Here is a 72,089-nt window from a genome sequence, read left to right on the forward strand (position 1 = left end):
TATCTAACTTTACACAATGAAGATATTGCAAAACTATCCAAATCAAGCTTCTCCCAGCCTGATATGATTCCCACACTATAGTTAAGGGCATTCTCTGTCACAGGTGAATAGTTTATATGTGTATTTGCAAGAAAACATTACAATTCATCAAACTCTTGAAAACAAGTCTGATCTGACCTGAAACAACAAGAAATGTTGTAAAATTGCATTTCTAAGTTATGTAATGCATTTCAGCACATCAAACTTTAAAGAGTGAAGATATTGAAAAACCATCCAAATCAAGCTTCTCCCAGCCTGAAATGCTCCCACACTATGATTAAGGGCATTCTCTGTCATAGGTGACAAGCTTATATTTCCATTTGAAAGAAAACATCACAATTCATCAAACTCTTGAAAACAATTATGGTCTGACCTAAAACATCAAGAAATGTTGTAAAATTTCATTTGTACACATATGAAATGCAGTTGAGCATATCTAACTTTACAAAATGAAGATATTGCAAAACCATCCAATTCAAACATCTCCCACCCTGAAATGCTCCCACACTATAGATAAAAGCATTCTATGTCATAGGTGAAGAGTTTACATGTGTATTTTCAAGAAAACATTACATTTCATCAAACACTTGAATCCAACAAGAATTGTTGTAAAATTGCATTTGTAAGCATTAGTAATGCAAGCACATCTAACTTCATGCAGTGAAGATAATCCCAATATACCCAATTCAAACATCTTCCACCCTGATATGATCCCACACTATAGATATAATCATTCTCTTAAATAGGTGAAGAGTTAACGTCTATTTGCAAGAAAAATTACAATTCATCAAACTCTTGAAAACAATTAAGGTCTGACCTGAAACAACAAGAAATGTTGTAAAATTTCATTTGTAAACATATTTAATGCAGTTGAGCATATCTAACTTTACAAAATGAAGATATTGTAAAACCATCCAATTCAAACATCTCCCACCATGAAATGATCACACACTATAGATAAAAGCATTCTATGTCATAGGTGAAGAGTTTACATGTGTATTTACAGGAAAATATTACAGTTCATAAACTCTTGATAACAATACAGTTCTGACCTGAAACAACAAGAAATGTGGTAAAATTGCATTTGTAAACATATGTAATGCAGTTGAGCATATCTAACCTTACAGAATGAAGATATTGCAAAACCATTCAATTCAAACATCTCCCACCCTGAAATTCTCCCACATTATAGATAAGAGCATTCTCTGTCATAGGTGAATTGTTTACATGTGTATTTGCAAGAAAACATTACAATTCATAAAACTGTTGAAAACAATACATTTCTGATCTTAAACAACAAGAAATGATGAAAAATTGCATTTGTAAACATATGTAATGCAGTTTAGAATATCTAACTTTACACAATGAAGATATTGCAAAACTATCCAAATCAAGCTTCTCCCAGCCTGATATGATTCCCACACTATAGTTAAGGGCATTCTCTGTCACAGGTGAAGAGTTTATATGTGTATTTGCAAGAAAACATTACAATTCATCAAACTCTTGAAAACAAGTCTGATCTGACCTGAAACAACAAGAAATATTGTAAAATTGCATTTCTAAGTTATGTAATGCATTTCAGCACGTCAAACTTTAAAGAGTGAAGATATTGAAAAACCTTCCAAATCAAGCTTCTCCCAGCCTGAAATGCTCCCACACTATGATTAAGGGCATTCTCTGTCATAGGTGACAAGCTTATATTTCCATTTGAAAGAAAACATTACAATTCATCAAACTCTTGAAAACGATTAAGGTCTGACCTAAAACATCAAGAAATGTTGTAAAATTTCATTTGTACACATATGAAATGCAGTTGAGCATATCTAACTTTACAAAATGAAGATATTGCAAAACCATCCAATTCAAACATCTCCCACCCTGAAATGCTCCCACACTATAGATAAAAGCATTCTATGTCATAGGTGAAGAGTTTACATGTGTATTTACAAGAAAACATTACATTTCATCAAACACTTGAATCCAACAAGAATTGTTGTAAAATTGCATTTGTAAGCATTAGTAATGCAAGCACATCTAACTTCAAGCAGTGAAGATAATCCCAATATACCCAATTCAAACATCTTCCACCCTGATATGATCCCACACTATAGATATAAGCATTCTCTTAAATAGGTGAAGAGTTAACGTGTATTTGCAAGAAAAATTACAATTCATCAAACTCTTGAAAACAATTAAGGTCTGACCTGAAACAACAACACACTATAGATAAAAGCATTCTATGTCATAGGTGAAGAGTTTACATGTGTATTTACAGGAAAATATTACAGTTCATAAACTCTTGATAACAATACAGTTCTGACCTGAAACAACAAGAAATGTGGTAAAATTGCATTTGTAAACATATGTAATGCAGTTGAGCATATCTAACCTTACAGAATGAAGATATTGCAAAACCATTCAATTCAAACATCTCCCACCCTGAAATTCTCCCACATTATAGATAAGAGCATTCTCTGTCATAGGTGAATTGTTTACATGTGTATTTGCAAGAAAACATTACAATTCATAAAACTGTTGAAAACAATACATTTCTGATCTTAAACAACAAGAAATGATGAAAAATTGCATTTGTATACATATGTAATGCAGTTTAGAATATCTAACTTTACACAATGAAGATATTGCAAAACTATCCAAATCAAGCTTCTCCCAGCCTGATATGATTCCCACACTATAGTTAAGGGCATTCTCTGTCACAGGTGAAGAGTTTATATGTGTATTTGCAAGAAAACATTACAATTCATCAAACTCTTGAAAACAAGTCTGATCTGACCTGAAACAACAAGAAATGTTGTAAAATTGCATTTCTAAGTTATGTAATGCATTTCAGCACGTCAAACTTTAAAGAGTGAAGATATTGAAAAACCTTCCAAATCAAGCTTCTCCCAGCCTGAAATGCTCCCACACTATGATTAAGGGCATTCTCTGTCATAGGTGACAAGCTTATATTTCCATTTGAAAGAAAACATTACAATTCATCAAACTCTTGAAAACGATTAAGGTCTGACCTAAAACATCAAGAAATGTTGTAAAATTTCATTTGTACACATATGAAATGCAGTTGAGCATATCTAACTTTACAAAATGAAGATATTGCAAAACCATCCAATTCAAACATCTCCCACCCTGAAATGCTCCCACACTATAGATAAAAGCATTCTATGTCATAGGTGAAGAGTTTACATGTGTATTTACAAGAAAACATTACATTTCATCAAACACTTGAATCCAACAAGAATTGTTGTAAAATTGCATTTGTAAGCATTAGTAATGCAAGCACATCTAACTTCAAGCAGTGAAGATAATCCCAATATACCCAATTCAAACATCTTCCACCCTGATATGATCCCACACTATAGATATAAGCATTCTCTTAAATAGGTGAAGAGTTAACGTGTATTTGCAAGAAAAATTACAATTCATCAAACTCTTGAAAACAATTAAGGTCTGACCTGAAACAACAAGAAATGTTGTAAAATTTCATTTGTAAACATATGTAATGCAGTTGAGCATATCTAACTTTACAAAATGAAGATATTGTAAAACCATCCAATTCAAACATCTCCCACCATGAAATGATCACACACTATAGATAAAAGCATTCTATGTCATAGGTGAAGAGTTTACATGTGTATATACAGGAAAATATTACAGTTCATAAACTCTTGATAACAATACAGTTCTGACCTGAAACAACAAGAAATGTGGTAAAATTGCATTTGTAAACATATGTAATGCAGTTGAGCATATCTAACCTTACAGAATGAAGATATTGCAAAACCATTCAATTCAAACATCTCCCACCCTGAAATTCTCCCACATTATAGATAAGAGCATTCTCTGTCATAGGTGAATTGTTTACATGTGTATTTGCAAGAAAACATTACAATTCATAAAACTGTTGAAAACAATACATTTCTGATCTTAAACAACAAGAAATGATGAAAAATTGCATTTGTAAACATATGTAATGCAGTTTAGAATATCTAACTTTACACAATGAAGATATTGCAAAACTATCCAAATCAAGCTTCTCCCAGCCTGATATGATTCCCACACTATAGTTAAGGGCATTCTCTGTCACAGGTGAAGAGTTTATATGTGTATTTGCAAGAAAACATTACAATTCATCAAACTCTTGAAAACAAGTCTGATCTGACCTGAAACAACAAGAAATGTTGTAAAATTGCATTTCTAAGTTATGTAATGCATTTCAGCACGTCAAACTTTAAAGAGTGAAGATATTGAAAAACCTTCCAAATCAAGCTTCTCCCAGCCTTAAAATCCTCCCACACTATGATTAAGGGCATTCTCTGTCATAGGTGACAAGCTTATATTTCCATTTGAAAGAAAACATTACAATTCATCAAACTCTTGAAAACGATTAAGGTCTGACCTAAAACATCAAGAAATGTTGTAAAATTTCATTTGTACACATATGAAATGCAGTTGAGCATATCTAACTTTACAAAATGAAGATATTGCAAAACCATCCAATTCAAACATCTCCCACCCTGAAATGCTCCCACACTATAGATAAAAGCATTCTATGTCATAGGTGAAGAGTTTACATGTGTATTTACAAGAAAACATTACATTTCATCAAACACTTGAATCCAACAAGAATTGTTGTAAAATTGCATTTGTAAGCATTAGTAATGCAAGCACATCTAACTTCAAGCAGTGAAGATAATCCCAATATACCCAATTCAAACATCTTCCACCCTGATATGATCCCACACTATAGATATAAGCATTCTCTTAAATAGGTGAAGAGTTAACGTGTATTTGCAAGAAAAATTACAATTCATCAAACTCTTGAAAACAATTAAGGTCTGACCTGAAACAACAAGAAATGTTGTAAAATTTCATTTGTAAACATATGTAATGCAGTTGAGCATATCTAACTTTACAAAATGAAGATATTGTAAAACCATCCAATTCAAACATCTCCCACCATGAAATGATCACACACTATAGATAAAAGCATTCTATGTCATAGGTGAAGAGTTTACATGTGTATTTACAGGAAAATATTACAGTTCAAAAACTCTTGATAACAATACAGTTCTGACCTGAAACAACAAGAAATGTGGTAAAATTGCATTTGTAAACATATGTAATGCAGTTGAGCATATCTAACCTTACAGAATGAAGATATTGCAAAACCATTCAATTCAAACATCTCCCACCCTGAAATTCTCCCACATTATAGATAAGAGCATTCTCTGTCATAGGTGAATTGTTTACATGTGTATTTGCAAGAAAACATTACAATTCATAAAACTGTTGAAAACAATACATTTCTGATCTTAAACAACAAGAAATGATGAAAAATTGCATTTGTATACATATGTAATGCAGTTTAGAATATCTAACTTTACACAATGAAGATATTGCAAAACTATCCAAATCAAGCTTCTCCCAGCCTGATATGATTCCCACACTATAGTTAAGGGCATTCTCTGTCACAGGTGAAGAGTTTATATGTGTATTTGCAAGAAAACATTACAATTCATCAAACTCTTGAAAACAAGTCTGATCTGACCTGAAACAACAAGAAATGTTGTAAAATTGCATTTCTAAGTTATGTAATGCATTTCAGCACGTCAAACTTTAAAGAGTGAAGATATTGAAAAACCATCCAAATCAAGCTTCTCCCAGCCTGAAATGCTCCCACACTATGATTAAGGGCATTCTCTGTCATAGGTGACAAGCTTATATTTCCATTTGAAAGAAAACATTACAATTCATCAAACTCTTGAAAACGATTAAGGTCTGACCTAAAACATCAAGAAATGTTGTAAAATTTCATTTGTACACATATGAAATGCAGTTGAGCATATCTAACTTTACAAAATGAAGATATTGCAAAACCATCCAATTCAAACATCTCCCACCCTGAAATGCTCCCACACTATAGATAAAAGCATTCTATGTCATAGGTGAAGAGTTTACATGTGTATTTACAAGAAAACATTACATTTCATCAAACACTTGAATCCAACAAGAATTGTTGTAAAATTGCATTTGTAAGCATTAGTAATGCAAGCACATCTAACTTCAAGCAGTGAAGATAATCCCAATATACCCAATTCAAACATCTTCCACCCTGATATGATCCCACACTATAGATATAAGCATTCTCTTAAATAGGTGAAGAGTTAACGTGTATTTGCAAGAAAAATTACAATTCATCAAACTCTTGAAAACAATTAAGGTCTGACCTGAAACAACAAGAAATGTTGTAAAATTTCATTTGTAAACATATGTAATGCAGTTGAGCATATCTAACTTTACAAAATGAAGATATTGTAAAACCATCCAATTCAAACATCTCCCACCATGAAATGATCACACACTATAGATAAAAGCATTCTATGTCATAGGTGAAGAGTTTACATGTGTATTTACAGGAAAATATTACAGTTCATAAACTCTTGATAACAATACAGTTCTGACCTGAAACAACAAGAAATGTGGTAAAATTGCATTTGTAAACATATGTAATGCAGTTGAGCATATCTAACCTTACAGAATGAAGATATTGCAAAACCATTCAATTCAAACATCTCCCACCCTGAAATTCTCCCACATTATAGATAAGAGCATTCTCTGTCATAGGTGAATTGTTTACATGTGTATTTGCAATAAAACATTACAATTCATAAAACTGTTGAAAACAATACATTTCTGATCTTAAACAACAAGAAATGATGAAAAATTGCATTTGTAAACATATGTAATGCAGTTTAGAATATCTAACTTTACACAATGAAGATATTGCAAAACTATCCAAATCAAGCTTCTCCCAGCCTGATATGATTCCCACACTATAGTTAAGGGCATTCTCTGTCACAGGTGAAGAGTTTATATGTGTATTTGCAAGAAAACATTACAATTCATCAAACTCTTGAAAACAAGTCTGATCTGACCTGAAACAACAAGAAATGTTGTAAAATTGCATTTCTAAGTTATGTAATGCATTTCAGCACGTCAAACTTTAAAGAGTGAAGATATTGAAAAACCTTCCAAATCAAGCTTCTCCCAGCCTTAAAATCCTCCCACACTATGATTAAGGGCATTCTCTGTCATAGGTGACAAGCTTATATTTCCATTTGAAAGAAAACATTACAATTCATCAAACTCTTGAAAACGATTAAGGTCTGACCTAAAACATCAAGAAATGTTGTAAAATTTCATTTGTACACATATGAAATGCAGTTGAGCATATCTAACTTTACAAAATGAAGATATTGCAAAACCATCCAATTCAAACATCTCCCACCCTGAAATGCTCCCACACTATAGATAAAAGCATTCTATGTCATAGGTGAAGAGTTTACATGTGTATTTACAAGAAAACATTACATTTCATCAAACACTTGAATCCAACAAGAATTGTTGTAAAATTGCATTTGTAAGCATTAGTAATGCAAGCACATCTAACTTCAAGCAGTGAAGATAATCCCAATATACCCAATTCAAACATCTTCCACCCTGATATGATCCCACACTATAGATATAAGCATTCTCTTAAATAGGTGAAGAGTTAACGTGTATTTGCAAGAAAAATTACAATTCATCAAACTCTTGAAAACAATTAAGGTCTGACCTGAAACAACAAGAAATGTTGTAAAATTTCATTTGTAAACATATGTAATGCAGTTGAGCATATCTAACTTTACAAAATGAAGATATTGTAAAACCATCCAATTCAAACATCTCCCACCATGAAATGATCACACACTATAGATAAAAGCATTCTATGTCATAGGTGAAGAGTTTACATGTGTATTTACAGGAAAATATTACAGTTCATAAACTCTTGATAACAATACAGTTCTGACCTGAAACAACAAGAAATGTGGTAAAATTGCATTTGTAAACATATGTAATGCAGTTGAGCATATCTAACCTTACAGAATGAAGATATTGCAAAACCATTCAATTCAAACATCTCCCACCCTGAAATTCTCCCACATTATAGATAAGAGCATTCTCTGTCATAGGTGAATTGTTTACATGTGTATTTGCAAGAAAACATTACAATTCATAAAACTGTTGAAAACAATACATTTCTGATCTTAAACAACAAGAAATGATGAAAAATTGCATTTGTAAACATATGTAATGCAGTTTAGAATATCTAACTTTACACAATGAAGATATTGCAAAACTATCCAAATCAAGCTTCTCCCAGCCTGATATGATTCCCACACTATAGTTAAGGGCATTCTCTGTCACAGGTGAAGAGTTTATATGTGTATTTGCAAGAAAACATTACAATTCATCAAACTCTTGAAAACAAGTCTGATCTGACCTGAAACAACAAGAAATGTTGTAAAATTGCATTTCTAAGTTATGTAATGCATTTCAGCACGTCAAACTTTAAAGAGTGAAGATATTGAAAAACCTTCCAAATCAAGCTTCTCCCAGCCTGAAATGCTCCCACACTATGATTAAGGGCATTCTCTGTCATAGGTGACAAGCTTATATTTCCATTTGAAAGAAAACATTACAATTCATCAAACTCTTGAAAACGATTAAGGTCTGACCTAAAACATCAAGAAATGTTGTAAAATTTCATTTGTACACATATGAAATGCAGTTGAGCATATCTAACTTTACAAAATGAAGATATTGCAAAACCATCCAATTCAAACATCTCCCACCCTGAAATGCTCCCACACTATAGATAAAAGCATTCTATGTCATAGGTGAAGAGTTTACATGTGTATTTACAAGAAAACATTACATTTCATCAAACACTTGAATCCAACAAGAATTGTTGTAAAATTGCATTTGTAAGCATTAGTAATGCAAGCACATCTAACTTCAAGCAGTGAAGATAATCCCAATATACCCAATTCAAACATCTTCCACCCTGATATGATCCCACACTATAGATATAAGCATTCTCTTAAATAGGTGAAGAGTTAACGTGTATTTGCAAGAAAAATTACAATTCATCAAACTCTTGAAAACAATTAAGGTCTGACCTGAATCATCAAGAATTTTTGTAAAATTTCATTTGTAAACATATGTTATGCAGTTGAGCATATCTAACTTTACAAAATGAAGATATTGTAAAACCATCCAATTCAAACATCTCCCACCCTGAAATGCTCCCACACTATAGATAAAAGCATTCTACGTCATAGGTGAAGAGTTTACATGTGTATTTACAGGAAAATATTACAGTTCATAAACTCTTGATAACAATACAGTTCTTACCTGAAACAACAAGAAATGTGGTAAAATTGCATTTGTAAACATATGTAATGCAGTTGAGCATATCTAACCTTACAGAATGAAGATATTGCAAAACCATTCAATTCAAACATCTCCCACCCTGAAATTCTCCCACATTATAGATAAGAGCATTCTCTGTCATAGGTGAATTGTTTACATGTGTATTTGCAAGAAAACATTACAATTCATCAAACTGTTGAAAACTTTACATTTCTGATCTGAATCAACAAGAAATGATGAAAAATTGCATTTGTAAACATATGTAATGCAGTTTAGAATATCTATCTTTACACAATGAAGATATTGCAAAACTATCCAAATCAAGCTTCTCCCAGCCTGATATGATTCCCACACTATAGTTAAGGGCATTCTCTGTCACAGGTGAAGAGTTTATATGTGTATTTGCAAGAAAACATTACAATTCATCAAACTCTTGAAAACAAATCTGATCTGACCTGAAACAAGAAGAAATGTTGTAAAATTGCATTTCTAAGTTATGTAATGCATTTCAGCACATCAAACTTTAAAGAGTGAAGATATTGAAAAACCTTCGAAATCAAGCTTCTCCCAGCCTGAAATGCTCCCACACTATGATTAAGGGCATTCTATGTCATAGGTGACAAGCTTATAATTCCATTTGAAAGAAAACATTACAATTCATCAAACTCTTGAAAACAATTAAGGTCTGACCTAAAACATCAAGAAATGATGTAAAATTTCATTTGTACACATATGAAATGCAGTTGAGCATATCTAACTTTACAAAATGAAGATATTGCAAAACCATCCAATTCAAACATCTCCCACCCTGAAATGCTCCCACACTATAGATAAAAGCATTCTATGTCATAGGTGAAGAGTTTACATGTGTATTTACAAGAAAACATTACCTTTCATCATACACTTGAATCCAACATGAATTGTTGTAAAATTGCATTTGTAAGCATTAGTAATGCAAGCACATCTAACTTCAAGCAGTGAAGATAATCCCAATATACCCAATTCAAACATCTTCCACCCTGATATGATCCCACACTATAGATATAAGCATTCTCTTAAATAGGTGAAGAGTTAACGTGTATTTGCAAGAAAAATTACAATTCATCAAACTCTTGAAAACAATTAAGGTCTGACCTGAATCAACAAGAAATGTTGTAAAATTTCATTTGTAAACATATGTAATGCAGTTGAGCATATCTAACTTTACAAAATGAAGATATTGTAAAACCATCCAATTCAAACAACTCCCACCCTGAAATGCTCCCACACTATAGATAAAAGAATTCGATGTCATAGGTGAAGAGTTTACATGTGTATTTACAGGAAAATATTACAGTTCATAAACTCTTGATAACAATACAGTTCTGACCTGAAACAACAAGAAATCTGGTAAAATTGCATTTGTAAACATATGTAATGCAGTTGAGCATATTTAACCTTACAGAATGAAGATATTGCAAAACCATCCAATTCAAACATCTCCCACCCTGAAATGCTCCCACACTATAGATGAAAGCATTCTATGTCATAGGTGAAGAGTTTACATGTGTATTTACAGGAAAATATTACAGTTCATAAACTCTTGATAACAATACAGTTCTGACCTGAAACAACAAGAAATGTGGTAAAATTGCATTTGTAAACATATGTAATGCAGTTGAGCATATCTAACCTTACAGAATGAAGATATTGCAAAACCATTCAATTCAAACATCTCCCACCCTGAAATTCTCCCACATTATAGATAAGAGCATTCTCTGTCATAGGTGAATTGTTTACATGTGTATTTGCAAGAAAACATTACAATTCATCAAACTGTTGAAAACAATACATTTCTGATCTTAAACAACAAGAAATGATGAAAAATTGCATTTGTAAACATATGTAATGCAGTTTAGAATATTTAACTTTACACAATGAAGATATTGCAAAACTATCCAAATCAAGCTTCTCCTAGCCTGATATGATTCCCACACTATAGTTAAGGGCATTCTCTGTCACAGGTGAAGAGTTTATATGTGTATTTGCAAGAAATCATTACAATTCATCAAACTCTTGAAAACAAGTCTGATCTGACCTGAAACAACAAGAAATGTTGTAAAATTGCATTTCTAAGTTATGTAATGCATTTCAGCACATCAAACTTTAAAGAGTGAAGATATTGAAAAACCTTCCAAATCAAGCTTCTCCCAGCCTGAAATGCTCCCACACTATGATTAAGGGCATTCTCTGTCATAGGTGACAAGCTTATATTTCCATTTGAAAGAAAACATTACAATTCATCAAACTCTTGAAAACAATTAAGGTCTGACCTAAAACATCAAAAAATGTTGTAAAATTTCATTTGTACACATATGAAATGCAGTTGAGCATATCTAACTTTACAAAATGAAGATATTGCAAAACCATTCAATTCAAACATCTCCCACCCTGAAATGCTCCCACTCTATAGATAAAAGCATTCTATGTCATAGGTGAAGAGTTTACATGTGTATTTGCAAGAAAACATTACATTTCATCAAACACTTGATTCCAACAAGAATTGTTGTAAAATTGCATTTGTAAGCATTAGTAATGCAAGCACATCTAACTTCAAGCAGTGAAGATAATCCCAATATACCCAATTCAAACATCTTCCACCCTGATATGATCCCACACTATAGATATAAGCATTCTCTTAAATAGGTGAAGAGTTAACGTGTATTTGCAAGAAAAATTACAATTCATCAAACTCTTGAAAACAATTAAGGTCTGACCTGAAACAACAAGAAATGTTGTAAAATTTCATTTGTAAACATATGTAATGCAGTTGAGCATATCTAACTTTACAAAATGAAGATATTGTAAAACCATCCAATTCAAACATCTCCCACCATGAAATGATCACACACTATAGATAAAAGCATTCTATGTCATAGGTGAAGAGTTTACATGTGTATTTACAGGAAAATATTACAGTTCATAAACTCTTGATAACAATACAGTTCTGACCTGAAACAACAAGAAATGTGGTAAAATTGCATTTGTAAACATATGTAATGCAGTTGAGCATATCTAACCTTACAGAATGAAGATATTGCAAAACCATTCAATTCAAACATCTCCCACCCTGAAATTCTCCCACATTATAGATAAGAGCATTCTCTGTCATAGGTGAATTGTTTACATGTGTATTTGCAAGAAAACATTACAATTCATAAAACTGTTGAAAACAATACATTTCTGATCTTAAACAACAAGAAATGATGAAAAATTGCATTTGTAAACATATGTAATGCAGTTTAGAATATCTAACTTTACACAATGAAGATATTGCAAAACTATCCAAATCAAGCTTCTCCCAGCCTGATATGATTCCCACACTATAGTTAAGGGCATTCTCTGTCACAGGTGAAGAGTTTATATGTGTATTTGCAAGAAAACATTACAATTCATCAAACTCTTGAAAACAAGTCTGATCTGACCTGAAACAACAAGAAATGTTGTAAAATTGCATTTCTAAGTTATGTAATGCATTTCAGCACGTCAAACTTTAAAGAGTGAAGATATTGAAAAACCTTCCAAATCAAGCTTCTCCCAGCCTGAAATGCTCCCACACTATGATTAAGGGCATTCTCTGTCATAGGTGACAAGCTTATATTTCCATTTGAAAGAAAACATTACAATTCATCAAACTCTTGAAAACGATTAAGGTCTGACCTAAAACATCAAGAAATGTTGTAAAATTTCATTTGTACACATATGAAATGCAGTTGAGCATATCTAACTTTACAAAATGAAGATATTGCAAAACCATCCAATTCAAACATCTCCCACCCTGAAATGCTCCCACACTATAGATAAAAGCATTCTATGTCATAGGTGAAGAGTTTACATGTGTATTTACAAGAAAACATTACATTTCATCAAACACTTGAATCCAACAAGAATTGTTGTAAAATTGCATTTGTAAGCATTAGTAATGCAAGCACATCTAACTTCAAGCAGTGAAGATAATCCCAATATACCCAATTCAAACATCTTCCACCCTGATATGATCCCACACTATAGATATAAGCATTCTCTTAAATAGGTGAAGAGTTAACGTGTATTTGCAAGAAAAATTACAATTCATCAAACTCTTGAAAACAATTAAGGTCTGACCTGAATCATCAAGAATTTTTGTAAAATTTCATTTGTAAACATATGTTATGCAGTTGAGCATATCTAACTTTACAAAATGAAGATATTGTAAAACCATCCAATTCAAACATCTCCCACCCTGAAATGCTCCCACACTATAGATAAAAGCATTCTACGTCATAGGTGAAGAGTTTACATGTGTATTTACAGGAAAATATTACAGTTCATAAACTCTTGATAACAATACAGTTCTTACCTGAAACAACAAGAAATGTGGTAAAATTGCATTTGTAAACATATGTAATGCAGTTGAGCATATCTAACCTTACAGAATGAAGATATTGCAAAACCATTCAATTCAAACATCTCCCACCCTGAAATTCTCCCACATTATAGATAAGAGCATTCTCTGTCATAGGTGAATTGTTTACATGTGTATTTGCAAGAAAACATTACAATTCATCAAACTGTTGAAAACTTTACATTTCTGATCTGAATCAACAAGAAATGATGAAAAATTGCATTTGTAAACATATGTAATGCAGTTTAGAATATCTATCTTTACACAATGAAGATATTGCAAAACTATCCAAATCAAGCTTCTCCCAGCCTGATATGATTCCCACACTATAGTTAAGGGCATTCTCTGTCACAGGTGAAGAGTTTATATGTGTATTTGCAAGAAAACATTACAATTCATCAAACTCTTGAAAACAAATCTGATCTGACCTGAAACAAGAAGAAATGTTGTAAAATTGCATTTCTAAGTTATGTAATGCATTTCAGCACATCAAACTTTAAAGAGTGAAGATATTGAAAAACCTTCGAAATCAAGCTTCTCCCAGCCTGAAATGCTCCCACACTATGATTAAGGGCATTCTATGTCATAGGTGACAAGCTTATAATTCCATTTGAAAGAAAACATTACAATTCATCAAACTCTTGAAAACAATTAAGGTCTGACCTAAAACATCAAGAAATGATGTAAAATTTCATTTGTACACATTTGAAATGCAGTTGAGCATATCTAACTTTACAAAATGAAGATATTGCAAAACCATCCAATTCAAACATCTCCCACCCTGAAATGCTCCCACACTATAGATAAAAGCATTCTATGTCATAGGTGAAGAGTTTACATGTGTATTTACAAGAAAACATTACCTTTCATCATACACTTGAATCCAACATGAATTGTTGTAAAATTGCATTTGTAAGCATTAGTAATGCAAGCACATCTAACTTCAAGCAGTGAAGATAATCCCAATATACCCAATTCAAACATCTTCCACCCTGATATGATCCCACACTATAGATATAAGCATTCTCTTAAATAGGTGAAGAGTTAACGTGTATTTGCAAGAAAAATTACAATTCATCAAACTCTTGAAAACAATTAAGGTCTGACCTGAATCAACAAGAAATGTTGTAAAATTTCATTTGTAAACATATGTAATGCAGTTGAGCATATCTAACTTTACAAAATGAAGATATTGTAAAACCATCCAATTCAAACAACTCCCACCCTGAAATGCTCCCACACTATAGATAAAAGAATTCGATGTCATAGGTGAAGAGTTTACATGTGTATTTACAGGAAAATATTACAGTTCATAAACTCTTGATAACAATACAGTTCTGACCTGAAACAACAAGAAATCTGGTAAAATTGCATTTGTAAACATATGTAATGCAGTTGAGCATATTTAACCTTACAGAATGAAGATATTGCAAAACCATCCAATTCAAACATCTCCCACCCTGAAATGCTCCCACACTATAGATGAAAGCATTCTATGTCATAGGTGAAGAGTTTACATGTGTATTTACAGGAAAATATTACAGTTCATAAACTCTTGATAACAATACAGTTCTGACCTGAAACAACAAGAAATGTGGTAAAATTGCATTTGTAAACATATGTAATGCAGTTGAGCATATCTAACCTTACAGAATGAAGATATTGCAAAACCATTCAATTCAAACATCTCCCACCCTGAAATTCTCCCACATTATAGATAAGAGCATTCTCTGTCATAGGTGAATTGTTTACATGTGTATTTGCAAGAAAACATTACAATTCATAAAACTGTTGAAAACAATACATTTCTGATCTTAAACAACAAGAAATGATGAAAAATTGCATTTGTAAACATATGTAATGCAGTTTAGAATATCTAACTTTACACAATGAAGATATTGCAAAACTATCCAAATCAAGCTTCTCCCAGCCTGATATGATTCCCACACTATAGTTAAGGGCATTCTCTGTCACAGGTGAAGAGTTTATATGTGTATTTGCAAGAAAACATTACAATTCATCAAACTCTTGAAAACAAGTCTGATCTGACCTGAAACAACAAGAAATGTTGTAAAATTGCATTTCTAAGTTATGTAATGCATTTCAGCACGTCAAACTTTAAAGAGTGAAGATATTGAAAAACCTTCCAAATCAAGCTTCTCCCAGCCTGAAATGCTCCCACACTATGATTAAGGGCATTCTCTGTCATAGGTGACAAGCTTATATTTCCATTTGAAAGAAAACATTACAATTCATCAAACTCTTGAAAACGATTAAGGTCTGACCTAAAACATCAAGAAATGTTGTAAAATTTCATTTGTACACATATGAAATGCAGTTGAGCATATCTAACTTTACAAAATGAAGATATTGCAAAACCATCCAATTCAAACATCTCCCACCCTGAAATGCTCCCACACTATAGATAAAAGCATTCTATGTCATAGGTGAAGAGTTTACATGTGTATTTACAAGAAAACATTACATTTCATCAAACACTTGAATCCAACAAGAATTGTTGTAAAATTGCATTTGTAAGCATTAGTAATGCAAGCACATCTAACTTCAAGCAGTGAAGATAATCCCAATATACCCAATTCAAACATCTTCCACCCTGATATGATCCCACACTATAGATATAAGCATTCTCTTAAATAGGTGAAGAGTTAACGTGTATTTGCAAGAAAAATTACAATTCATCAAACTCTTGAAAACAATTAAGGTCTGACCTGAAACAACAAGAAATGTTGTAAAATTTCATTTGTAAACATATGTAATGCAGTTGAGCATATCTAACTTTACAAAATGAAGATATTGTAAAACCATCCAATTCAAACATCTCCCACCATGAAATGATCACACACTATAGATAAAAGCATTCTATGTCATAGGTGAAGAGTTTACATGTGTATTTACAGGAAAATATTACAGTTCATAAACTCTTGATAACAATACAGTTCTGACCTGAAACAACAAGAAATGTGGTAAAATTGCATTTGTAAACATATGTAATGCAGTTGAGCATATCTAACCTTACAGAATGAAGATATTGCAAAACCATTCAATTCAAACATCTCCCACCCTGAAATTCTCCCACATTATAGATAAGAGCATTCTCTGTCATAGGTGAATTGTTTACATGTGTATTTGCAAGAAAACATTACAATTCATAAAACTGTTGAAAACAATACATTTCTGATCTTAAACAACAAGAAATGATGAAAAATTGCATTTGTAAACATATGTAATGCAGTTTAGAATATCTAACTTTACACAATGAAGATATTGCAAAACTATCCAAATCAAGCTTCTCCCAGCCTGATATGATTCCCACACTATAGTTAAGGGCATTCTCTGTCACAGGTGAAGAGTTTATATGTGTATTTGCAAGAAAACATTACAATTCATCAAACTCTTGAAAACAAGTCTGATCTGACCTGAAACAACAAGAAATGTTGTAAAATTGCATTTCTAAGTTATGTAATGCATTTCAGCACGTCAAACTTTAAAGAGTGAAGATATTGAAAAACCTTCCAAATCAAGCTTCTCCCAGCCTGAAATGCTCCCACACTATGATTAAGGGCATTCTCTGTCATAGGTGACAAGCTTATATTTCCATTTGAAAGAAAACATTACAATTCATCAAACTCTTGAAAACGATTAAGGTCTGACCTAAAACATCAAGAAATGTTGTAAAATTTCATTTGTACACATATGAAATGCAGTTGAGCATATCTAACTTTACAAAATGAAGATATTGCAAAACCATCCAATTCAAACATCTCCCACCCTGAAATGCTCCCACACTATAGATAAAAGCATTCTATGTCATAGGTGAAGAGTTTACATGTGTATTTACAAGAAAACATTACATTTCATCAAACACTTGAATCCAACAAGAATTGTTGTAAAATTGCATTTGTAAGCATTAGTAATGCAAGCACATCTAACTTCAAGCAGTGAAGATAATCCCAATATACCCAATTCAAACATCTTCCACCCTGATATGATCCCACACTATAGATATAAGCATTCTCTTAAATAGGTGAAGAGTTAACGTGTATTTGCAAGAAAAATTACAATTCATCAAACTCTTGAAAACAATTAAGGTCTGACCTGAATCATCAAGAATTTTTGTAAAATTTCATTTGTAAACATATGTTATGCAGTTGAGCATATCTAACTTTACAAAATGAAGATATTGTAAAACCATCCAATTCAAACATCTCCCACCCTGAAATGATCCCACACTATAGATAAAAGCATTCTACGTCATAGGTGAAGAGTTTACATGTGTATTTACAGGAAAATATTACAGTTCATAAACTCTTGATAACAATACAGTTCTTACCTGAAACAACAAGAAATGTGGTAAAATTGCATTTGTAAACATATGTAATGCAGTTGAGCATATCTAACCTTACAGAATGAAGATATTGCAAAACCATTCAATTCAAACATCTCCCACCCTGAAATTCTCCCACATTATAGATAAGAGCATTCTCTGTCATAGGTGAATTGTTTACATGTGTATTTGCAAGAAAACATTACAATTCATCAAACTGTTGAAAACTTTACATTTCTGATCTGAATCAACAAGAAATGATGAAAAATTGCATTTGTAAACATATGTAATGCAGTTTAGAACATTTAACTTTACACAATGAAGATATTGCAAAACTATCCAAATCAAGCTTCTCCTAGCCTGATATGACTCCCACACTACAGCTAAGGGCATTCTCTGTCACAGATGAAGAGTTTATATGTGTATTTGCAAAAAAACATTACAATTCATCAAACTCTTGAAAACAAGTCTGATCTGACCTGAAACAACAATAAATGTTGTAAAATTGCATTTCTAAGTTATGTAATGCATTTCAGCACATCAAACTTTAAAGAGTGAAGATATTGAAAAACCTTCCAAATCAAGCATCTGCCAGCCTGAAATGCTCCCACACTATGATTAAGGACATTCTCTGTCATAGGTGACAAGCTTATATTTCCATTTGAAAGAAAACATTACAATTCATCAGACTCTTGAATACAATTAAGGTCTGACTTGAAACATCAAGAAATGTTGTAAAATTTCATTTGTAAACATATGTAATGCAGTTGAGCATATCTAACTTTACAGAATGAAGATATTGCAAAACCATCCAATTCAAACATCTCCCACCCTGAAATGCTCCCACACTATAGATAAAAGCATTCTATGTCATAGGTGAAGAGTTTATATGTGTATTTGCAAGAAAACATTACAATTCATCAAACTGTTGAAAACAATACATTTCTGATCTTAAACAACAAGAAATGATGAAAAATTGCATTTGTAAACATATGTAATGCAGTTTAGAATATCTATCTTTACACAATGAAGATATTGCAAAACTATCCAAATCAAGCTTCTCCCAGCCTGATATGATTCCCACACTATAGTTAAGGGCATTCTCTGTCACAGGTGAAGAGTTTATATGTGTATTTGCAAGAAAACATTACAATTCATCAAACTCTTGAAAACAAATCTGATCTGACCTGAAACAAGAAGAAATGTTGTAAAATTGCATTTCTAAGTTATGTAATGCATTTCAGCACATCAAACTTTAAAGAGTGAAGATATTGAAAAACCTTCGAAATCAAGCTTCTCCCAGCCTGAAATGCTCCCACACTATGATTAAGGGCATTCTATGTCATAGGTGACAAGCTTATAATTCCATTTGAAAGAAAACATTACAATTCATCAAACTCTTGAAAACAATTAAGGTCTGACCTAAAACATCAAGAAATGATGTAAAATTTCATTTGTACACATATGAAATGCAGTTGAGCATATCTAACTTTACAAAATGAAGATATTGCAAAACCATCCAATTCAAACATCTCCCACCCTGAAATGCTCCCACACTATAGATAAAAGCATTCTATGTCATAGGTGAAGAGTTTACATGTGTATTTACAAGAAAACATTACCTTTCATCATACACTTGAATCCAACATGAATTGTTGTAAAATTGCATTTGTAAGCATTAGTAATGCAAGCACATCTAACTTCAAGCAGTGAAGATAATCCCAATATACCCAATTCAAACATCTTCTACCCTGATATGATCCCACACTATAGATATAAGCATTCTCTTAAATAGGTGAAGAGTTAACGTGTATTTGCAAGAAAAATTACAATTCATCAAACTCTTGAAAACAATTAAGGTCTGACCTGAATCAACAAGAAATGTTGTAAAATTTCATTTGTAAACATATGTAATGCAGTTGAGCATATCTAACTTTACAAAATGAAGATATTGTAAAACCATCCAATTCAAACAACTCCCACCCTGAAATGCTCCCACACTATAGATAAAAGAATTCGATGTCATAGGTGAAGAGTTTACATGTGTATTTACAGGAAAATATTACAGTTCATAAACTCTTGATAACAATACAGTTCTGACCTGAAACAACAAGAAATCTGGTAAAATTGCATTTGTAAACATATGTAATGCAGTTGAGCATATTTAACCTTACAGAATGAAGATATTGCAAAACCATCCAATTCAAACATCTCCCACCCTGAAATGCTCCCACACTATAGATGAAAGCATTCTATGTCATAGGTGAAGAGTTTACATGTGTATTTACAGGAAAATATTACAGTTCATAAACTCTTGATAACAATACAGTTCTGACCTGAAACAACAAGAAATGTGGTAAAATTGCATTTGTAAACATATGTAATGCAGTTGAGCATATCTAACCTTACAGAATGAAGATATTGCAAAACCATTCAATTCAAACATCTCCCACCCTGAAATTCTCCCACATTATAGATAAGAGCATTCTCTGTCATAGGTGAATTGTTTACATGTGTATTTGCAAGAAAACATTACAATTCATCAAACTGTTGAAAACAATACATTTCTGATCTTAAACAACAAGAAATGATGAAAAATTGCATTTGTAAACATATGTAATGCAGTTTAGAATATTTAACTTTACACAATGAAGATATTGCAAAACTATCCAAATCAAGCTTCTCCTAGCCTGATATGATTCCCACACTATAGTTAAGGGCATTCTCTGTCACAGGTGAAGAGTTTATATGTGTATTTGCAAGAAACCATTACAATTCATCAAACTCTTGAAAACAAGTCTGATCTGACCTGAAACAACAAGAAATGTTGTAAAATTGCATTTCTAAGTTATGTAATGCATTTCATCACATCAAACTTTAAAGAGTGAAGATATTGAAAAACCTTCCAAATCAAGCTTCTCCCAGCCTGAAATGCTCCCACACTATGATTAAGGGCATTCTCTGTCATAGGTGACAAGCTTATATTTCCATTTGAAAGAAAACATTACAATTCATCAAACTCTTGAAAACAATTAAGGTCTGACCTAAAACATCAAAAAATGTTGTAAAATTTCATTTGTACACATATGAAATGCAGTTGAGCATATCTAACTTTACAAAATGAAGATATTGCAAAACCATTCAATTCAAACATCTCCCACCCTGAAATGCTCCCACACTATAGATAAAAGCATTCTATGTCATAGGTGAAGAGTTTACATGTGTATTTGCAAGAAAACATTACATTTCATCAAACACTTGATTCCAACAAGAATTGTTGTAAAATTGCATTTGTAAGCATTAGTAATGCAAGCACATCTAACTTCAAGCAGTGACGATAATCCCAATATACCCAATTCAAACATCTTCCACCCTATGATCCCACACTATAGATATAAGCATTCTCTTAAATAGGTGAAGAGTTAACGTGTATTTGCAAGAAAAATTTCAATTCATCAAACTCTTGATAACAATACAGTTCTGACCTGAAACAACAAGAAATGTTGTAAAATTGCATTTGTAAACATATGTAATGCAGTTGAGCATATCTAACCTTACAGAATGAAGATATTGCAAAACCATCCAATTCAAACATCTCCCACCCTGAAATGCTCCCACACTATAGATAAAAGCATTCTATGTCATAGGTGAAGAGTTTACATGTGTATTTGCAAGAAAACATTACAATTCATAAAACTGTTGAAAACAATACATTTCTGATCTTAAACAACAAGAAATGATGAAAAATTGCATTTGTAAACATATGTAATGCAGTTTAGAATATCTAACTTTACACAATGAAGATATTGCAAAACTATCCAAATCAAGCTTCTCCCAGCCTGATATGATTCCCACACTATAGTTAAGGGAATTCTCTGTCACAGGTGAAGAGTTTATATGTGTATTTGCAAGAAAACATTACAATTCATCAAACTCTTGAAAACAAGTCTGATCTGACCTGAAACAACAAGAAATGTTGTAAAATTGCATTTCTAAGTTATGTAATGCATTTCAGCACATCAAACTTTAAAGAGTGAAGATATTGAAAAACCTTCCAAATCAAGCTTCTCCCAGCCTGAAATGCTCCCACACTATGATTAAGGGCATTCTCTGTCATAGGAGACAAGCTTATATTTCCATTTGAAAGAAAACATTACAATTCATTAAACTCTTGAAAACAATTAAGGTCTGACCTAAAACATCAAGAAATGTTGTAAAATTTCATTTGTACACATATGAAATGCATTTGAGCATATCTAACTTTACAAAATGAAGATATTGCAAAACCATTCAATTCAAACATCTCCCACCCTGAAATGCTCCCACACTATAGATAAAAGCATTCTATGTCATAGGTGAAGAGTTTACATGTGTATTTGCAAGAAAACATTACATTTCATCAAACACTTGATTCCAACAAGAATTGTTGTAGAATTGCATTTGTAAGCATTAGTAATGCAAGCACATCTAACTTCAAGCAGTGAAGATAATCCCAATATACCCAATTCAAACATCTTCCACCCTATGATCCCACACTATAGATATAAGCATTCTCTTAAATAGGTGAAGAGTTAACGTGTATTTGCAAGAAAAATTACAATTCATCAAACTCTTGAAAACAAATAAGGTCTGACCTAAAACATCAAGAAATGTTGTAAAATTTCATTTGTAAACATATGTAATGCAGTTGAGCATATCAAACTTTACAAAATGAAGATATTATAAAACCATCCAATTCAAACATCTCCCACCCTGAAATGCTCCCACACTATAGATAAAAGCATTCTATGTCATAGGTGAAGAGTTTACATGTGTATTTACAGGAAAATATTACAGTTCATAAACTCTTGATAACAATACAGTTCTGACCTGAAACAACAAGAAATGTGGTAAAATTGCATTTGTAAACATATGTAATGCAGTTGAGCATATCTAACCTTACAGAATGAAGATATTGCAAAACCATTCAATTCAAACATCTCCCACCCTGAAATTCTCCCACATTATAGATAAGAGCATTCTCTGTCATAGGTGAATTGTTTACATGTGTATTTGCAAGAAAACATTACAATTCATCAAACTGTTGAAAACAATACATTTCTGATCTTAAACAACAAGAAATGATGAAAAATTGCATTTGTAATCATATGTAATGCAGTTTAGAATATCTAACTTTACACAATGAAGATATTGCAAAACTATCCAAATCAAGCTTCTCCCAGCCTGATATGATTCCCACACTATAGTTAAGGGCATTCTCTGTCACAGGTGAAGAGTTTATATGTGTATTTGCAAGAAAACATTACAATTCATCAAACTCTTGAAAACAAGTCTGATCTGACCTGAAACAACAAGAAATGTTGTAAAATTGCATTTCTAAGTTATGTAATGCATTTCAGCACATCAAACTTTAAAGAGTGAAGATATTGAAAAACCTTCCAAATCAAGCTTCTCCCAGCCTGAAATGCTCCCACACTATGATTAAGGGCATTCTCTGTCATAGGTGACAAGCTTATATTTCCATTTGCAAGAAAACATTACATTTCATCATACACTTGAATCCAACAAGAATTGTTGTAAAATTGCATTTGTAAGCATTAGTAATGCAAGCACATCTAACTTCAAGCAGTGAAGATAATCCCAATATACCCAATTCAAACATCTTCCACCCTATGATCCCACACTATAGATATAAGCATTCTCTTAAATAGGTGAAGAGTTAACGTGTATTTGCAAGAAAAATTACAATTCATCAAACTCTTGAAAACAATTAAGGTCTGACCTAAAACATCAAGAAATGTTGTAAAATTTCATTTGTAAACATATGTAATGCAGTTGAGCATATCTAACTTTACAAAATGAAGATATTATAAAACCATCCAATTCAAACATCTCCCACCCTGAAATGCTCCCACACTATAGATAAAAGCATTCTATGTCATAGGTGAAGAGTTTACATGTGTATTTACAGGAAAATATTACAGTTCATAAACTCTTGATAACAATACAGTTCTGACCTGAAACAACAAGAAATGTGGTAAAATTGCATTTGTAAACATATGTAATGCAGTTGAGCATATCTAACCTTACAGAATGAAGATATTGCAAAACCATTCAATTCAAACATCTCCCACCCTGAAATTCTCCCACATTATAGATAAGAGCATTCTCTGTCATAGGTGAATTGTTTACATGTGTATTTGCAAGAAAACATTACAATTCATCAAACTCTTGAAAACAAGTCTGATCTGACCTGAACCAACAAGAAATGTTGTAAAATTGCATTTCTAAGTTATGTAATGCATTTCAGCACATCAAACTTTAAAGAGTGAAGATATTGAAAAACCTTCCAAATCAAGCTTCTCCCAGCCTGAAATGCTCCCACACTATGATTAAGGGCATTCTCTGTCATAGGAGACAAGCTTATATTTCCATTTGAAAGAAAACATTACAATTAATTAAACTCTTGAAAACAATTAAGGTCTGACCTAAAACATCAAGAAATGTTGTAAAATTTCATTTGTACACATATGAAATGCAGTTGAGCATATCTAACTTTACAAAATGAAGATATTGCAAAACCATTCAATTCAAACATCTCCCACCCTGAAATGCTCCCACACTATAGATAAAAGCATTCTATGTCATAGGTGAAGAGTTTACATGTGTATTTGCAAGAAAACATTACATTTCATCAAATACTTGAATCCAACATGAATTGTTGTAAAATTGCATTTGTAAGCATTAGTAATGCAAGCACATCTAACTTCAAGCAGTGAAGATAATCCCAATATACCCAATTCAAACATCTTCCATCCTATGATCCCACACTATAGATATAAGCATTCTCTTAAATAGGTGAAGAGTTAACGTGTATTTGCAAGAAAAATTACAATTCATCAAACTCTTGAAAACAATTAAGGTCTGACCTAAAACATCAAGAAATGTTGTAAAATTTCATTTGTAAACATATGTAATGCAGTTGAGCATATCTAACATTACAAAATGAAGGTATTGTAAAACCATCCAAATCAAACATCTGCCACTCTGAAATGCTCCCAAACTGTAGATAAAAGCATTCTATGTCATAGGTGAAGAGTTTACATGTGTATTTACAGGAAAATATTACAATTCATAAACTCTTGATAACAATACAGTTCTGACATGAAACAACAAGAAATGTTGTAAAATTTCATTTGTAAACATATGTAATGCAGTTGAGCATATCTAACCTTACAGAATGAAGATATTGCAAAACCATTCAATTCAAACATCTCCCACCCTGAAATTCTCCCACATTATAGATAAAAGCATTCTCTGTCATAGGTGAATTGTTTACATGTGTATTTGCAAGAAAACATTACAATTCATCAAACTGTTGAAAACAATACATTTCTGATCTGAAACAAGAAATGTGGTAAAATTGCATTTGTAAACATATGTAATGCAGTTTAGAATATTTAACTTTTACACAATGAAGATATTGCAAAACTATCCAAATCAAGCTTCTCCCAGCCTGATATGTTTCCCACACGATAGTTAAGGGCATTCTCTGTCACAGGTGAAGAGTTTATATGTGTATTTGCAAGAAAGCATTACAATTCATCAAACTCTTGAAAACAAGACTGATCTGACCTGAAACAACAAGAAATGTTGTAAAATTGCATTTCTAAGTTATGTAATGCATTTCAGCACATCAAACTTTAAAGAGTGAAGATATTGAAAAACCTTCCAAATCAAGCTTCTCCCAGCCTGAAATGCTCCCACACTATAGATAAAAGCATTCTATGTCATAGGTGAAGAGTTTACATGTGTATTTGCAAGAAAACATTACATTTCATCAAACACTTGAATCCAACATGAATTGTTGTAAAATTGCATTTGTAAGCATTAGTAATGCAAGCACATCTAACTTCAAGCAGTGAAGATAATCCCAATATACCCAATTCAAACATCTTCCACACTATGATCCCACACTATAGATAAAAGCATTCTATGTCATAGGTGAAGAGTTTACATGTGTATTTACAGGAAAATATTACAGTTCATAAACTCTTGATAACAATACAGTTCTGACCTGAAACAACAAGAAATGAGGTAAAATTGCATTTGTAAACATATGTAATGCAGTTGAGCATATCTAACCTTACAGAATGAAGATATTGCAAAACCATTCAATTCAAACATCTCCCACCCTGAAATTCTCCCACATTATAGATAAGAGCCATCTCTGTCACAGGTGAAGAGTTTATATGTGTATTTGCAAGAAAACATTAAAATTCATCAAACTCTTGAAAACAAGTCTGATCTGACCTGAAACGACAAGAAATGTTGTAAAATTGCATTTCTAAGTTAAGTAATGCATTTCAGCACATCAAACTTTTAAAGAGTGAAGATATTGAAAAACCTTCCAAATCAAGCTTCTCCCAGCCTGAAATGCTCCCACACTATGATTAAGGGCATTCTCTGTCATAGGTGACAAGCTTATATTTCCATTTGAAAGAAAACATTACATTTCATCAAACTCTTGAAAACAATTAAGGTCTGACCTGAAACATCAAGAAATGTTGTAAAATTTCATTTGTACACATATGTAATGCAGTTGAGCATATCTAACTTTACAAAATGAAGGTATTGTAAAACCATCCAATTCAAACATCTCCCACTCTGAAATGCTCCCACACTTTAGATAAAAGCATTCTCTGTCATAGGTGAATTGTTTATATGTGTATTTGCAAGAAAACATTACAATTCATCAAACAGTTGAAAACAATACATTTCTGATCTTAAACAACAAGAAATGATGAAAAATTGCATTTGTAAACATATGTAATGCAGTTTAGAATATCTAACTTTACACAATGAAGATATTGCAAAACTATCCAAATCAAGCTTCTCCCAGCCTGAAATGCTCCCACACTATAGATAAAAGCATTCTATGTCATAGGTGAAGAGTTTACATGTGTATTTGCAAGAAAACATTACATTTCATCAAACACTTGAATCCAACAAGAATTGTTGTAAAATTGCATTTGTAAGCAGTAGTAATGCAACCACATCTAACTTCAAGCAGTGAAGATAATCCCAATATACCCAATTCAAACATCTTCCACCCTATGATCCCACACTATAGATATAAGCATTCTCTTAAATAGGTGAAGAGTTAACGTGTATTTGCAAGAAAACATTACAATTCATCAAACTGTTGAAAACAATACATTTCTGATCTGAAACAAGAAATGTGGTAAAATTGCATTTGTAAACATATGTAATGCAGTTTAGAATATTTAACTTTTACACAATGAAGATATTGCAAAACTATCCAAATCAAGCTTCTCCCAGCCTGATATGATTCCCACACCATAGTTAAGGGCATTCTCTGTCACAGGTGAAGAGTTTATATGTGTATTTGCAAGAAAGCATTACAATTCATCAAACTCTTGAAAACAAGACTGATCTGACCTGAAACAACAAGAAATGTTGTAAAATTGCATTTCTAAGTTATGTAATGCATTTCAGCACATCAAACTTTAAAGAGTGAAGATATTGAAAAACCTTCCAAATCAAGCTTCTCCCAGCCTGAAATGCTCCCACACTATAGATAAAAGCATTCTATGTCATAGGTGAAGAGTTTACATGTGTATTTGCAAGAAAACATTACATTTCATCAAACACTTGAATCCAACATGAATTGTTGTAAAATTGCATTTGTAAGCATTAGTAATGCAAGCACATCTAACTTCAAGCAGTGAAGATAATCCCAATATACCCAATTCAAACATCTTCCACACTATGATCCCACACTATAGATAAAAGCATTCTATGTCATAGGTGAAGAGTTTACATGTGTATTTACAGGAAAATATTACAGTTCATAAACTCTTGATAACAATACAGTTCTGACCTGACACAACAAGAAATGTTGTAAAATTTCATTTGTAAACATATGTAATGCAGTTGAGCATATCTAACTTTACAAAATGAAGATATTGCAAAACCATCCAATTCAAACATCTCCCACCCTGAAATGCTCCCACACTATAGATAAAAGCATTCTATGTCATAGGTGAAGAGTTTACATGTGTATTTACAGGAAAATATTACAGTTCATAAACTCTTGATAACAATACAGTTCTGACCTGAAACAAGAAATGTGGTAAAATTGCATTTGTTAACATATGTAATGCAGTTGAGCATATCTAACCTTACAGAATGAAGATATTGCAAAACCATTCAATTCAAACATCTCCCACCCTGAAATTCTCCCACATTATAGATAAGAGCATTCTCTGTCATAGGTGAATTGCTTACATGTGTATTTGCAGGAAAACATTACAATTCATCAAACTGTTGAAAACAATACATTTCTGATCTGAAACAACAAGAAATGTGGTAAAATTGCATTTGTAAACATATGTAATGCAGTTTAGAATATTTAACTTTACACAATGAAGATATTGCAAAACTATCCAAATCAAGCTTCTCCCAGCCTGATATGATCCCCACACTATAGTTAAGGGCATTCTCTGTCACAGGTGAAGAGTTTATATGTGTATTTGCCAGAAAACATTACAATTCATCAAACTCTTGAAAACAAGTCTGATCTGACCTGAAACAACAAGAAATGTTGTAAAATTGCATTTCTAAGTTATGTAATGCATTTCAGCACATCAAACTTTAAAGAGTGAAGATATTGAAAAACCTTCCAAATCAAGCTTCTCCCAGCCTGAAATGCTCCCACACTATGATTAAGGGCATTCTCTGTCATAGGTGACAAGCTAATATTTCCATATGAAAGAAAACATTACAATTCATCAAACTCTTGAAAACAAGTCTGATCTGACCTGAAACAACAAGAAATGTTGTAAAATTGCATTTCTAAGTTATGTAATGTATTTCAGCACATCAAACTTTAAAGAGTGAAGATTTTGAAAAACCTTCCAAATCAAGCTTCTCCCAGCCTGAAATGCTCCCACACTATGATTAAGGGCATTCTCTGTCATAGGTGACAAGCTAATATTTCCATTTGAAAGAAAACATTACAATTCATCAAACTCTTGAAAACAATTAAGGTCTGACTTGAAACATCAAGAAATGTTGTAAAATTTAATTTGTAAACATATGTAATGCAGTTGAGCATATCTAACTTTACAAAATGAAGGTATTGTAAAACCATCCAATTCAAACATCTCCCACTCTGAAATGCTCCCACACTATAGATGAAAGCATTCTATGTCATAGGTGAAGAGTTTACATGTGTATTTACAGGAAAATATTACAGTTCATAAACTCTTGATAACAATATAGTTCTGACCTGAAACAACAAGTAATGTTGTAATATTTCATTTGTAAACATATGTAATGCAGTTGAGCATATCTAACTTTACAAAATGAAGGTATTGTAAAGCCATCCAATTCAAACATCTCCCACTCTGAAATGCTCCCACACTATAGATAAAAGCATTCTATGTCATAGGTGAAGAGTTTACATGTGTATTTACAGGAAAATATTACAGTTCATAAAGTCTTGATAACAATACAGTTCAGACCTGACACAACAAGAAATGTTGTAAAATTGCATTTGTAAACATATGTAATGCAGTTGAGCATATCTAACCATACAGAATGAAGATATTGCAAAACCATTCAATTCAAACATCTCCCACCTTGAAATTCTCCCATATTATAGATAAGAGCATTCTCTGTCATAGGTGAAGAGTTTATATGTGTATTTGCAAGAAAACATTACAATTCATCAAACTCTTGAAAACAAGTCTGATCTGACCTGACCTGAAACAACAAGAAATGTTGTAAAATTGCATTTCTAAGTTATGTAATGCATTTCAGCACATCAAACTTTAAAGAGTGAAGATATTGAAAAACCTTCCAAATCAAGATTCTCCCAGCCTGAAATGCTCCCACACTATGATTAAGGGCATTCTCTGTCATAGGTGACAAGCTAATATTTCCATTTGAAAGAAAACATTACAATTCATCAAACTCTTGTAAACAATTAAGGTCTGACTTGAAACATCAAGAAATGTTGTAAAATTTAATTTGTAAACATATGTAATGCAGTTGAGCATATCTAACTTTACAAAATGAAGATATTGTAAAACTATCCAAATCAAGCTTCTCCCAGCCTGATATGATTCCCACACTATAGTTAAGGGCATTCTCTGTCACAGGTGAAGAGTTTATATGTGTATTTGCCAGAAAACATTACAATTCATCAAACTCTTGAAAACAAGTCTGATCTGACCTGAAACAACAAGAAATGTTGTAAAATTGCATTTCTAAGTTATGTAATGCATTTCAGCACATCAAACTTTAAAGAGTGAAGATATTGAAAAACCTTCCAAATCAAGCTTCTCCCAGCCTGAAATGCTCCCACACTATGATTAAGGGCATTCTCTGTCATAGGTGACAAGCTAATATTTCCATATGAAAGAAAACATTACAATTCATCAAACTCTTGAAAACAAGTCTGATCTGACCTGAAACAACAAGAAATGTTGTAAAATTGCATTTCTAAGTTATGTAATGTATTTCAGCACATCAAACTTTAAAGAGTGAAGATATTGAAAAACCTTCCAAATCAAGCTTCTCCCAGCCTGAAATGCTCCCACACTATGATTAAGGGCATTCTCTGTCATAGGTGACAAGCTAATATTTCCATTTGAAAGAAAACATTACAATTCATCAAACTCTTGAAAACAATTAAGGTCTGACTTGAAACATCAAGAAATGTTGTAAAATTTAATTTGTAAACATATGTAATGCAGTTGAGCATATCTAACTTTACAAAATGAAGGTATTGTAAAACCATCCAATTCAAACATCTCCCACTCTGAAATGCTCCCACACTATAGATGAAAGCATTCTATGTCATAGGTGAAGAGTTTACATGTGTATTTACAGGAAAATATTACAGTTCATAAACTCTTGATAACAATATAGTTCTGACCTGAAACAACAAGTAATGTTGTAATATTTCATTTGTAAACATATGTAATGCAGTTGAGCATATCTAACTTTACAAAATGAAGGTATTGTAAAGCCATCCAATTCAAACATCTCCCACTCTGAAATGCTCCCACACTATAGATAAAAGCATTCTATGTCATAGGTGAAGAGTTTACATGTGTATTTACAGGAAAATATTACAGTTCATAAAGTCTTGATAACAATACAGTTCAGACCTGACACAACAAGAAATGTTGTAAAATTGCATTTGTAAACATATGTAATGCAGTTGAGCATATCTAACCATACAGAATGAAGATATTGCAAAACCATTCAATTCAAACATCTCCCACCTTGAAATTCTCCCATATTATAGATAAGAGCATTCTCTGTCATAGGTGAAGAGTTTATATGTGTATTTGCAAGAAAACATTACAATTCATCAAACTCTTGAAAACAAGTCTGATCTGACCTGACCTGAAACAACAAGAAATGTTGTAAAATTGCATTTCTAAGTTATGTAATGCATTTCAGCACATCAAACTTTAAAGAGTGAAGATATTGAAAAACCTTCCAAATCAAGATTCTCCCAGCCTGAAATGCTCCCACACTATGATTAAGGGCATTCTCTGTCATAGGTGACAAGCTAATATTTCCATTTGAAAGAAAACATTACAATTCATCAAACTCTTGTAAACAATTAAGGTCTGACTTGAAACATCAAGAAATGTTGTAAAATTTAATTTGTAAACATATGTAATGCAGTTGAGCATATCTAACTTTACAAAATGAAGATATTGTAAAACTATCCAAATCAAGCTTCTCCCAGCCTGATATGATTCCCACACTATAGTTAAGGGCATTCTCTGTCACAGGTGAAGAGTTTATATGTGTATTTGCCAGAAAACATTACAATTCATCAAACTCTTGAAAACAAGTCTGATCTGACCTGAAACAACAAGAAATGTTGTAAAATTGCATTTCTAAGTTATGTAATGCATTTCAGCACATCAAACTTTAAAGAGTGAAGATATTGAAAAACCTTCCAAATCAAGCTTCTCCCAGCCTGAAATGCTCCCACACTATGATTAAGGGCATTCTCTGTCATAGGTGACAAGCTAATATTTCCATATGAAAGAAAACATTACAATTCATCAAACTCTTGAAAACAAGTCTGATCTGACCTGAAACAACAAGAAATGTTGTAAAATTGCATTTCTAAGTTATGTAATGTATTTCAGCACATCAAACTTTAAAGAGTGAAGATATTGAAAAACCTTCCAAATCAAGCTTCTCCCAGCCTGAAATGCTCCCACACTATGATTAAGGGCATTCTCTGTCATAGGTGACAAGCTAATATTTCCATTTGAAAGAAAACATTACAATTCATCAAACTCTTGAAAACAATTAAGGTCTGACTTGAAACATCAAGAAATGTTGTAAAATTTCATTTGTAAACATATGTAATGCAGTTGAGCATATATAACTTTACAAAATGAAGGTATTGTAAAACCATCCAATTCAAACATCTCCCACTCTGAAATGCTCCCACACTATAGATGAAAGCATTCTATGTCATAGGTGAAGAGTTTACATGTGTATTTACAGGAAAATATTACAGTTCATAAACTCTTGATAACAATATAGTTCTGACCTGAAACAACAAGTAATGTTGTAATATTTCATTTGTAAACATATGTAATGCAGTTGAGCATATCTAACTTTACAAAATGAAGGTATTGTAAAACCATCCAATTCAAACATCTCCCACTCTGAAATGCTCCCACACTATAGATAAAAGCATTCTATGTCATAGGTGAAGAGTTTACATGTGTATTTACAGGAAAATATTACAGTTCATAAAGTCTTGATAACAATACAGTTCAGACCTGACACAACAAGAAATGTTGTAAAATTGCATTTGTAAACATATGTAATGCAGTTGAGCATATCTAACCTTACATAATGAAGATATTGCAAAACCATTCAATTCAAACATCTCCCACCCTGAAATTCTCCCATATTATAGATAAGAGCATTCTCTGTCATAGGTGAAGAGATTATATGTGTATTTGCAAGAAAACATTACAATTCATCAAACTCTTGAAAACAAGTCTGATCTGACCTGACCTGAAACAACAAGAAATGTTGTAAAATTGCATTTCTAAGTTATGTAATGCATTTCAGCACGTCAAACTTTAAAGAGTGAAGATATTGAAAAACCTTCCAAATCAAGCTTCTCCCAGCCTGAAATGCTCCCACACTATGATTAAGGGCATTCTCTGTCATAGGTGACAAGCTAATATTTCCATTTGAAAGAAAACATTACAATTCATCAAACTCTTGTAAACAATTAAGGTCTGACTTGAAACATCAAGAAATGTTGTAAAATTTCATTTGTAAACATATGTAATGCAGTTGAGCATATATAACTTTACAAAATGAAGGTATTGTAAAACCATCCAATTCAAACATCTCCCACTCTGAAATGCTCCCACACTATAGATGAAAGCAATCTATGTCATAGGTGAAGAGTTTACATGTGTATTTACAGGAAAATATTACAGTTCATAAACTGTTGATAACAATATAGTTCTGACCTGAAACAACAAGTAATGTTGTAATATTTCATTTGTAAACATATGTAATGCAGTTGAGCATATCTAACTTTACAAAATGAAGGTATTGTAAAGCCATCCAATTCAAACATCTCCCACTCTGAAATGCTCCCACACTATAGATAAAAGCATTCTATGTCATAGGTGAAGAGTTTACATGTGTATTTACAGGAAAATATTACAGTTCATAAAGTCTTGATAACAATACAGTTCAGACCTGACACAACAAGAAATGTTGTAAAATTGCATTTGTAAACATATGTAATGCAGTTGAGCATATCTAACCTTATATAATGAAGATATTGCAAAACCATTCAATTCAAACATCTCCCACCCTGAAATTCTCCCATATTATAGATAAGAGCATTCTCTGTCATAGGTGAAGAGATTATATGTGTATTTGCAAGAAAACATTACAATTCATCAAACTCTTGAAAACAAGTCTGATCTGACCTGACCTGAAACAACAAGAAATGTTGTAAAATTGCATTTCTAAGTTATGTAATGCATTTCAGCACATCAAACTTTAAAGAGTGAAGATATTGAAAAACCTTCCAAATCAAGATTCTCCCAGCCTGAAATGCTCCCACACTATGATTAAGGGCATTCTCTGTCATAGGTGACAAGCTAATATTTCCATTTGAAAGAAAACATTACAATTCATCAAACTCTTGTAAACAATTAAGGTCTGACTTGAAACATCAAGAAATGTTGTAAAATTTAATTTGTAAACATATGTAATGCAGTTGAGCATATCTAACTTTACAAAATGAAGGTATTGTAAAACCATCCAATTCAAACATCTCCCACTCTGAAATGCTCCCACACTATAGATTAAAGCATTCTATGTCATAGGTGAAGAGTTTACATGTGTATTTACAGGAAAATATTACAGTTCATAAACTCTTGATAACAATACAGTTCTGACCTGAAACAAGAAGAAATGTTGTAAAATTTCATTTGTAAACATATGTAATGCAGCTGAGCATATCTAACTTTACAAAATGAAGATATTGTAAAACCATCCAATTCAAACATCTCCCACCCTGAAATGCTCCCACACTATAGATAAAAGCATTCTATGTCATAGGTGAAGAGTTTACATGTGTATTTACAGGAAAATATTACAGTTCATAAACTCTTGATAACAATACAGTTCTGACCTGAAACAAGAAATGTGGTAAAATTGCATTGTTAACATATGTAATGCAGTTGAGCATATCTAACCTTACAGAATGAAGATATTGCAAAACCATTCAATTCAAACATCTCCCACCCTGAAATTCTCCCACATTATAGATAAGAGCATTCTCTGTCATAGGTGAATTGTTTACATGTGTATTTGCAGGAAAACATTACAATTCATCAAACTGTTGAAAACAATACATTTCTGATCTGAAACAACAAGAAATGTGGTAAAATTGCATTTGTAAACATATGTAATGCAGTTTAGAATATCTAACTTTACACAATGAAGATATTGCAAAACTATCCAAATCAAGCTTCTCCCAGCCTGATATGATTCCCACACTATAGTTAAGGGCATTCTCTGTCACAGGTGAAGAGTTTATATGTGTATTTGCCAGAAAACATTACAATTCATCAAACTCTTGAAAACAAGTCTGATCTGACCTGAAACAACAAGAAATGTTGTAAAATTGCATTTCTAAGTTATGTAATGCATTTCAGCACATCAAACTTTAAAGAGTGAAGATATTGAAAAACCGTCCAAATCAAGCTTCTCCCAGCCTGAAATGCTCCCACACTATGATTAAGGGCATTCTCTGTCATAGGTGACAAGCTAATATTTCCATATGAAAGAAAACATTACAATTCATCAAACTCTTGAAAACAAGTCTGATCTGACCTGAAACAACAAGAAATGTTGTAAAATTGCATTTCTAAGTTATGTAATGTATTTCAGCACATCAAACTTTAAAGAGTGAAGATATTGAAAAACCTTCCAAATCAAGCTTCTCCCAGCCTGAAATGCTCCCACACTATGATTAAGGGCATTCTCTGTAATAGGTGACAAGCTAATATTTCCATTTGAAAGAAAACATTACAATTCATCAAACTCTTGAAAACAATTAAGGTCTGACTTGAAACATCAAGAAATGTTGTAAAATTTCATTTGTAAACATATGTAATGCAGTTGAGCATATATAACTTTACAAAATGAAGGTATTGTAAAACCATCCAATTCAAACATCTCCCACTCTGAAATGCTCCCACACTATAGATGAAAGCATTCTATGTCATAGGTGAAGAGTTTACATGTGTATTTACAGGAAAATATTACAGTTCATAAACTCTTGATAACAATATAGTTCTGACCTGAAACAACAAGTAATGTTGTAATATTTCATTTGTAAACATATGTAATGCAGTTGAGCATATCTAACTTTACAAAATGAAGGTATTGTAAAACCATCCAATTCAAACATCTCCCACTCTGAAATGCTCCCACACTATAGATAAAAGCATTCTATGTCATAGGTGAAGAGTTTACATGTGTATTTACAGGAAAATATTACAGTACATAAAGTCTTGATAACAATACAGTTCAGACCTGACACAACAAGAAATGTTGTAAAATTGCATTTGTAAACATATGTAATGCAGTTGAGCATATCTAACCTTACATAATGAAGATATTGCAAAACCATTCAATTCAAACATCTCCCACCCTGAAATTCTCCCATATTATAGATAAGAGCATTCTCTGTCATAGGTGAAGAGATTATATGTGTATTTGCAAGAAAACATTACAATTCATCAAACTCTTGAAAACAAGTCTGATCTGACCTGACCTGAAACAACAAGAAATGTTGTAAAATTGCATTTCTAAGTTATGTAATGCATTTCAGCACATCAAACTTTAAAGAGTGAAGATATTGAAAAACCTTCCAAATCAAGATTCTCCCAGCCTGAAATGCTCCCACACTATGATTAAGGGCATTCTCTGTCATAGGTGACAAGCTAATATTTCCATTTGAAAGAAAACATTACAATTCATCAAACTCTTGAAAACAATTAAGGTCTGACTTGAAACATCAAGAAATGTTGAAAAATTTAATTTGTAAACATATGTAATGCAGTTTAGCATATCTAACTTTACAAAATGAAGATATTGTAAAACCATCCAATTCAAACATCTCCCACCCTGAAATGCTCCCACACTATAGATAAAAGCATTCTATGTCATAGGTGAAGAGTTTACATGTGTATTTACAGGAAAATATTACAGTTCATAAACTCTTGATAACAATACAGTTCTGACCTGAAACAACAAGAAATGTGGTAAAATTGCATTTGTTAACATATGTAATGCAGTTGAGCATATCTAACCTTACAGAATGAAGATATTGCAAAACCATTCAATTCAAACATCTCCCACCCTGAAATTCTCCCACATTATAGATAAGAGCATTCTCTGTCATAGGTGAATTGTTTACATGTGTATTTGCAGGAAAACATTACAATTCATCAAACTGTTGAAAACAATACAGTTCTGACCTGACACAACAAGAAATGTTGTAAAATTGCATTTGTAACCATATGTAATGCAGTTTAGAATATTTAACTTTACACAATGAAGATATTGCAAAACTATCCAAATCAAGCTTCTCCCAGCCTGATATGATTCCCACACTATAGTTAAGGGCATTCTCTGTCACAGGTGAAGAGTTTATATGTGTACTTGAAAGAAAACATTACAATTCATCAAACTCTTGAAAACAAGTCTGATCTGACCTGAAACAACAAGAAATGTTGTAAAATTGCATTTCTAAGTTATGTAATGCATTTCAGCACATCAAACTTTAAAGAGTGAAGATATTGAAAAACCTTCCAAATCAAGCTTCTCCCAGCCTGAAATGCTCCCACACTATGATTAAGGGCATTCTCTGTCATAGGTGACAAGCTAATATTTCCATTTGAAAGAAAACATTACAATTCATCAAACTCTAGTAAACAATTAAGGTCTGACTTGAAACATCAAGAAATGTTGTAAAATTTAATTTGTAAACATATGTAATGCAGTTTAGCATATCTAACTTTACAAAATGAAGGTATTGTAAAACCATCCAATTCAAACATCTCCCACTCTGAAATGCTCCCACACTATAGATTAAAGCATTCTATGTCATAGGTGAAGAGTTTACATGTGTATTTACAGGAAAATATTACAGTTCATAAACTCTTGATAACAATACAGTTCTGACCTGAAACAAGAAGAAATGTTGTAAAATTTCATTTGTAAACATATGTAATGCAGTTGAGCATTTCTAACTTTACAAAATGAAGATATTGTAAAACCATCCAATTCAAACATCTTTTACCCTGAAATGCTCCCACACTATAGATAAAAGCATTCTATGTCATAGGTGAAGAGTTTACATGTGTATTTACAGGAAAATATTACAGTTCATAAACTCTTGATAACAATACAGTTCTGACCTGAAACAAGAAATGTGGTAAAATTGCATTTGTTAACATATGTAATGCAGTTGAGCATATCTAACCTTACAGAATGAAGATATTGCAAAACCATTCAATTCAAACATCTCCCACCCTGAAATTCTCCCACATTATAGATAAGAGCATTCTCTGTCATAGGTGAATTGTTTACATGTGTATTTGCAGGAAAACATTACAATTCATCAAACTGTTGAAAACAATACATTTCTGATCTGAAACAACAAGAAATGTGGTAAAATTGCATTTGTAAACATATGTAATGCAGTTGAGCATATCTACCCTTACAGAATGAAGATATTGCAAAACCATTCAATTCAAACATCTCCCACCCTGAAATTCTCCCACATTATACATAAGAGCATTCTCTGTCATAGGTGAATTGCTTACATGTGTATTTGCAAAAAAACATTACAATTCATCAAACTGTTGAAAACAATACATTTCTGATCTGAAACAACAAGAAATGTTGTAAAATTGCATTTCTAAGTTATGTAATGCATTTCAGCACATCAAACTTTAAAGAGTGAAGATATTGAAAAACCTTCCAAATCAAGCTTCTCCCAGCCTGAAATGCTCCCACACTATGATTAAGGGCATTCTCTGTCATAGGTGACAAGCTAATATTTCCATATGAAAGAAAACATTACAATTCATCAAACTCTTGAAAACAAGTCTGATCTGACCTGAAACAACAAGAAATGTTGTAAAATTGCATTTCTAAGTTATGTAATGTATTTCAGCACATCAAACTTTAAAGAGTGAAGATATTGAAAAACCTTCCAAATCAAGCTTCTCCCAGCCTGAAATGCTCCCACACTATGATTAAGGGCATTCTCTGTCATAGGTGACAAGCTAATATTTCCATTTGAAAGAAAACATTACAATTCATCAAACTCTTGAAAACAATTAAGATCTGACTTGAAACATCAAGAAATGTTGTAAAATTTCATTTGTAAACATATGTAATGCAGTTGAGCATATCTAACTTTACAAAATGAAGGTATTGTAAAACCATCCAATTCAAACATCTCCCACTCTGAAATGCTCCCACACTATAGATAAAAGCATTCTATGTCATAGGTGAAGAGTTTACATGTGTATTTACAGGAAAATATTACAGTTCATAAAGTCTTGATAACAATACAGTTCAGACCTGACACAACAAGAAATGTTGTAAAATTGCATTTGTAAACATATGTAATGCAGTTGAGCATATCTAACCTTACAGAATGAAGATATTGCAAAACCATTCAATTCAAACATCTCCCACCCTGAAATTCTCCCATATTATAGATAAGAGCATTCTCTGTCATAGGTGAAGAGTTTATATGTGTATTTGCAAGAAAACATTACAATTCATCAAACTCTTGAAAACAAGTCTGATCTGACCTGACCTGAAACAACAAGAAATGTTGTAAAATTGCATTTCTAAGTTATGTAATGCATTTCAGCACATCAAACTTTAAAGAGTGAAGATATTGAAAAACCTTCCAAATCAAGATTCTCCCAGCCTGAAATGCTCCCACACTATGATTAAGGGTATTCTCTGTCATAGGTGACAAGCTAATATTTCCATTTGAAAGAAAACATTACAATTCATCAAACTCTTGTAAACAATTAAGGTCTGACTTGAAACATCAAGAAATGTTGTAAAATTTAATTTGTAAACATATGTAATGCAGTTGAGCATATCTAACTTTACAAAATGAAGATATTGTAAAACCATCCAATTCAAACATCTCCCACCCTAAAATGCTCCCACACTATAGATAAAAGCATTCTATGTCATAGGTGAAGAGTTTACATGTGTATTTACAGGAAAATATTACAGTTCATAAACTCTTGATAACAATACAGTTCTGACCTGAAACAACAAGAAATGTGGTAAAATTGCATTTGTTAACATATGTAATGCAGTTGAGCATATCTAACCTTACAGAATGAAGATATTGCAAAACCATTCAATTCAAACATCTCCCACCCTGAAATTCTCCCACATTATAGATAAGAGCATTCTCTGTCATAGTTGAATTGCTTACATGTGTATTTGCAAAAAAACATTACAATTCATCAAACTGTTGAAAACAATACATTTCTGATCTGAAACAACAAGAAATGTGGTAAAATTGCATTTGTAAACATATGTAATGCAGTTTAGAATATTTAACTTTACACAATGAAGATATTGCAAAACTATCCAAATCAAGCTTCTCCCAGCCTGATATGATTCCCACACTATAGTTAAGGGCATTCTCTGTCACAGGTGAAGAGTTTATATGTGTACTTGAAAGAAAACATTACAATTCATCAAACTCTTGAAAACAAGTCTGATCTGACCTGAAACAACAAGAAATGTTGTAAAATTGCATTTCTAAGTTATGTAATGCATTTCAGCACATCAAACTTTAAAGAGTGAAGATATTGAAAAACCTTCCAAATCAAGCTTCTCCCAGCCTGAAATGCTACCACACTATGATTAAGGGCATTCTCTGTCATAGGTGACAAGCTAATATTTCCATTTGAAAGAAAACATTACAATTCATCAAACTCTTGTAAACAATACAGTTCTGACCTGAAACAAGAAGAAATGTTGTAAAATTTCATTTGTAAACATATGTAATGCAGTTGAGCATATCTAACTTTACAAAATGAAGATATTGTAAAACCATCCAATTCAAACATCTCCCACCCTGAAATGCTCCCACACCATAGATAAAAGCATTCTATGTCATAGGTGAAGAGTTTACATGTGTATTTACAGGAAAATATTACAGTTCATAAACTCTTGATAACAATACAGTTCTGACCTGAAACAACAAGAAATGTTGTAAAATTTCATTTGTAAACATATGTAATGCAGTTGAGCATATCTAACCTTACAGAATGAAGATATTGCAAAACCATTCAATTCAAACATCTCCCACCCTGAAATTCTCCCACATTATAGATTAGAGCATTCTCTGTCATAGGTGAATTGTTTACATTTGTATTTGCAGGAAAACATTACAATTCATCGAACTGTTGAAAACAATACATTTCTGATCTGAAACAACAAGAAATGTGGTAAAATTGCATTTGTAAACATATGTAATGCAGTTTAGAATATTTAACTTTACACAATGAAGATATTGCAAAACTATCCAAATCAAGCTTCTCCCAGCCTGAAATGATTCCCACACTATAGTTAAGGGCATTCTCTGTCATAGGTGACAAGCTAATATTTCCATATGAAAGAAAACATTATAATTCATCAAACTCTTGAAAACAAGTCTGATCTGACCTGAAACAACAAGAAATGTTTTAAAATTGCATTTCTAAGTTATGTAATGTATTTCAGCACATCAAACTTTAAAGAGTGAAGATATTGAAAAACCTTCCAAATCAAGCTTCTCCCAGCCTGAAATGCTCCCACACTATGATTAAGGGCATTCTCTGTCATAAGGTGACAAGCTAATATTTCCATTTGAAAGAAAACATTACAATTCAACAAACTCTTGAAAACAATTAAGGTCTGACTTGAAACATCAAGAAATGTTGTAAAATTTCATTTGTAAACATATGTAATCCAGTTGAGCATATCTAACTTTACAAAATGAAGGTATTGTAAAACCATCCAATTCAAACATCTCCCACTCTGAAATGCTCCCACACTATAGATTAAAGCATTCTATGTCATAGGTGAAGAGTTTACATGTGTATTTACAGGAAAATATTACAGTTCATAAACTCTTGATAACAATACAGTTCTGACCTGAAACAACAAGTAATGTTGTAATATTTCATTTGTAAACATATGTAATGCAGTTGAGCATATCTAACTTTACAAAATGAAGGTATTGTAAAACCATCCAATTCAAACATCTCCCACTCTGAAATGCTCCCACACTATAGATAAAAGCATTCTATGTCATAGGTGAAAAGTTTACATGTGTATTTACAGGAAAATATTACAGTTCATAAACTCTTGATAACAATATAGTTCTGACCTGAAACAACAAGTAATGTTGAAATATTTCATTTGTAAACATATGTAATGCAGTTGAGTATATCTAACTTTACAAAATGAAGGTATTGTAAAACCATCCAATTCAAACATCTCCCACTCTGAAATGCTCCCACACTATAGATAAAAGCATTCTATGTCATAGGTGAAGAGTTTACATGTGTATTTACAGGAAAATATTACAGTTCATAAAGTCTTGATAACAATACAGTTCAGACCTGACACAACAAGAAATGTTGTAAAATTGCATTTGTAAACATATGTAATGCAGTTGAGCATATCTAACCTTACAGAATGAAGATATTGCAAAACCATTCAATTCAAACATCTCCCACCCTGAAATTCTCCCATATTATAGATAAGAGCATTCTCTGTCATAGGTGAAGAGTTTATATGTGTATTTGCAAGAAAACATTACAATTCATCAAACTCTTGAAAACAAGTCTGATCTGACCTGACCTGAAACAACAAGAAATGTTGTAAAATTGCATTTCTAAGTTATGTAATGCATTTCAGCACATCAAACTTTAAAGAGTGAAGATATTGAAAAACCTTCCAAATCAAGCTTCTCCCAGCCTGAAATGCTCCCACACTATAATTAAGGGCATTCTCTGTCATAGGTGACAAGCTAATATTTGAAAGAAAACATTACAATTCATCAAACTCTTGTAAACAATTAAGGTCTGACTTGAAACATCAAGAAATGTTGTAAAATTTAATTTGTAAACATATGTAATGCAGTTGAGCATATCTAACTTTACAAAATGAAGGTATTGTAAAACCATCCAATTCAAACATCTCCCACTCTGAAATGCTCCCACACTATAGATTAAAGCATTCTATGTCATAGGTGAAGAGTTTACATGTGTATTTACAGGAAAATATTACAGTTCATAAACTCTTGATAACAATACAGTTCTGACCTGAAACAAGAAGAAATGTTGTAAAATTTCATTTGTAAACATATGTAATGCAGTTGAGCATATCTAACTTTACAAAATGAAGATATTGTAAAACCATCCAATTCAAACATCTCCCACCCTGAAATGCTCCCACACTATAGATTAAAGCATTCTATATCATATGTGAAGAGTTTACATGTGTATTTACAGGAAAATATTACTGTTCATAAACTCTTGATAACAATACAGTTCTGACCTGAAACAAGAAGAAATGTTCTAAAATTTCATTTGTAAACATATGTAATGCAGTTGAGCATATCTAACTTTACAAAATGAAGATATTGTAAAACCATCCAATTCAAACATCTCCCACCCTGAAATGCTCCCACACTATAGATAAAAGCATTCTATGTCATAGGTGAAGAGTTTACATGTGTATTTACAGGAAAATATTACAGTTCATAAACCCTTGATAACAATACAGTTCTGACCTGAAACAACAAGAAATGTGGTAAAATTGCATTTGTAAACATATGTAATGCAGTTTAGAATATTTAACTTTACACAATGAAGATATTGCAAAACTATCCAAATCAAGCTTCTCCCAGCCTAATATGATTCCCACACTATAGTTAAGGGCATTCTCTGTCACAGGTGAAGAGTTTATATGTGTATTTGAAAGAAAACATTACAATTCATCAAACTCTTGAAAACAAGTCTGATCTGACCTGAAACAACAAGAAATGTTGTAAAATTGCATTTCTAAGTTATGTAATGCATTTCAGCACATCAAACTTTAAAGAGTGAAGATATTGAAAAACCTTCCAAATCAAGCTTCTCCCAGCCTGAAATGCTCCCACACTATGATTAAGGGCATTCTCTGTCATAGGTGACAAGCTTATATTTCCATTTGAAAGAAAACATTACAATTCATCAAACTCTTGAAAACAATTAAGGTCTGACCTAAAACATCAAGAAATGTTGTAAAATTTCATTAGTAAACATATGTAATGCAGTTGAGCATACCTAACTTTACAAAATGAAGATATTGTAAAACCATCCAATTCAAACATCTCCCACCCTGAAATGCTCCCACACTATAGATAAAAGCATTCTATGTCATAGGTGAAGAGTTTACATGTGTATTTACAGGAAAATATTACAGTTCATAAACTCTTGATAACAATACAGTTCTGACCTGAAACAACAAGAAATGTGGTAAAATTGCATTTGTAAACATATGTAATGCAGTTTAGAATATTTAACTTTACACAATGAAGATATTGCAAAACTATCCAAATCAAGCTTCTCCCAGACTGATATGATTCCCACACTATAGTTAAGGGCATTCTCTGTCACAGGTGAAGAGTTTATATGTGTACTTGAAAGAAAACATTACAATTCATCAAACTCTTGAAAACAAGTCTGATCTGACCTGAAACAACAAGAAATGTTGTAAAATTGCATTTCAAAGTTATGTAATGCATTTCAGCACATCAAACTTTAAAGAGTGAAGATATTGAAAAACCTTCCAAATCAAGCTTCTCCCAGCCTGAAATGCTCCCACACTATGATTAAGGGCATTCTCTGTCATAGGTGACAAGCTAATATTTCCATTTGAAAGAAAACATTACAATTCATCAAACTCTTGTAAACAATTAAGGTCTGACTTGAAACATCAAGAAATGTTGTAAAATTTAATTTGTAAACATAAGTAATGCAGTTGAGTATATCTAACTTTACAAAATGAAGGTATTGTAAAACCATCCAATTCAAACATCTCCCACTCTGAAATGCTCCCACACTATAGATTAAAGCATTCTATGTCATAGGTGAAGAGTTTACATGTCTATTTACAGGAAAATATTACAGTTCATAAACTCTTGATAACAATACAGTTCTGACCTGAAACAAGAAGAAATGTTGTAAAATTTCATTTGTAAACATATGTAATGCAGTTGAGCATATCTAACTTTACAAAATGAAGATATTGTAAAACCATCCAATTCAAACATCTCCCACCCTGAAATGCTCCCACACTATAGATTAAAGCATTCTATATCATAGGTGAAGAGTTTACATGTGTATTTACAGGAAAATATTACTGTTCATAAACTCTTGATAACAATACAGTTCTGACCTGTAACAAGAAGAAATGTTGTAAAATTTCATTTGTAAACATATGTAATGCAGTTGAGCATATCTAACTTTACAAAATGAAGATATTGTAAAACCATCCAATTCAAACATCTCCCACACTGAAATGCTCCCACACTATAGATAAAAGCATTCTATGTCATAGGTGAAGAGTTTACATGTGTATTTACAGGAAAATATTACAGTTCATAAACTCTTGATAACAATACAGTTCTGACCTGAAACAACAAGAAATGTGGTAAAATTGCATTTGTAAACATATGTAATGCAGTTGAGCATATCTAACCTTACAGAATGAAGATATTGCAAAACCATTCAATTCAAACATCTCCCACCCTGAAATTCTTCCACATTATAGATAAGAGCATTCTCTGTCATAGGTGAATTGTTTACATGTGTATTTGCAAGAAAACATTACAATTCATCAAACTGTTGAAAACAATACATTTCTGATCTGAAACAACAAGAAATGTGGTAAAATTGCATTTGTAAACATATGTAATGCAGTTTAGAATATTTAACTTTACACAATGAAGATATGGCAAAACTATCCAAATCAAGCTTCTCCCAGCCTGATATGATTCCCACACTATAGTTAAGGGCATTCTCTGTCACAGGTGAAGAGTTTATATGTGTACTTGAAAGAAAACATTACAATTCATCAAACTCTTGAAAACAAGTCTGATCTGACCTGAAACAACAAGAAATGTTGTAAAATTGCATTTCTAAGTTATGTAATGCATTTCAGCACATCAAACTTTAAAGAGTGAAGATATTGAAAAACCTTCCAAATCAAGCTTCTCCCAGCCTGAAATGCTCCCACACTATGATTAAGGGCATTCTCTGTCATAGGTGACAAGCTAATATTTCCATTTGAAAGAAAACATTACAATTCATCAAACTCTTGTAAACAATTAAGGTCTGACTTGAAACATCAAGAAATGTTGTAAAATTTAATTTGTAAACATATGTAATGCAGTTGAGCATATCTAGCTTTACAAAATGAAGGTATTGTAAAACCATCCAATTCAAACATCTCCCACTCTGAAATGCTCCCACACTATAGATTAAAGCATTCTATGTCATAGGTGAAGAGTTTACATGTCTATTTACAGGAAAATATTACAGTTCATAAACTCTTGATAACAATACAGTTCTGACCTGAAACAAGAAGAAATGTTGTAAAATTTCATTTGTAAACATATGTAATGCAGTTGAGCATATCTAACTTTACAAAATGAAGATATTGTAAAACCATCCAATTCAAACATCTCCCACCCTGAAATGCTCCCACACTATAGATAAAAGCATTCTGTGTCATAGGTGAAGAGTTTACATGTGTATTTACAGGAAAATATTACAGTTCATAAACTCTTGATAACAATACAGTTCTGACCTGAAACAACAAGAAATGTGGTAAAATTGCATTTGTAAACATATGTAATGCAGTTTAGAATATTTAACTTTACACAATGAAGATATTGCAAAACTATCCAAATCAAGCTTCTCCCAGACTGATATGATTCCCACACTATAGTTAAGGGCATTCTCTGTCACAGGTGAAGAGTTTATATGTGTACTTGAAAGAAAACATTACAATTCATCAAACTCTTGAAAACAAGTCTGATCTGACCTGAAACAACAAGAAATGTTGTAAAATTGCATTTCAAAGTTATGTAATGCATTTCAGCACATCAAACTTTAAAGAGTGAAGATATTGAAAAACCTTCCAAATCAAGCTTCTCCCAGCCTGAAATGCTCCCACACTATGATTAAGGGCATTCTCTGTCATAGGTGACAAGCTAATATTTCCATTTGAAAGAAAACATTACAATTCATCAAACTCTTGTAAACAATTAAGGTCTGACTTGAAACATCAAGAAATGTTGTAAAATTTAATTTGTAAACATAAGTAATGCAGTTGAGTATATCTAACTTTACAAAATGAAGGTATTGTAAAACCATCCAATTCAAACATCTCCCACTCTGAAATGCTCCCACACTATAGATTAAAGCATTCTATGTCATAGGTGAAGAGTTTACATGTCTATTTACAGGAAAATATTACAGTTCATAAACTCTTGATAACAATACAGTTCTGACCTGAAACAAGAAGAAATGTTGTAAAATTTCATTTGTAAACATATGTAATGCAGTTGAGCATATCTAACTTTACAAAATGAAGATATTGTAAAACCATCCAATTCAAACATCTCCCACCCTGAAATGCTCCCACACTATAGATTAAAGCATTCTATATCATAGGTGAAGAGTTTACATGTGTATTTACAGGAAAATATTACTGTTCATAAACTCTTGATAACAATACAGTTCTGACCTGTAACAAGAAGAAATGTTGTAAAATTTCATTTGTAAACATATGTAATGCAGTTGAGCATATCTAACTTTACAAAATGAAGATATTGTAAAACCATCCAATTCAAACATCTCCCACACTGAAATGCTCCCACACTATAGATAAAAGCATTCTATGTCATAGGTGAAGAGTTTACATGTGTATTTACAGGAAAATATTACAGTTCATAAACTCTTGATAACAATACAGTTCTGACCTGAAACAACAAGAAATGTGGTAAAATTGCATTTGTAAACATATGTAATGCAGTTGAGCATATCTAACCTTACAGAATGAAGATATTGCAAAACCATTCAATTCAAACATCTCCCACCCTGAAATTCTTCCACATTATAGATAAGAGCATTCTCTGTCATAGGTGAATTGTTTACATGTGTATTTGCAAGAAAACATTACAATTCATCAAACTGTTGAAAACAATACATTTCTGATCTGAAACAACAAGAAATGTGGTAAAATTGCATTTGTAAACATATGTAATGCAGTTTAGAATATTTAACTTTACACAATGAAGATATGGCAAAACTATCCAAATCAAGCTTCTCCCAGCCTGATATGATTCCCACACTATAGTTAAGGGCATTCTCTGTCACAGGTGAAGAGTTTATATGTGTACTTGAAAGAAAACATTACAATTCATCAAACTCTTGAAAACAAGTCTGATCTGACCTGAAACAACAAGAAATGTTGTAAAATTGCATTTCTAAGTTATGTAATGCATTTCAGCACATCAAACTTTAAAGAGTGAAGATATTGAAAAACCTTCCAAATCAAGCTTCTCCCAGCCTGAAATGCTCCCACACTATGATTAAGGGCATTCTCTGTCATAGGTGACAAGCTAATATTTCCATTTGAAAGAAAACATTACAATTCATCAAACTCTTGTAAACAATTAAGGTCTGACTTGAAACATCAAGAAATGTTGTAAAATTTAATTTGTAAACATATGTAATGCAGTTGAGCATATCTAGCTTTACAAAATGAAGGTATTGTAAAACCATCCAATTCAAACATCTCCCACTCTGAAATGCTCCCACACTATAGATTAAAGCATTCTATGTCATAGGTGAAGAGTTTACATGTCTATTTACAGGAAAATATTACAGTTCATAAACTCTTGATAACAATACAGTTCTGACCTGAAACAAGAAGAAATGTTGTAAAATTTCATTTGTAAACATATGTAATGCAGTTGAGCATATCTAACTTTACAAAATGAAGATATTGTAAAACCATCCAATTCAAACATCTCCCACCCTGAAATGCTCCCACACTATAGATAAAAGCATTCTGTGTCATAGGTGAAGAGTTTACATGTGTATTTACAGGAAAATATTACAGTTCATAAACTCTTGATAACAATACAGTTCTGACCTGAAACAAGAAATGTGGTAAAATTGCATTTGTTAACATATGTAATGCAGTTGAGCATATCTAACCTTACAGAATGAAGATATTGCAAAACCATTCAATTCAAACATCTCCCACCCTGAAATTCTCCCACATTATAGATAAGAGCATTCTCTGTCATAGGTGAATTGTTTACATGTGTATTTGCAAGAAAACATTACAATTCATCAAACTCTTGAAAACAAGTCTGATCTGACCTGAAACAACAAGAAATGTTGTAAAATTGCATTTCTAAGTTATGTAATGCATTTCAGCACATCAAACTTTAAAGAGTGAAGATATTGAAAAACCTTCCAAATCAAGCTTCTCCCAGCCTGAAATGCTCCCACACTATGATTAAGGGCATTCTCTGTCATAGGTGACAAGCTAATATTTCCATTTGAAAGAAAACATTACAATTCATCAAACTCTTGAAAACAATTAAGGTTTGACTTGAAACATCAAGAAATGTTGTAAAATTTAATTTGTAAACATATGTAATGCAGTTGAGCAAATCTAACTTTACAAAATGAAGGTATTGTAAAACCATCCAATTCAAACATCTCCCACTCTGAAATGCTCCCACACTATAGATAAAAGCATTCTATGTCATAGGTGAAGAGTTTACATGTGTATTTACAGGACAATATTACAGTTCATAAACTCTTGATAACAATACAGTTCTGACCTGAAACAAGAAATGTGGTAAAATTGCATTTGTTAACATATGTAATGCAGTTGAGCATATCTAACTTTACAAAATGAAGATATTGTAAAACCATCCAATTCAAACATCTCCCACCCTGAAATTCTCCCACATTATAGATAAGAGCATTCTCTGTCATAGGTGAATTGTTTACATGTGTATTTGCAAGAAAACATTACAATTCATCAAACTCTTGAAAACAAGTCTGATCTGACCTGAAACAACAAGAAATGTTGTAAAATTGCATTTCTAAGTTATGTAATGCATTTCAGCACATCAAACTTTAAAGAGTGAAGATATTGAAAAACCTTCCAAATCAAGCTTCTCCCAGCCTGAAATGCTCCCACACTATGATTAAGGGCATTCTCTGTCATAGGTGACAAGCTAATATTTCCATTTGAAAGAAAACATTACAATTCATCAAACTCTTGTAAACAATTAAGGTCTGACTTGAAACATCAAGAAATGTTGTAAAATTTAATTTGTAAACATATGTAATGCAGTTGAGCATATCTAACTTTACAAAATGAAGGTATTGTAAAACCATCCAATTCAAACATCTCCCACTCTGAAATGCTCCCACACTATAGATTAAAGCATTCTATGTCATAGGTGAAGAGTTTACATGTGTATTTACAGGAAAATATTACAGTTCATAAACTCTTGATAACAATACAGTTCTGACCTGAAACAAGAAGAAATGTTGTAAAATTTCATTTGAAACATATGTAATGCAGTTGAGCATATCTAACTTTACAAAATGAAGATATTGTAAAACCATCCAATTCAAACATCTCCCACTCTGAAATGCTCCCACACTATAGATAAAAGCATTCTATGTCATAGGTGAAGAGTTTACATGTGTATTTACAGGAAAATATTACAGTTCATAAACTCTTGATAACAATACAGTTCTGACCTGAAACAAGAAATGTGGTAAAATTGCATTTGTTAACATATGTAATGCAGTTGAGCATATCTAACCTTACAGAATGAAGATATTGCAAAACCATTCAATTCAAACATCTCCCACCCTGAAATTCTCCCACATTATAGATAAGAGCATTCTCTGTCATAGGTGAATTGTTTACATGTGTATTTGCAAGAAAACATTACAATTCATCAAACTGTTGAAAACAATACATTTCTGATCTGAAACAACAAGAAATGTGGTAAAATTGCATTTCTAAACATATGTAATGCAGTTTAGAATATTTAACTTTACACAATGAAGATATTGCAAAACTATCCAAATCAAGCTTCTCCCAGCCTGATATGATTCCCACACTATAGTTAAGGGCATTCTCTGTCACAGGTGATGAGTTTATATGTGTACTTGAAAGAAAACATTACAATTCATCAAACTCTTGAAAACAAGTCTGATCTGACCTGAAACAACAAGAAATGTTGTAAAATTGCATTTCTAAGTTATGTAATGCATTTCAGCACATCAAACTTTAAAGAGTGAAGATATTGAAAAACCTTCCAAATCAAGCATCTCCCAGCCTGAAATGCTCCCACACTATGATTAAGGGCATTCTCTGTCATAGGTGACAAGCTAATATTTCCATTTGAAAGAAAACATTACAATTCATCAAACTCTTGTAAACAATTAAGGTCTGACTTGAAACATCAAGAAATGTTGTAAAAATTAATTTGTAAACATATGTAATGCAGTTGAGCATATCTAACTTTACAAAATGAAGGTATTGTTAAACCATCCAATTCAAACATCTCCCACTCTGAAATGCTCCCACACTATAGATAAAAGCATTCTATGTCATAGGTGAAGAGTTTACATGTGTATTTACAGGAAAATATTACAGTTCATAAACTCTTGATAACAATACAGTTCTGACCTGAAACAAGAAGAAATGTTGTAAAATTTCATTTGAAACATATGTAATGCAGTTGAGCATATCTAACTTTACAAAATGAAGATATTGTAAAACCATCCAATTCAAACATCTCCCATCCTGAAATGCTCCCACACTATAGATAAAAGCATTCTATGTCATAGGTGAAGAGTTTACATGTGTATTTACAGGAAAATATTACAGTTCATAAACTCTTGATAACAATACAGTTCTGACCTGAAACAAGAAATGTGGTAAAATTCATTTGTTTACATATGTAATGCAGTTGAGCATATCTAACCTTACAGAATGAAGATATTGCAAAACTATCCAAATCAAGCTTCTCCCAGCCTGATATGATTCCCACACTATAGTTAAGGGCATTCTCTGTCACAGGTGAAGAGTTTACATGTGTATTTGCAAGAAAACATTACAATTCATCAAACTGTTGAAAACAAGTCTGATCTGACCTGAAACAACAAGAAATGTTGTAAAATTGCATTTCTAAGTTATGTAATGCATTTCAGCACATCAAACTTTAAAGAGTGAAGATATTGAAAAACCTTCCAAATCAAGCTTCTCCCAGCCTGAAATGCTCCCACACTATGATTAAGGGCATTCTCTGTCATAGGTGACAAGCTTATATTTCCATTTGAAAGAAAACATTAAATTCATCAAACTCTTGAAAACAATTAAGGTCTGACCTAAAACATCTAGAAATGTTGTAAAATTTCATTTGTACACATATGTAATGCAGTTGAGCATATCTAACTTTACAAAATGAAGATATTGTAAAACCATCCAATTCAAACATCTCCCACCCTGAAATGCTCCCACACTATAGATAAAAGCATTCTATGTCATAGGTGAAGAGTTTACATGTGTATTTACAGGAAAATATTACAGTTCATAAACTCTTGATAACAATACAGTTCTGACCTGAAACAACAAGAAATGTGGTAAAATTGCATTTGTAAACATATGTAATGCAGTTGAGCATATCTAATCTTACAAAATGAAGATATTGCAAAACCATTCAATTCAAACATCTCCCACCCTGAAATTCTCCCACATTATAGATAAGAGCATTCTCTGTCATAGGTGAATTGTTTACATGTGTATTTGCAAGAAAACATTACAATTCATCAAACTGTTGAAAACAATACATTTCTGATCTGAAACAACAAGAAATGTGGTAAAATTGCATTTGTAAACATATGTAATGCAGTTTAGAATATTTAACTTTACACAATGAAGATATTGCAAAACTATCCAAATCAAGCTCCTCCCAGCCTGATATGATTCCCACACTATAGTTAAGGGCATTCTCTGTCACAGGTGAAGAGTTTATATGTGTATTTGAAAGAAAACATTACAATTCATCAAACTCTTGAAAACAAGTCTGATCTGACCTGAAACAACAAGAAATGTTGTAAAATTGCATTTCTAAGTTATGTAATGCATTTCAGCACATCAAACTTTAAAGAGTGAAGATATTGAAAAACCTTCCAAATCAAGCTTCTCCCAGCCTGAAATGCTCCCACACTATGATTAAGGGCATTCTCTGTCATAGGTGACAAGCTTATATTTCCATTTGAAAGAAAACATTAAATTCATCAAACTCTTGAAAACAATTAAGGTCTGACCTAAAACATCTAGAAATGTTGTAAAATTTCATTTGTACACATATGTAATGCAGTTGAGCATATCTAACTTTACAAAATGAAGATATTGTAAAACCATCCAATTCAAACATCTCCCACTCTGAAATGCTCCCACACTATAGATAAAAGCATTCTATGTCATAGGTGAAGAGTTTACATGTGTATTTACAGGAAAATATTACAGTTCATAAACTCTTGATAACAATACAGTTCTGACCTGAAACAAGAAATGTGGTAAAATTGCATTTGTTTACATATGTAATGCAGTTGAGCATATCTAACCTTACAGAATGAAGATATTGCAAAACTATCCAAATCAAGCTTCTCCCAGCCTGATATGATTCCCACACTATAGTTAAGGGCATTCTCTGTCACAGGTGAAGAGTTTACATGTGTATTTGCAAGAAAACATTACAATTCATCAAACTGTTGAAAACAAGTCTGATCTGACCTGAAACAACAAGAAATGTTGTAAAATTGCATTTCTAAGTTATGTAATGCATTTCAGCACATCAAACTTTAAAGAGTGAAGATATTGAAAAACCTTCCAAATCAAGCTTCTCCCAGCCTGAAATGCTCCCACACTATGATTAAGGGCATTCTCTGTCATAGGTGACAAGCTTATATTTCCATTTGAAAGAAAACATTAAATTCATCAAACTCTTGAAAACAATTAAGGTCTGACCTAAAACATCTAGAAATGTTGTAAAATTTCATTTGTACACATATGTAATGCAGTTGAGCATATCTAACTTTACAAAATGAAGATATTGTAAAACCATCCAATTCAAACATCTCCCACCCTGAAATGCTCCCACACTATAGATAAAAGCATTCTATGTCATAGGTGAAGAGTTTACATGTGTATTTACAGGAAAATATTACAGTTCATAAACTCTTGATAACAATACAGTTCTGACCTGAAACAACAAGAAATGTGGTAAAATTGCATTTGTAAACATATGTAATGCAGTTGAGCATATCTAACCTTACAAAATGAAGATATTGCAAAACCATTCAATTCAAACATCTCCCACCCTGAAATTCTCCCACATTATAGATAAGAGCATTCTCTGTCATAGGTGAATTGTTTACATGTGTATTTGCAAGAAAACATTACAATTCATCAAACTGTTGAAAACAATACATTTCTGATCTGAAACAACAAGAAATGTGGTAAAATTGCATTTGTAAACATATGTAATGCAGTTTAGAATATTTAACTTTACACAATGAAGATATTGCAAAACTATCCAAATCAAGCTCCTCCCAGCCTGATATGATTCCCACACCATAGTTAAGGGCATTCTCTGTCACAGGTGAAGAGTTTATATGTGTATTTGAAAGAAAACATTACAATTCATCAAACTGTTGAAAACAAGTCTGATCTGACCTGAAACAACAAGAAATGTTGTAAAATTGCATTTCTAAGTTATGTAATGCATTTCAGCACATCAAACTTTAAAGAGTGAAGATATTGAAAAGCCTTCCAAATCAAGCTTCTCCCAGCCTGAAATGCTCCCACACTATGATTAAGGGCATTCTCTGTCATAGGTGACAAGCTTATATTTCCATTTGAAAGAAAACATTAAATTCATCAAACTCTTGAAAACAATTAAGGTCTGACCTAAAACATCTAGAAATGTTGTAAAATTTCATTTGTACACATATGTAATGCAGTTGAGCATATCTAACTTTACAAAATGAAGATATTGTAAAACCATCCAATTCAAACATCTCCCACCCTGAAATGCTCCCACACTATAGATAAAAGCATTCTATGTCATAGGTGAAGAGTTTACATGTGTATTTACAGGAAAATATTACAGTTCATAAACTCTTGATAACAATACAGTTCTGACCTGAAACAACAAGAAATGTGGTAAAATTGCATTTGTAAACATATGTAATGCAGTTGAGCATATCTAACCTTACAGAATGAAGATATTGCAAAACCATTCAATTCAAACATCTCCCACCCTGAAATTCTCCCACATTATAGATAAGAGCATTCTCTGTCATAGGTGAATTGTTTACATGTGTATTTGCAAGAAAACATTACAATTCATCAAACTGTTGAAAACAATACAGTTCTGATCTGAAACAACAAGAAATGTGGTAAAATTGCATTTGTAAACATATGTAATGCAGTTTAGAATATTTAACTTTACACAATGAAGATATTGCAAAACTATCCAAATCAAGCTTCTCCCAGCCTGATATGATTCCCACACTATAGTTAAGGGCATTCTCTGTCACAGGTGAAGAGTTTATATGTGTATTTGAAAGAAAACATTACAATTCATCAAACTCTTGAAAACAAGTCAGATCTGACCTGAAACAAAGAGAAATGTTGTAAAATTGCATTTCTAAGTTATGTAATGCATTTCAGCACATCAAACTTTAAAGAGTGAAGATATTGAAAAACCTTCCAAATCAAGCTTCTCCCAGCCTGAAATGCTCCCACACTATGATTAAGGGCATTCTCTGTCATAGGTGACAAGCTTATATTTCCATTTGAAAGAAAACATTAAATTCATCAAACTCTTGAAAACAATTAAGGTCTGACCTAAAACATCTAGAAATGTTGTAAAATTTCATTTGTACACATATGTAATGCAGTTGAGCATATCTAACTTTACAAAATGAAGATATTGTAAAACCATCCAATTCAAACATCTCCCACCCTGAAATTCTCCCACACTATAGATAAAAGCATTCTATGTCATAGGTGAAGAGTTTACATGTGTATTTACAAGAAAATATTACAGATCATAAACTCTTGATAACAATACAGTTCTGACCTGAAACAACAAGAAATGTGGTAAAATTGCATTTGTAAACATATGTAATGCAGTTGAGCATATCTAACCTTACAAAATGAAGATATTGCAAAACTATCCAAATCAAGCTTCTCCCAGCCTGATATGATTCCCACACTATAGTTAAGGGCATTCTCTGTCACAGGTGAAGAGTTTATATGTGTATTTGAAAGAAAACATTACAATTCATCAAACTCTTGAAAACAAGTCTGATCTGACCTGAAACAACAAGAAATGTTGTAAAATTGCATTTCTAAGTTATGTAATGCATTTCAGCACATCAAACTTTAAAGAGTGAAGATATTGAAAAACCTTCCAAATCAAGCTTCTCCCAGCCTGAAATGCTCCCACACTATGATTAAGGGCATTCTCTGTCATAGGTGACAAGCTTATATTTCCATTTGAAAGAAAACATTACAATTCATCAAACTCTTGAAAACAATTAAGGTCTGACCTAAAACATCTAGAAATGTTGTAAAATTTCATTTGTACACATATGTAATGCAGTTGAGCATATCTAACTTTACAAAATGAAGATATTGTAAAACCATCCAATTCAAACATCTCCCACCCTGAAATGCTCCCACACTATAGATAAAAGCATTCTATGTTTTAGGTGAAGAGTTTACATGTGTATTTACACGAAAATATTACAGTTCATAAACTCTTGATAACAATACAGTTCTGACCTGAAACAACAAGAAATGTGGTAAAATTGCATTTGTAAACATATGTAATGCAGTTGAGCATATCTAACCTTACAGAATGAAGATATTGCAAAACCATTCAATTCAAACATCTCCCACCCTGAAATTCTTCCACATTATAGATAAGAGCATTCTCTGTCATAGGTGAATTGTTTACATGTGTATTTGCAAGAAAACATTACAATTCATCAAACTGTTGAAAACAATACATTTCTGATCTGAAACAACAAGAAATGTGGTAAAATTGCATTTGTAAACATATGTAATGCAGTTTAGAATATTTAACTTTACACAATGAAGATATTGCAAAATTTATCCAAATCAAGCTTCTCCCAGCCTGATATGATTCCCACACTATACTTAAGGGCATTCTCTGTCACAGGTGAAGAGTTTATATGTGTATTTGCAAGAAAACATTACAATTCATCAAACTCTTGAAAACAAGTCTGATCTGACCTGAAACAACAAGAAATGTTGTAAAATTGCATTTCTAAGTTATGTAATGCATTTCAGCACATCAAACTTTAAAGAGTGAAGATATTGAAAAACCTTCCAAATCAAGCTTCTCCCAGCCTGAAATGCTCCCACACTATGATTAAGGGCATTCTCTGTCATAGCTGACAAGCTAATATTTCCATTTGAAAGAAAACATTACAATTCATCAAACTCTTGAAAACAATTAAGGTCTGACTTGAAACATCAAGAAATGTTCTAAAATTTAATTTGTAAACATATGTAATGCAGTTGAGCAAATCTAACTTTACAAAATGAAGGTATTGTAAAACCATCCAATTCAAACATCTCCCACTCTGAAATGCTCCCACACTATAGATAAAAGCATTCTATGTCATAGGTGAAGAGTTTACATGTGTATTTACAGGAAAATATTACAGTTCATAAACTCTTGATAACAATACAGTTCTGACCTGAAACAACAAGAAATGTGGTAAAATTGCACTTGTAAACATATGTAATGCAGTTGAGCATATCTAACCTTACAGAATGAAGATATTGCAAAACCATTCAATTCAAACATCTCCCACCCTGAAATTCTTCCACATTATAGATAAGAGCATTCTCTGTCATAGGTGAATTGTTTACATGTGTATTTGTAAGAAAACATTACAATTCATCAAACTGTTGAAAACAATACATTTCTGATCTGAAACAACAAGAAATGTGGTAAAATTGCATTTGTAAACATATGTAATGCAGTTTAGAATATTTAACTTTACACAATGAAGATATTGCAAAACTATCCAAATCAAGCTTCTCCCAGCCTGATATGATTCCCACACTATAGTTAAGGGCATTCTCTGTCACAGGTGAGGAGTTTATATGTGTATTTGAAAGAAAACATTACAATTCATCAAACTCTTGAAAACAAGTCTGATCTGACCTGAAACAACAAGAAATGTTGTAAAATTGCATTTCTAAGTTATGTAATGCATTTCAGCACATCAAACTTTAAAGAGTGAAGATATTGAAAAACCTTCCAAATCAAGCTTCTCCCAGCCTGAAATGCTCCCACACTATGATTAAGGGCATTCTCTGTCATAGGTGACAAGCTTATATTTCCATTTGAAAGAAAACATTAAATTCATCAAACTCTTGAAAACAATTAAGGTCTGACCTAAAACATCTAGAAATGTTGTAAAATTTCATTTGTACACATATGTAATGCAGTTGAGCATATCTAACTTTACAAAATGAAGATATTGTAAAACCATCCAATTCAAACATCTCCCACCCTGAAATGCTCCCACACTATAGATAAAAGCATTCTATGTTTTAGGTGTAGAGTTTACAAGTGTATTTACAGGAAAATATTACAGTTCATAAACTCTTGATAACAATACAGTTCTGACCTGAAACAACAAGAAATGTGGTAAAATTGCATTTGTAAACATATGTAATGCAGTTGAGCATATCTAACCTTACAGAATGAAGATATTGCAAAACCATTCAATTCAAACATCTCCCACCCTGAAATTCTTCCACATTATAGATAAGAGCATTCTCTGTCATAGGTGAATTGTTTACATGTGTATTTGCAAGAAAACATTACAATTCATCAAACTGTTGAAAACAATACATTTCTGATCTGAAACAACAAGAAATGTGGTAAAATTGCATTTGTAAACATATGTAATGCAGTTTAGAATATTTAATTTTACACAATGAAGATATTGCAAAATTTATCCAAATCAAGCTTCTCCCAGCCTGATATGATTCCCACACTATAGTTAAGGGCATTCTCTGTCACAGGTGAAGAGTTTATATGTGTATTTGAAAGAAAACATTACAATTCATCAAACTCTTGAAAACAAGTCTGATCTGACCTGAAACAACAAGAAATGTTGTAAAATTGCATTTCTAAGTTATGTAATGCATTTCAGCACATTAAACTTTAAAGAGTGAAGATATTGAAAAACCTTCCAAATCAAGCTTCTCCCAGCCTGAAATGCTCCCACACTATGATTAAGGGCATTCTCTGTCATAGGTGACAAGCTAATATTTCCATTTGAAAGAAAACATTACAATTCATCAAACTCTTGAAAATAATTAAGGTCTGACTTGAAACATCAAGAAATGTTGTAAAATTTAATTTGTAAACATATGTAATGCAGTTGAGCAAATCTAACTTTACAAAATGAAGGTATTGTAAAACCATCCAATTCAAACATCTCCCACTCTGAAATGCTCCCACACTATAGATAAAAGCATTCTATGTCATAGGTGAAGAGTTTACATGTGTATTTACAGGAAAATATTACAGTTCATAAACTCTTGATAACAATACAGTTCTGACCTGAAACAACAAGAAATGTTGTAAAATTTCATTTGTAAACATATGTAATGCAGTTGAGCATATCTAACTTTACAAAATGAAGATATTGTAAAACCATCCAATTCAAACATCTCCCACCCTGAAATGCTCCCACACTATAGATAAAAGCATTCTATGTCATAGGTGAAGAGTTTACATGTGTATTTACAGGAAAGTATTACAGTTCATAAACTCTTGATAACAATACAGTTCTGACCTGAAACAACAAGAAATGTGGTAAAATTGCATTTGTAAACATATGTAATGCAGTTGAGCATATCTAACCTTACAGAATGAAGATATTGCAAAACCATTCAATTCAAACATCACCCACCCTGAAATTCTTCCACATTATAGATAAGAGCATTCTCTGTCATAGGTGAATTGTTTACATGTGTATTTGTAAGAAAACATTACAATTCATCAAACTGTTGAAAACAATACATTTCTGATCTGAAACAACAAGAAATGTTGTAAAATTGCATTTGTAAACAAATGTAATGCAGTTTAGAATATTTAACTTTACACAATGAAGATATTGCAAAACTATCCAAATCAAGCTTCTCCCAGCCTGATATGATTCCCACACTATAGTTAAGGGCATTCTCTGTCACAGTTGAAGAGTTTATATGTGTATTTGAAAGAAAACATTACAATTCATCAAACTCTTGAAAACAAGTCTGATCTGACCTGAAACAACAAGAAATGTTGTAAAATTGCATTTCTAAGTTATGTAATGCATTTCAGCACATCAAACTTTAAAGAGTGAAGATATTGAAAAACCTTCCAAATCAAGCTTCTCCCAGCCTGAAATGCTCCCACACTATGATTAAGGGCATTCTCTGTCATAGGTGACAAGCTAATATTTCCATTTGAAAGAAAACATTACAATTCATCAAACTCTTGAAAACAATTAAGGTCTGACTTGAAACATCAAGAAATGTTGTAAAATTTAACTTGTAAACATATGTAATGCAGTTGAGCAAATCTAACTTTACAAAATGAAGATATTGTAAAACCATCCAATTCAAACATCTCCCACCCTGAAATGCTCCCACACTATAGATAAAAGCATTCTATGTTTTAGGTGAAGAGTTTACATGTGTATTTACAGGAAAATATTACAGTTCATAAACTCTTGATAACAATACAGTTCTGACCTGAAACAACAAGAAATGTGGTAAAATTGCATTTGTAAACATATGTAATGCAGTTGAGCATATCTAACCTTACAGAATGAAGATATTGCAAAACCATTCAATTCAAACATCTCCCACCCTGAAATTCTTCCACATTATAGATAAGAGCATTCTCTGTCATAGGTGAATTGTTTACATGTGTATTTACAGGAAAATATTACAGTTCATAAACTCTTGATAACAATACAGTTCTGACCTGAAACAACAAGAAATGTTGTAAAATTTCATTTGTAAACATATGTAATGCAGTTGAGCATATCTAACTTTACAAAATGAAGATATTGTAAAACCATCCAATTCAAACATCTCCCACCCTGAAATGCTCCCACACTATAGATAAAAGCATTCTATGTCATAGGTGAAGAGTTTACATGTGTATTTACAGGAAAATATTACAGTTCATAAACTCTTGATAACAATACAGTTCTGACCTGAAACAAGAAGAAATGTTGTAAAATTCATTTGTAAACATATGTAATGCAGTTGAGCATATCTAACCTTACAGAATGAAGATATTGTAAAACCATCCAATTCAAACATCTCCCACCCTGAAATGCTCCCACACTATAGATAAGAGCATTCTATGTCATAGGTGAAGAGTTTACATGTGTATTTACAAGAAAATATTACAGTTCATAAACTCTTGATAACAATACAGTTCTGAACTGAAACAAGAAGAAATGTTGTAAAATTTCATTTGTAAACATATGTAATGCAGTTGAGCATATCTAACTTTACAAAATGAAGATATTGTAAAACCATCCAATTCAAACATCTCCCACCCTGAAATGCTCCCACACTATACATAAAAGCATTCTATGTCATAGGTGAAGAGTTTACATGTGTATTTACAGGAAAATATTACAGTTCATAAACTCTTGATAACAATACAGATCTGACCTGAAACAAGAAATGTGGTAAAATTGCATTTGTTAACATATGTAATGCAGTTGAGCATATCTAACCTTACAGAATGAAGATATTGCAAAACCATTCAATTCAAACATCTCCCACCCTGAAATTCTCCCACATTATAGATAAGAGCATTCTCTGTCATAGGTGAATTGTTTACATGTGAATTTGCAAGAAAACATTACAATTCATCAAACTGTTGAAAACAATACATTTCTGATCTGAAACAACAAGAAATGTGGTAAAATTGCATTTGTAAACATATGTAATGCAGTTTAGAATATTTAACTTTACACAATGAAGATATTGCAAAACTATCCAAATCAAGCTTCTCCCAGCCTGATATGATTCCCACACTATAGTTAAGGGCATTCTCTGTCACAGGTGAAGAGTTTATATGTCTATTTGCAAGAAAACATTACAATTCATCAAACTCTTGAAAACAAGTCTGATCTGACCTGAAACAACAAGAAATGTTGTAAAATTGCATTTCTAAGTTATGTAATGCATTTCAGCACATCAAACTTTAAAGAGTGAAGATATTGAAAAACCTTCCAAATCAAGCTTCTCCCAGCCTGAAATGCTCCCACACTATGATTAAGGGCATTCTCTGTCATAGGTGACAAGCTTATATTTCCATTTGAAAGAAAACATTACAATTCATCAAACTCTTGAAAACAAGTCTGATCTGACCTGAAACAACAAGAAATGTTGTAAAATTGCATTTCTAAGTTATGTAATGCATTTCAGCACATCAAACTTTAAAGAGTGAAGATATTGAAAAACCTTCCAAATCAAGCTTCTCCCAGCCTGAAATGCTCCCACACTATGATTAAGGGCATTCTCTGTCATAGGTGACAAGCTTATATTTCCATTTGAAAGTAAACATTACAATTCATCAAACTCTTGAAAACAATTAAGGTCTGACCTAAAACATCAAGAAATGTTGTAAAATTTCATTTGTACACATATGTAATGCAGTTGAGCAAATCTAACTTTACAAAATGAAGGTATTGTAAAACCATCCAATTCAAACATCTCCCACTCTGAAATGCTCCCACACTATAGATAAAAGCATTCTATGTCATAGGTGAAGAGTTTACATGTGTATTTACTGGAAAATATTACAGTTCATAAACTCTTGATAACAATACAGTTCTGACCTGAAACAAGAAGAAATGTTGTAAAATTTCATTTGTAAACATATGCAATGCAGTTGAGCATATCTAACTTTACAAAATGAAGATATTGTAAAACCATCCAATTCAAACATCTCCCACCCTGAAATGCTCCCACACTATAGATAAAAGCATTCTATGTCATAGGTGAAGAGTTTACATGTGTATTTACAGGAAAATATTACAGTTCATAAACTCTTGATAACAATACAGTTCTGACCTGAAACAAGAAATGTGGTAAAATTGCATTTGTTAACATATGTAATGCAGTTGAGCATATCTAACCTTACAGAATGAAGATATTGCAAAACCATTCAATTCAAACATCTCCCACCCTGAAATTCTCCCACATTATAGATAAGAGCATTCTCTGTCATAGGTGAATTGTTTACATGTGAATTTGCAAGAAAACATTACAATTCATCAAACTGTTGAAAACAATACATTTCTGATCTGAAACAACAAGAAATGTGGTAAAATTGCATTTGTAAACATATGTAATGCAGTTTAGAATATTTAACTTTACACAATGAAGATATTGCAAAACTATCCAAATCAAGCTTCTCCCAGCCTGATATGATTCCCACACTATAGTTAAAGGCATTCTCTGTCACAGGTGAAGAGTTTATATGTCTATTTGCAAGAAAACATTACAATTCATCAAACTCTTGAAAACAAGTCTGATCTGACCTGAAACAACAAGAAATGTTGTAAAATTGCATTTCTAAGTTATGTAATGCATTTCAGCACATCAAACTTTAAAGAGTGAAGATATTGAAAAACCTTCCAAATCAAGCTTCTCCCAGCCTGAAATGCTCCCACACTATGATTAAGGGCATTCTCTGTCATAGGTGACAAGCTTATATTTCCATTTGAAAGAAAACATTACAATTCATCAAACTCTTGAAAACAATTAAGGTCTGACCTAAAACATCAAGAAATGTTGTAAAATTTCATTTGTACACATATGTAATGCAGTTGAGCAAATCTAACTTTACAAAATGAAGGTATTGTAAAACCATCCAATTCAAACATCTCCCACTCTGAAATGCTCCCACACTATAGATAAAAGCATTCTATGTCATAGGTGAAGAGTTTACATGTGTATTTACAGGAAAATATTACAGTTCATAAACTCTTGATAACAATACAGTTCTGACCTGAAACAAGAAATGTGGTAAAATTGCATTTGTTAACATATGTAATGCAGTTGAGCATATCTAACCTTACAGAATGAAGATATTGCAAAACCATTCAATTCAAACATCTCCCACCCTGAAATTCTCCCACATTATAGATAAGAGCATTCTCTGTCATAGGTGAATTGTTTACATGTGAATTTGCAAGAAAACATTACAATTCATCAAACTGTTGAAAACAATACATTTCTGATCTGAAACAACAAGAAATGTGGTAAAATTGCATTTGTAAACATATGTAATGCAGTTTAGAATATTTAACTTTACACAATGAAGATATTGCAAAACTATCCAAATCAAGCTTCTCCCAGCCTGATATGATTCCCACACTATAGTTAAGGGCATTCTCTGTCACAGGTGAAGAGTTTATATGTCTATTTGCAAGAAAACATTACAATTCATCAAACTCTTGAAAACAAGTCTGATCTGACCTGAAACAACAAGAAATGTTGTAAAATTGCATTTCTAAGTTATGTAATGCATTTCAGCACATCAAACTTTAAAGAGTGAAGATATTGAAAAACCTTCCAAATCAAGCTTCTCCCAGCCTGAAATGCTCCCACACTATGATTAAGGGCATTCTCTGTCATAGGTGACAAGCTTATATTTCCATTTGAAAGAAAACATTACAATTCATCAAACTCTTGAAAACAAGTCTGATCTGACCTGAAACAACAAGAAATGTTGTAAAATTGCATTTCTAAGTTATGTAATGCATTTCAGCACATCAAACTTTAAAGAGTGAAGATATTGAAAAACCTTCCAAATCAAGCTTCTCCCAGCCTGAAATGCTCCCACACTATGATTAAGGGCATTCTCTGTCATAGGTGACAAGCTTATATTTCCATTTGAAAGAAAACATTACAATTCATCAAACTCTTGAAAACAATTAAGGTCTGACCTAAAACATCAAGAAATGTTGTAAAATTTCATTTGTACACATATGTAATGCAGTTGAGCAAATCTAACTTTACAAAATGAAGGTATTGTAAAACCATCCAATTCAAACATCTCCCACTCTGAAATGCTCCCACACTATAGATAAAAGCATTCTATGTCATAGGTGAAGAGTTTACATGTGTATTTACAGGAAAATATTACAGTTCATAAACTCTTGATAACAATACAGTTCTGACCTGAAACAAGAAATGTGGTAAAATTGCATTTGTTAACATATGTAATGCAGTTGAGCATATCTAACCTTACAGAATGAAGATATTGCAAAACCATTCAATTCAAACATCTCCCACCCTGAAATTCTCCCACATTATAGATAAGAGCATTCTCTGTCATAGGTGAATTGTTTACATGTGAATTTGCAAGAAAACATTACAATTCATCAAACTGTTGAAAACAATACATTTCTGATCTGAAACAACAAGAAATGTGGTAAAATTGCATTTGTAAACATATGTAATGCAGTTTAGAATATTTAACTTTACACAATGAAGATATTGCAAAACTATCCAAATCAAGCTTCTCCCAGCCTGATATGATTCCCACACTATAGTTAAGGGCATTCTCTGTCACAGGTGAAGAGTTTATATGTCTATTTGCAAGAAAACATTACAATTTATCAAACTCTTGAAAACAAGTCTGATCTGACCTGAAACAACAAGAAATGTTGTAAAATTGCATTTCTAAGTTATGTAATGCATTTCAGCACATCAAACTTTAAAGAGTGAAGATATTGAAAAACCTTCCAAATCAAGCTTCTCCCAGCCTGAAATGCTCCCACACTATGATTAAGGGCATTCTCTGTCATAGGTGACAAGCTTATATTTCCATTTGAAAGAAAACATTACAATTCATCAAACTCTTGAAAACAATTAAGGTCTGACCTAAAACATCAAGAAATGTTGTAAAATTTCATTTGTACACATATGTAATGCAGTTGAGCAAATCTAACTTTACAAAATGAAGGTATTGTAAAACCATCCAATTCAAACATCTCCCACCCTGAAATGCTCCCACACTATAGATAAAAGCATTCTATGTCATAGGTGAAGAGTTTACATGTGTATTTACAGGAAAATATTACAGTTCATAAACTCTTGATAACAATACAGTTCTGACCTGAAACACGAAATGTGGTAAAATTGCATTTGTTAACATATGTAATGCAGTTGAGCATATCTAACCTTACAGAATGAAGATATTGCAAAACCATTCAATTCAAACATCTCCCACCCTGAAATTCTCCCACATTATAGATAAGAGTATTCTCTGTCATAGGTGAATTGTTTACATGTGAATTTGCAAGAAAACATTACAATTCATCAAACTGTTGAAAACAATACATTTCTGATCTGAAACAACAAGAAATGTGGTAAAATTGCATTTGTAAACATATGTAATGCAGTTTAGAATATTTAACTTTACACAATGAAGATATTGCAAAACTATCCAAATCAAGCTTCTCCCAGCCTGATATGATTCCCACACTATAGTTAAGGGCATTCTCTGTCACAGGTGAAGAGTTTATATGTCTATTTGCAAGAAAACATTACAATTCATCAAACTCTTGAAAACAAGTCTGATCTGACCTGAAACAACAAGAAATGTTGTAAAATTGCATTTCTAAGTTATGTAATGCATTTCAGCACATCAAACTTTAAAGAGTGAAGATATTGAAAAACCTTCCAAATCAAGCTTCTCCCAGCCTGAAATGCTCCCACACTATGATTAAGGGCATTCTCTGTCATAGGTGACAAGCTTATATTTCCATTTGAAAGAAAACATTACAATTCATCAAACTCTTGAAAACAAGTCTGATCTGACCTGAAACAACAAGAAATGTTGTAAAATTGCATTTCTAAGTTATGTAATGCATTTCAGCACATCAAACTTTAAAGAGTGAAGATATTGAAAAACCTTCCAAATCAAGCTTCTCCCAGCCTGAAATGCTCCCACACTATGATTAAGGGCATTCTCTGTCATAGGTGACAAGCTTATATTTCCATTTGAAAGAAAACATTACAATTCATCAAACTCTTGAAAACAATTAAGGTCTGACCTAAAACATCAAGAAATGTTGTAAAATTTCATTTGTACACATATGTAATGCAGTTGAGCAAATCTAACTTTACAAAATGAAGGTATTGTAAAACCATCCAATTCAAACATCTCCCACTCTGAAATGCTCCCACACTATAGATAAAAGCATTCTATGTCATAGGTGAAGAGTTTACATGTGTATTTACAGGAAAATATTACAGTTCATAAACTCTTGATAACAATACAGTTCTGACCTGAAACAAGAAGAAATGTTGTAAAATTTCATTTGTAAACATATGCAATGCAGTTGAGCATATCTAACTTTACAAAATGAAGATATTGTAAAACCATCCAATTCAAACATCTCCCACCCTGAAATGCTCCCACACTATAGATAAAAGCATTCTATGTCATAGGTGAAGAGTTTACATGTGTATTTACAGGAAAATATTACAGTTCATAAACTCTTGATAACAATACAGTTCTGACCTGAAACAAGAAATGTGGTAAAATTGCATTTGTTAACATATGTAATGCAGTTGAGCATATCTAACCTTACAGAATGAAGATATTGCAAAACCATTCAATTCAAACATCTCCCACCCTGAAATTCTCCCACGTTATAGATAAGAGCATTCTCTGTCATAGGTGAATTGTTTACATGTGTATTTGCAAGAAAACATTACAATTCATCAAACTCTTGAAAACAATACATTTCTGATCTGAAACAACAAGAAATGTGGTAAAATTGCATTTGTAAACATATGTATTGCAGTTTAGAATATTTAACTTTACACAATGAAGATATTGCAAAACTATCCAAATCAAGCTTTTCCCAGCCTGATATGATTCCCACACTATAATTAAGGGTATTCTCTGTCACAGGTGAAGAGTTTATATGTGTATTTGCAAGAAAACATTACAATTCATCAAACTCTTGAAAACAAGTCTGATCTGACCTGAAACAACAAGAAATGTTGTAAAATTGCATTTCTAAGTTATGTAATGCATTTCAGCACATCAAACTTTAAAGAGTGAAGATATTGAAAAACCTTCCAAATCAAGCTTCTCCCAGCCTGAAATGCTCCCACACTATGATTAAGGGCATTCTCTGTCATAGGTGACAAGCTAATATTTCCATTTGAAAGAAAACATTACAATTCATCAAACTCTTGAAAACAATTAAGGTCTGACTTGAAACATCAAGAAATGTTGTAAAATTTAATTTGTAAACATATGTAATGCAGTTGAGCAAATCTAACTTTACAAAATGAAGGTATTGTAAAACCATCCAATTCAAACATCTCCCACTCTGAAATGCTCCCACACTATAGATAAAAGCATTCTATGTCATAGGTGAAGAGTTTACATGTGTATTTACAGGAAAATATTACAGTTCATAAACTCTTGATAACAATACAGTTCTGACCTGAAACAAGAAGAAATGTTGTAAAATTTCATTTGTAAACATATGTAATGCAGTTGAGCATATCTAACCTTACAGAATGAAGATATTGCAAAACCATTCAATTCAAACATCTCCCACCCTGAAATTCTCCCACATTATAGATAAGAGCATTCTCTGTCATAGGTGAATTGTTTACATGTGTATTTGCAAGAAAACATTACAATTCATCAAACTGTTAAAAACAATACATTTCAGATCTGAAACAACAAGAAATGTGGTAAAATTGCATTTGTAAACATATGTAATGCAGTTTAGAATATTTAACTTTACACAATGAAGATATTGCAAAACTATCCAAATCAAGCTTCTCCCAGCCTGATATGATTCCCACACTATAGTTAAGGGCATTCTCTGTCACAGGTGAAGAGTTTATATGTCTATTTGCAAGAGAACATTACAATTCATCAAACTCTTGAAAACAAGTCTGATCTGACCTGAAACAACAAGAAATGTTGTAAAATTGCATTTCTAAGTTATGTAATGCATTTCAGCACATCAAACTTTAAAGAGTGAAGATATTGAAAAACCTTCCAAATCAAGCTTCTCCCAGCCTGAAATGCTCCCACACTATGATTAAGGGCATTCTCTGTCATAGGTGACAAGCTTATATTTCCATTTGAAAGAAAACATTACAATTCATCAAACTCTTGAAAACAATTAAGGTCTGACCTAAAACATCAAGAAATGTTGTAAAATTTCATTTGTACACATATGTAATGCAGTTGAGCAAATCTAACTTTACAAAATGAAGGTATTGTAAAACCATCCAATTCAAACATCTCTCACTCTGAAATGCTCCCACACTATAGATAAAAGCATTCTATGTCATAGGTGAAGAGTTTACATGTGTATTTACTGGAAAATATTACAGTTCATAAACTCTTGATAACAATACAGTTCTGACCTGAAACAACAAGAAATGTTGTAAAATTTCATTTGTAAACATATGTAATGCAAGTTGAGCATATCTAACTTTACAAAATGAAGATATTGTAAAACCATCCAATTCAAACATCTCCCACCCTGAAATGCTCCCACACTATAGATAAAAGCATTCTATGTCATAGGTGAAGAGTTTACATGTGTATTTACAGGAAAATATTACAGTTCATAAACTCTTGATAACAATACAGTTCTGACCTGAAACAAGAAATGTGGTAAAATTGCATTTGTTTACATATGTAATGCAGTTGAGCATATCTAACCTTACAGAATGAAGATATTGCAAAACCATTCAATTCAAACATCTCCCACCCTGAAATTCTCCCACATTATAGATAAGAGCATTCTCTGTCATAGGTGAATTGTTTACATGTGTATTTGCAAGAAAACATTACAATTCATCAAACTGTTGAAAACAATACATTTCTGATCTGAAACAACAAGAAATGTGGTAAAATTGCATTTGTAAACATATGTAATGCAGTTTAGAATATTTAACTTTACACAATGAAGATATTGCAAAACTATCCAAATCAAGCTTCTCCCAGCCTGATATGATTCCCACACTATAGTTAAGGGCATTCTCTGTCACAGGTGAAGAGTTTATATGTCTATTTGCAAGAAAACATTACAATTCATCAAACTCTTGAAAACAAGTCTGATCTGACCTGAAACAACAAGAAATGTTGTAAAATTGCATTTCTAAGTTATGTAATGCATTTCAGCACATCAAACTTTAAAGAGTGAAGATATTGAAAAACCTTCCAAATCAAGCTTCTCCCAGCCTGAAATGCTCCCACACTATGATTAAGGGCATTCTCTGTCATAGGTGACAAGCTTATATTTCCATTTGAAAGAAAACATTAAAATTCATCAAACTCTTGAAAACAAGTCTGATCTGACCTGAAACAACAAGAAATGTTGTAAAATTGCATTTCTAAGTTATGTAATGCATTTCAGCACATCAAACTTTAAAGAGTGAAGATATTGAAAAACCTTCCAAATCAAGCTTCTCCCAGCCTGAAATGCTCCCACACTATGATTAAGGGCATTCTCTGTCATAGGTGACAAGCTTATATTTCCATTTGAAAGAAAACATTACAATTCATCAAACTCTTGAAAACAATTAAGGTCTTGACCTAAAACATCAAGAAATGTTGTAAAATTTCATTTGTACACAAATGTAATGCAGTTGAGCAAATCTAACTTTACAAAATGAAGGTATTGTAAAACCATCCAATTCAAACATCTCCCACTCTGAAATGCTCCCACACTATAGATAAAAGCATTCTATGTCATAGGTGAAGAGTTTACATGTGTATTTACAGGAAAATATTACAGTTCATAAACTCTTGATAACAATACAGTTCTGACCTTAAAAAAACAAGAAATGTTGTAAAATTTCATTTGTAAACATTTGTAATGCAGTTGAGCATATCTAACTTTACAAAATGAAGATTTTGTAAAACCATCCAATTCAAACATCTCCCACCCTGAAATGCTCCCACACTATAGATAAAAGCATTCTATGTCATAGGTGAAGAGTTTACATGTGTATTTACAGGAAAATATTACAGTTCATAAACTCTTGATTACAATACAGTTCTGACCTGAAACAAGAAATGTGGTAAAATTGCATTTGTTAACATATGTAATGCAGTTGAGCATATCTAACCTTACAGAATGAAGATATTGCAAAACCATTCAATTCAAACATCTCCCACCCTGAAATTCTCCCACGTTATAGATAAGGGCATTCTCTGTCACAGGTGAAGAGTTTATATGTGTATTTGCAAGAAAACATTACAATTCATCAAACTCTTGAAAACAAGTCTGATCTGACCTGAAACAACAAGAAATGTTGTAAAATTGCATTTCTAAGTTATGTAATGCATTTCAGCACATCAAACTTTAAAGATTGAAGATATTGAAAAACCTTCCAAATCAAGCTTCTCCCAGCCTGAAATGCTCCCACACTATGATTAAGGGCATTCTCTGTCATAGGTGACAAGCTAATATTTCCATTTGAAAGAAAACATTACAATTCATCAAACTCTTGAAAACAATTAAGGTCTGACTTGAAACATCAAGAAATGTTGTAAAATTTAATTTGTAAACATATGTAATGCAGTTGAGCAAATCTAACTTTACAAAATGTAGGTATTGTAAAACCATCCAATTCAAACATCTCCCACCCTGAAATGCTCCCACACTATAGATAAAAGCATTCTATGTCATAGGTGAAGAGTTTACATGTGTATTTACAGGAAAATATTACAGTTCATAAACTCTTGATAACAATACAGTTCTGACCTGAAACAACAAGAAATGTGGTAAAATTGCATTTGTAAACATATGTAATGCAGTTGAGCATATCTAACCTTACAGAATGAAGATATTGCAAAACCATTCAATTCAAACATCTCCCACCCTGAAATTCTTCCACATTATAGATAAGAGCATTCTCTGTCATAGGTGAATTGTTTACATGTGTATTTGCAAGAAAACATTACAATTCATCAAACTGTTGAAAACAATACATTTCTGATCTGAAACAACAAGAAATGTGGTAAAATTGCATTTGTAAACATATGTAATGCAGTTTAGAATATTTAACTTTACACAATGAAGA

This window comes from Amia ocellicauda, chromosome 23, assembly GCF_036373705.1.
Source record: "Amia ocellicauda isolate fAmiCal2 chromosome 23, fAmiCal2.hap1, whole genome shotgun sequence".
Taxonomy (NCBI): Eukaryota; Metazoa; Chordata; class Actinopteri; order Amiiformes; family Amiidae; genus Amia; species Amia ocellicauda.